Source organism: Vespula pensylvanica, chromosome 8 (assembly GCF_014466175.1).
Source record: "Vespula pensylvanica isolate Volc-1 chromosome 8, ASM1446617v1, whole genome shotgun sequence".
Classification (NCBI taxonomy): Eukaryota; Metazoa; Arthropoda; class Insecta; order Hymenoptera; family Vespidae; genus Vespula; species Vespula pensylvanica.
In genome coordinates, this window is record NC_057692.1 from 4,404,968 (window position 1) to 4,457,467 (window position 52,500).

Here is a 52,500-nt window from a genome sequence, read left to right on the forward strand (position 1 = left end):
ATTAATCCTGATATATTTTATTTTGTCTCTCGTTATTCGTTCAAAAAAATAAAAGAATATTATACTATGTCAACATTCAATTTTATAGTTTGTACAGAATAATTGAACAATAGTTGCTAATTAATTTTCATGTAAAACTTAAATTATCTATAATACTTTTGGTAAAATAAAAAAAAAATAAAACACCTCTTACCAAAGATTATTCTCATAAATCTATACAAAAATCCATTTACGGTGACTAAGAGTTACTACATATATTCTTATCAGTAATATACTAAATAAATAATAAATATTAATAAATCTTATAAGGTTCGTCAGCCGCTAGTAATTAACTTTATTATAAATAATTATGAAAAATGAATTATAATTAATTCTGAATTCATTTTCACTTTTTTATTTCTAACGTTTAGATGTCACTAATTGGTTTTATGATAAAGATCACTGTTTTATTCATGGCTAATGAGCGAATTCGTTCACGAAATAATACATGTTCATGGATTATCATTAGAAAATATAATTAACGTCCATTTCTCTTGGATCATGTAATATGATTTATGCATTATGATAAGTCATGCGCGACCACGTAATCTAGACCATATAATTAGTATTATTGCTATTATTAACATTAGATATTTGTTCTTATCCATTTTTCCTTATTCATTTTTCTTTATCTTTTGCTATTGTGTTTTAATCAATTCTGTTGAATCTATTATCTATGTCTTTTGATAGTGGCGCAATTAATAAAATAAAAAAAATGCGAAACATAAATTACCTCTCTTCTAACGTAATCTTCTTTCAAAATTAAATAATAATAAGTCTATACTTCTATTTCAAACAGTTACCGTTTCAAATTACACATTAATTCCAGTTCATCATCTTTCAAATCATCTCCACATATCTCAAAAATTTAATAGTAGCAACAGTGAAATTGGAAAGTTATGTATTTTCATATTTTTTTTTTTTTTTGTAAGTCTGAACAAAAGAACAAATAAAAAGGAAAATAATATACTTTTATAACGCATTTTTATACCATGAAAATTTCTACAGACACTTTGATTTTTGTTACTTTAGAACTTCTTAACACTTTCTTACGATAATTTCTAAAACAATATTAATTTAGTTATATTTTATTATAATTATATTATAATTATAATAAAATCATTTTTCTCAATCAACTCCATAAATTATATTTAGACATTTAGTTCTTTTCTCATATTTATTTTTTATACTTATCTCAAACTTGTTATATGACATCATATAAAATCGAATATCGTTCGCTTAAGCAAATTATCAAATTTATCATTAACTTGTTTATATAGATTCTTTTTTTGCATTGTAAAATATGTTCATTAATAGTAACGCTTAAAAAATTCTAGTTACGCCATAGTCTTCACAAAATTTGTAAGTCTAACATTTTTCAGTAATCTTTTTTTAACATTTTTCCTAATTCGCCCGAAAAGATGTCCTTGACGACAAATAACGAATAAGTATAGATGCTAAAATAAATATGCATTATTACATATTTAATAGAAATTATATCTTGACATATTTCTTTTTCGTTTCTCCTTCTCTTTCTTTCTACCTACTTAAAAATAAAGTAGGAACAAAACGTAAAATCATTCTAGGCTCAGTGATCCAACCGGTTTCAAACAGAGAAGTAACAGTTATGTAATTAAATCCCTCTTGCAGTAACACCGAGAGCTATGGTAAGTAATATTACAAATAACAAGATAATCCAGCATCATTTTCATCTCCATTTCTTGACTCAATATTACTATTAACAATCAGTCTGCTCGTTTCATGAATATATTTAAATATTTTTGAAATAGAATAACATTGACACCTATTCATATCTTAAATTACTTAATATTACAAATCGGTCGTAATATATTTAATATTACTTATGATGTTAACCATGAATTATAAAAATAATGTTTTAAATTATTTCATATCAAATATAAAATATTAATCCTGGTTGAGTTTTAAATTGAGTGTGGAATAAAAAGAATGATTGAGATAACTATATACACATCTATAATGCATTACATATATAATGTTGTACATCGCAGTGGTAATAAATTTATGCGTTCGCATAAAACAGGAGCAATTGAAATTGATATCTACTTGATTAATCCTGATATATTTTATTTTGTCTCTCGTTATTCGTTCAAAAAAATAAAAAAATATTATACTATGCCAACATTCAATTTTATAGTTTGTACAAAATAAATTCTTTTAATATAATTTTTCAGATATAAAGATATAAAACAATAATATCGAAGTGCCCGTCACACGTGGACGATAACAATATGTCAGGAATATTTGAAACACTCTGCGGCCTCACTATAATAATTCTTCTTCTCTATTATTATCTGATCTCGACGTTCTATTACTGGAAGGTTCGTGGTGTTAAAGGACCTCGACCTATTCCTCTGTTCGGCAATCTCATGGATATCTTATTTGATAAAACGAATCTGTCAGACTATTTGGTACATCTTTATAATTCCTACAAGGACGAATCATACGTCGGTATTTTCTTTGGAAGTAGACCGATACTCTTAATAAAAGATCCGCAATTAATAAAGGATATCTTAATCAAAGACTTTTCCTGTTTCCCTCAACGAGGCACAACCGTAACCAAAAAGGTATACCAATTTTGTATTGTATAACTGTGTATTGTATAATTATTGTATAACTAGTCATTACCGAAACAATTATAAAGCAATTATTATATAGATTATTTTGATATGTAATATTCATTATCCATTATTATATTTTATTTTACTATTATAGATAGATCCATTGACGGAAAATCTAATCTTTATCGAAGCATTGAGATGGAAACCGTTAAGGAATAAATTGACGCCTGCATTTTCTTCCGCTAAACTAAAGGAAATGTTCCCATTGATAATAATCTGCTCAGATCATTTAGAGCAATATATTAATAATCTACCTAATAACGTTATTCTTAATGTGGGTGAATTAACCACTAAATACACTATAGACATAGTAGGTAATTGTGCATTTGGAATCGAAATGAATGCACTTAAGATCAATGAAGAAAATGAATTTATAAAAATGGGGAAAGATATATTCAGTATTAATATAATGCCAATACTAAAATACCGTCTGCAAACACATTTTCCGGAGATTTACAATCATCTCGGCTTTCTATTCAGAAATACTCGTCAAAATTCTTTCTTTTCCGATATCGTTAAGCAAACAATGGAATACAGAATAAAAAACAACATCGTTAGACACGATTTCATAAATATTTTGATGGAAATGAAAAGCAATCCGGAAAAGCTTGGCGAAGAGATCGGTAAGATTTATAAACTTTTCTAAATTTTTCTATTTCTATCGAAATCATTAGAAACATTGGAATATATTATTTAATTGTATATGTATTTATTTATATTTTAGAACTAACGGACAGCTTATGCGCAGCCCAAGCTTTCGTGTTCTTTGCAGCTGGTTTCGAAACATCTTCCTCGACTATATTATATATTCTTTACGAATTAGCTCAAAATCATAAAATACAAGACAAACTTCGTAAAGAGATCAATGAAGAATATGAAAAACATAATGGTATCTTAAAGTTCGAATCTATAAGAACGCTGAAATATTTACAGGCGGTAATCAAAGGTGCATATGGCAAATAATTATTAATCCATTGTCTATAAAGAACAGTTAAATTAGAAATTATGATTAATCATTAAATTAATGACTTGTTATATGCGTGGTATTGTACATGAGTATTTATATGCGTTTCATGCGATTAGTTATTTATTTTACGCACTATCGGTAATAAGTCAGATTCAAATAAGATGAGGAATTATCTTTAACGAAGACATTCGATTCAGTATCTTTTTCCAATTTTAGAAACACTAAGGAAACATCCACCAATAACGAATTTATCCAGAGATTGCATGGTACCTTCTTACACATTCAGAGGTACTAATCTTACTGTACAGAAGCATCAAAGAATATTTATATCTATAATCGGATTACACCACGATCCAAACATTTATCCAAATCCAGATGTTTTTGATCCTGAACGATTTTTAACCGAAAATAATACAATTAACGATGGAACGTATCTACCTTTTGGTAGAGGACCTCGTAACTGTATTGGTAAGAAAATTAAAATTATCGTAAATATCATAATGTTCCCATTCTAAGACTGATATCATTTCTGTCATTACGCAGGAGAAAAATTTGCAGAGTTGCAAGTGATAAGTGGAGTGGCAACATTCTTACGAAATTGTAAAGTCGACGTCTGTGAAAAAACAGAAATTCCATTTAAGAGCAGTAGGTCAGACTTCTTGTTAATATCAAAGAACGGAATCTACTTAAAAATCAGTAAAATTAACAAAGAATAGCTGAATTGCTTTGTTATAAAATATATTCAATACTTAATTCCATTGTTGATCGTATATTTTTGTCATTTAAATATAAATCTAGTAATATATATTATAAATAAATATATATATATATAAAACTTGTAAATTATTCTGGATTCTGTAGAATACAAAATTATTAAAATAAAAAATATGAAAGGAATGCGATGTTTTTTTATCACGAAAGAGATTATTAATTTTATAATATATAAATATCGTGAAAGTAATAAAACGATCGTAATTTATGCAAAATTAATAAAACAGTCCACGTGCTGATTATATGTATTTATATATGCTAAAATGTGTGTATAAATTTATATATATACACCATTATACTTCGTGTAACAAAACATTGGATAAAAAATATTCGTACAGAATGTTTTTACAGGAAACTTTCCGTACAGGAAAACTGAAGATATTTATTTATAGGAATTATATTTATGTATCAGCTCGTTTCGTCAACAGAAACGATAGATTTGAACAATTAATCTCATTTTGCTTTACACGTGACACGATATGTTTTCAATGATGATTTTCTATCAAAAACATTATCTAAAATATTCTACGTTATATATTCAATATACATATTTTAAAACCTTCTAAATATTTTAGAAATTTCGAAATACGCTGTATATATAAAATGTTAAATTATTCCTCTATATCTTAAATTGATCACAGTAAGTTACAACATCGACGCCCACAACATATTAGTTTCGTAAAATCGTTCCTTCACACTTTCTACGCAGCTGATCGAACTCGTCTTGAAAAATTTTATTTCACGAGATAAATAATATGTCATATTTCTAATATCTTCTACTAAAATGAAGAACTTTCGCTGTCGTGAAAAATAATTGGCTTACCAAGGAACCTTATCAAATGTCATTAAAAAAAAATGATAATAGACATATCATTCGATCATCTAATCTGAAGCTGTGAAATATGATGTAATTAATTAACATTCAATAGCCTCGTTATGTAAACCTTCTTCAATAATTGCTTTCAAAACTGCGTATGCGGATGTAGACAATTTCTTTTTTCAATAAATAAAAAGTGCGTGATTGTATAAGAATAAGATTTGGATTGATTGATACGAGAAGAAGAAATATTACCTGTAACGACAATGTAATCGATCCAAATCGATCATCATCTCAATATGATCTCTTATGTTAATGATATAAAAACAAACTTTTCATCTGTAATTACAAGCAATAAATTTTTTTTCTGTTTTTATTTATTCTGCTAGCTAGAAAATATCTGATTATTCGATAAATGTCTCATGTTTCTCATTTAACAAATTATTATTTATCATTTTCTTATTTGTTTCCTCTTACTTTATTCCATTATAAATATACATTTTATATTTTAATCGCATCGTGAGTAAGCAATATGTTATCCTTATGTTTTATAATGAACGCGAGATAATACAATACGAAGAAATAAGACTGTGTAATACGACCGGTATTACATTTATGTAATATGTATTGATACAATAGAAACATATTTTCATATTCTCAAATCCGTAAATAACTTCGATTTAAATTTAGAAAGAAAAATATATCATGTCGTTATGATAGCATCCACGATATCTTATGCTGACGATTAAATCTCTCAATATTATCAACAATTTCTCGCTTTGCGTTGTTGGCAAAATGTAAAGTATCTCGAATTATCTAATCATCTTACACGATCCAATTACAAAAAAATCATGCGTTCTTTATTAATGTAGATTGATGGAAGAATGAGATGCTTAAGACATTGACTTAACTCGAGAGAATATTATTCATATAATCGAAGATCTTTTAGCATATTAATTCGTTGAATTAATTTAAAGAGGAAGGACGATGGACGGCGATGTGGGAATTTTTTTTATGTGCAATGAATCTTAAGAAATAAATCAGACGTTAAAGTTAAATAAATAATGCAGCGATAAGAAATAGAAATCGTAATGATCATGAATGAGAATAAAAAATCATTTAAACAAAGCTTCCAGAAAAGCTTCCAACAAAAAAATTCATAATTACCAATCTCTTAAGATATCTCCGTGTTATTAAAATCACTTTTATAATTTAATAATATGAACTCAATAAAAACCTACTTGACAAGTATGCGAGAATCTACTACCAAATATCCTTACCTACATTCTTTTCCTTCTTCTACTACTTTCTTCTTCTTCTTCTTCATGTTGCAGGTATTCAATCTCGATGCTCGTCGATGCTCGTCGCAAACAAGACACACGAGTTAACAAATATTCTTTACATCTATAATTCAAATCAATTTTTTTCGACATCTTTTCAGGAAATTTTATATTAAGACTCTTCTATTCGGATATTTTCATCCTTTCGTTGGTAAAAAACTTGTGTCTAAAAAAAATTTATGCGTCTATTTGTATGCAAATTATTTGTTAATTATAGCTAAATAATTTGGCCGAACCGAATATGATTTTGTACACAATTTTTATACCATTATGAGAAATAGCTGTTTTGAAATTTAACAGACTGATTACTCGAAATTATTCATAATAATCAATTGATCGAACATTAATTATTAATTAATAGATTAAAATAAACCAAAATGACTGAACTGATTCCATCGAAACTCTATGCTGTACACTTCTGTGAAATATAAAAATGTTTTGCATAAAATTTCAAGCAAATTGAACAATTATTTTCAAAGCTACATTTATTCTAATATTAATATTTAAATGTTAAAATATGTGCATGTAGATTAACCGTCGTCTTTAAAACGAACAAAAGCTCTTGTTTAAACGTATAAAACTAATATAGCTATTATGCAAAGAAAAACATCATCACGATCAAAAAAGACTACATCGAAAAACTACATAAAAAACTAAATAAAGAAGAAATGATGCTGAGACCTTTACACAGCCTTTTTTCTTTTTTCATAAATAAATATTTTCTTTTAAGTTAGCTTCGATCATATATATTATTATACATACATACATACATACATATATATATATATATATATATATATATATATATACATATATATTCTACGATACAATGTTACTATTACACACACATGTAATTATTGCAATAAAATGAATCATTAATTAATTCGATATTAGTCGTTTGGCTCGATCTTATGAAAATCAAATTGCTCGAGATCTGAGATCCCACTATTTGAAAATACTTCTAACGGTTCCAATAATGTCCTCTGACGTCGACGTTTACGATGTTCGATATACATCTCTATTAACATAACAAAAAGAGCGACAGCAATACCCATAAAAAGTGAAAATAAAGCTGGACTGAATTCATTCAATGCGACAGGAGCAGGTATTTCATTATGACCTTCCGGGCATTGTGGTCGTGCGGGCTGCCAAATATAGCTCAAGTGTCCTCCCATACCATGCTCCATCATTTTTCTTAATCTACAATGTAAAAAATCTTTACCAATTATCTGTTCTTTTCTTATTAAAAAAGCACAATCAAGAAGAATAAGAATCATTTTAACTTTCGTGATCTTTTAAAAATCCAAAATAGCCTGATCGTGATCAAGAATATCTTATAAAAATATTATAGATAAGTTAATATTGATATTTTCTCTTATTAAATCACTGACCCATAAGTTACCATCTTCTTAAAGGGCGAATGTTTTCTAATAGCAGTAGCTATGCGTTCGACTGGAAATAATTGTATTTCTTCAAGATCGCATATCTCATCTTGCGAAAATGTATCCTATTAAAGAAATAAAATATAACGATCTAATAAATATATCGTTGATTCGTTTTCGTCGTACTTCGTTTACAGTAATTACCTCAATTATTTTATATGCGGTCGCAATATCAACATGAAAAGCATAGCCACCTCTTTTCACTTTTTTAAGACCTTCCTCTGCTGTCAAGAAAGGTTCGACTCCACGTTTTTTACTAGATTGTATTTTTTTTCGATTGAGCTCGTGCACCGCAGGATTCGTCGATTTCTAATAATACGGATTATAAAAACAAAAATAAAATTAGTAAGATAAATCGTTGAATGATTCTGTATTAAGAATAAAATCGTTGGAAGAAAGAAGTAAAAGAAAAAAGAAAAAGAAAAAGAAAATAATACACTTACGGCTAAATAATCGTAGTTATAAGCCATGTCCTCGATTCCGACTTCAAGGCTACTGTCCGATAAATTCTTTAGAGTATGTATGAACCTTGGTGGTTCTGATAATAATGAACCAACCACACTGGCAGAATAAAATTGAATAAGGAGTAATCCCCAAAGAAATAAAGAAAGAAATACTATACGTCCGGAATAAATACGTGGACCGTCGCTCAAACCTATGTAACGTAGGTAAAATAAATGTTCCTTCTTTTTCTCAACGATGACCTTACGATCTTAATCTTAAATCTTATTGCTAACAATTTATCTTAACAATCGAATTGATAGTTGTAAAATTATCTAGAAATAAAAAAGAATAAAAAAATGTTTCTATCTATTTACAAAACCTTGTTGACAAATAGCAGCCGCCGTTATCAAAGCCGTCTCCGAGGTGGGATTAGTATCCAAAGTGCACATCTTTGGATAATTATCGAAATACAATTCGATCTTAACCGTAAGCAATAATGTCAACCAATAAATGATAGCCACGATTAGAATCAAGTACCAAACGTCTTCCGTGAACGGCATGAGAAACACATTATGTATATCGCTAGTTTTTGGATGACGAAAAATAATGGCCGTCCTGCATGTAATTATTTAAAAATGAATCGTTTGATTCGAAATAAAAAAAAAAAAAAAAGAAAGAAATAGAGAGACAGAAAAAGAAAAAGATTCGTTTGTATCAATCACATGTACGTCAAATAATAATTACTTTGCTATGTAAGTTTGCACGGTGTAATCGCATGCGTCAAATCTTTCGGGCTTAAATAAATATGGTGTTGCACTTATGTCTACTGTTCCACGAATCATGTCAGCTAGGATACCATTCCAAGTGCCATTAACGAGATAACCCCAGGTTGTCCCTCTTATTAAATTCATCCTATTTCATGGAATAAAAAGACATGATCGAATGAAACGTAATCGAATAACTTTACCTATACATATCCTAATTACATTTAAAATATGAAATGTTTTATTACGAAAATGATTTCTTTTTTTTTTTCCTTCTTACGTAATATTATAATAATCCATCAATTGTACTATTAAGATGTAATTATATCGCATCATCGTGTCCACGTGACGATTAATTGGATTTAATATGTAGGTATGAAAATCCGGTATAGGTTCATGATCTACCTAAAACGATGAGATCGCAAAATCGATATTGGTAAGAAGATACGTGAAATAAGATGAAGACGTACGTGTTAATAAATTTCTTTCCCGTTATTATTTCGAACTCACGTGAATAGAAACGTTCAAGGTTAGTTTATGGAAATTTTGACGGCGCTTATACTTGTATTGAGTTAATTCGTTTCTCAATCCATCGTCGGAAGACCAGTAACCCATGTAAGTAACATTGAGTCGACCTCCGTGCCGATGACTGAAATTGTAGACGTCGTAAAGAACATAAACATCCTTTTGGCGTAATGCCACTGTAATTTCACTCGCTATGGAAAGTGGTAGATCTCGCAAAAAATCAATTGGAACAGCATTCGATTCGGTGATCATAAGCCAAAAGAAAGATTCGTTGTAGGATAATCGATTCTCATCGAACTGTTAAAAAAATAATTAAAATAAAAATATAAGCATTTCTTATTTGCAAAAAATTAAAACGACATTACCAACCTGTTCGAGAATAATTTCACTCTGGGGACAATCGATATCAAGGATAATACCAAGCTTATAATAATTTACTTTCAAAATGGTATTTATTTCTATATTATCCTTAATAGGCACGTAAGATATTGTTAGATTGTTCAATAGATCTCTTCGAAAGAAATTCATTTTATCTAAATGAAAAAAAATATTTATGAAAGACGACAAATTTAAATCGACAGAATTTATAATTGCGGAATATATTTCGAATGGAAAAAAAGAAGAGAAATAAAAAAAAAGAAAAGAGAAACGGGTATTAACCGAAAGAATTCCAACATCCAAATACAACCAAGTATTGTATATATTTCTCAGAAAAATATTCCTTCGTGAAAGTAACCGCAATATTCGTCGCCTTCGTCGTACATAGGATCGCAATTATGCTGATTGCGATTAATCCAGAAATCATATTTCAATTTCTTTTTTTTTTTTTCTTTTTAAATTATCCAAGTAATTGCGAGTGTCGTAGATCTTTAACAACTCGATTTATCTACGCACCTATCGCAAAAAAAATAATAACGAGCGATTTTTATCATTAGAAAATCATAAAATGTTTGCTTAAAAATTTCTTAAAAATTTGTTCACTTACAAACTAGTATACACAACAAAACGACTAACGGCACGAAACTTCTAAACAATGTATCGAAATCTCTGACACTTTTCGCGTAAATACTAATATGTGATATATGTAATAGAACAACTATAAATCAAAAATCTAAAGACACTTCGGTTCTTGATTTTCTCATTGTCTGTCAATGCTACTATGAACTCCTACCTCGCTTTTGACGGGAGGTGATATTATCTTACTGTTAGACGTATGTAATATTGCGAGAGTATCTATTGAATGGCAAACGATTTCCGTAAAGAAGGGCATACCTAATAATTTTCCTATAGAGAAAATTATTGAGGTCGAAGTTACATCGAAGTTATAATACAAAATGAAGTTATCTATCCCATTATGTTACATACGCAGTGATTCGTGGTATATCATTTCCAAGAATTTTATATAAATATTTAATAGTGTAAAGGTTGTGATTTATAAAAAAAACATTTCCTAATAATATCTCTTGTCCATAAGATCTCCACGTGTTTATTGAATTTTCTCTGTCTCTCTCTCTCTCTCTCTCTCTCTCTCTCTCTCTCTCTCTCTCTCTCTCTCTCTCTCTCTCTCTCTCTCTCTCTCACACACACACACTTTTTATATTAAAAACTAAAAAAGAATTATTTTTATTCAATCGTAACAAAAAATTATTTACTGATAATTTATCTGTTCGTTAAAAAGCATGAGTTTGACATTTGATCGACGGTAGATATTCAACAAAATCAACTAGATACAAATATCGGTTTACAGAACATCTTTATGCAATTATCTTTGATTACACATGAAAACTGTAATATGTAACAACGAGATATAATCAGTCAAATTACTAACAAATAAGAAACATGAAATGAGATTTCTATCTAATATTCAAACATGTAATCTTTTTAAGTGTCTTGAAAAAGTACAATATTTTTTTATATCATAAGCATTATATTGGAACAAACGATTCTAAGAAAAAAAAAGAAAAAAAAAAGGAAGGATAAAAATAAAGGTGAGCAAAGTTATTAGTAGATCTCCTTTTTACAAAATATAATAAAATCCGATCTCGAATATTATTTAATTCACTGTCACGGAATAAAAATATAGAAATAATTTATGATTTCAAGCTTATTGATTAAAATGTATAAGATATTAAAAATGTATAACATCAAATTCATTTAAGAAGATTTAATGATTCAAAAACAATTCTGTTATAAGGAATTTCTATATTCAAATATGTTTTAGAACAGCTAACGGTTTTAAATAACGTAAAGTGAAACTGGATAACATCGGTTAAGAATAATCCTATGAATAAAACATGAATAATGAATATCTTATTGTAGGTTTTAATTTATGATAAAATTAAAATAATAGAATGGAAATAACAAAATAATATCTAAAAAAAAAAAATAATTGCTCATGACTCGTTTAAATTAATTCTAATTTTATAAACACGAATTATATATATATATATATATATATATATATATATATATATGCAGATATATATATTTTTTTATATTTGTTTCTCTTTTTGAGTAGAATGAACAAAGAACTAATATGTAATATGTAAATTAACACGAACCTGTTAATTACCATCGTATATCATTTCACTTCTGTTTATTCTATTAATCGTCATTGTTTAAATTTGAATTCATTAAAAAGAAGGAAATTTTTAAATCATGCTCGTTAATTATTTAAATTTGAAATGTATATTTAGAACGTGATACAGGTATACAAAATTTTGTATAATATCAAAGAAACTTATTTAATAAAAGCATGAAAAATGTCTTATGAACAATTTAATTGATATTATCTGTTTCATAGCAAATACAAGCGATAAAAGAATTGCATACAAAAATTAATAATATGAATGATTCATTACTTTAATCATGATGAAGAGAGGAAATGTCTTATTTCGAATAAAAATGTCTTATTAAAATTTTCTTCTACAAAGATAAAAGTGAAATATACAAATATATCTCATAACTCTTATTTAATCTTTAAGACATTTGCAGTATTCAATTAATTTCTTTAGAATTCCAAGATAAATGTCAGTCAGACGGTGTAAAAAAGAACGATCTACCAACAACACATATAATTATGGGAAAACTATTATTTATTTGCATGCAGTTTTTACGTAAGCAAAAGTGACATGACATCTATAAATTAAAGAGGTTTTTAAGACGAGCAAATACGGGAAATTGTATAGTTTCCGATCGGTTTCTGTTAAAGAAGGTTGAAACGATGAAGTTACTCCGATATGTCTCGTTAGTCTCGTTGTTGGTGGTTTTGGCATTTGTCAAAGCAGACGAGGAATTTTATTCTGACAAGTACGATTACGTAGATCCCAAGGAAATCGTCGAAAATGATCGTTTAAGGGACCAGTATTACAATTGTTTCATGGACACTGGACCTTGTGTTACTCCGGACGCTGCCTTTTTCAAGTGTAAGCTCGAATCACTCTCTTTCTCTTTTTCTAACTCAACGATTTAATTTTCCAATGCAAGATTGAACATTTTTTTTCTTTTTTTTTTTTCTTTTCGCTTTTTTTATTTTTTCATTTACAACATTCGTAGATAATACATATTAATTGTACTATTTTCACAAATAATCTTTAAAAGATTTTAAATTGAAAATGTCCTTTTTCCTTTAATCACTTTTATAACTTCGAACGTATTTATATTTCGAAACGAAGGCTATAACAATTTCATCTTATAAAAGATTTTATAAAGAGAGAAAATTATTTTACGCGGAGATGAAAGAAAAGAAAATAATTGTGCGTATTAATGCATTAAATCGCATGTTTTCCTCGAACAATGATTTTATAGTCGATTATATTATTAATTTCTCTTACGTACATATATGACATTGATTATGTTTGTATATTTTTTCAGCGAATTTACCTGAGGCAGTCATAACTAAATGCAAGAAATGTACGGAAAAACAAAAGAATAACTTTGAGTTTATGGCTGTCTGGTATAGCGATAATCGTCCAGATGAATGGAATGCTTTGATTAAAAAGTTCATGGAAGATGCAAAGAAAATAAACTTAGAATCTTCCAAATAATATGAGTGCCGACGTTCTTTTTACGAGTCAAATGGAAAGGATAAAATACAAAATGTTATTTTTATTTTTATTTTTGATGTGAAAAAAATGGATTAATATACTTAAATCGATAAATACGCAATACGATTGGGACGCATATATATATATATTTATATAAAATATATTTAAAAATTGGAGTGAAAATAAATGTAAAAATATTAATAAAACTTTATGGATGAACATAAAGAAATTCTTATTGCTCTTTAATAACGTATCATTTTTATATTTCTCTAGAAAAATTAATTAAACGTTAAGAAAATAATAATAAATTACGATACTATTCTCGTTGTTGAACAATCATAAAAAATTAGATAATTGGCCAATGATATAGAAAAAAAAGACTTAATGAATTTATGGGAGAAAAAGAAAAGTGAAAAAAATGAAAAAAAAAAAAAAGAAAAAGCTTACATTATCGAAACACAAATTACAAATATTAAAATTTAAGTAATTAAATATATGATGAACTTTGTAAGTAAACTCAATTCAAATATACGATGTTATTGACTGGCAATAACATTGATTGAGGATTGCCATTCGTTTCTCAAGATTTTTCTTGTCTGCCTCTTCCAACATTCATTTCTTTCACGTATGTCCTTCGAAAAATATCAGCCAATAACCGGATGATCTTGTACCCATAGATAGTCGTGAAATCAGCATACACGTATATGCTGCAGGTATAAATACGGAAGACAGTACTCTTAAAGTATTCAGATTCAATCCAGACATCTCTCGTGAATGCTGTAGCAAAAACGTTTTAATAGAAAAGTATACTTCAAAACGTGATAATATATTTTTCCTTTGGGCTTCCTTCCCATTAAAAATTTTCCATTCAGTTTAAAAATAAAAATTTTTTAAATCATAATGGCGCGTTATTTATGGATACTATCAATCGTAATACTATTCGCAACGATTTTCTCAGTGCGCGCAAATGACAGCACATACACAACGAAATACGACAATATCAACGTGGATGAAATATTAAAGACATCTCGACTACGCAATCAATATATCGATTGTTATTTAGGAAATTCACCTTGTGTGACGCCAGAAGCGAAGTTCTTGAAAGGTAAAGACACATCGACAAAAGATCGAAGATAATATTTCCCAAGCTTTATCCCCCATTAGATTTCTTTTCATTTTTAAATATTTCATACGTGTTTGTGGAAGAAAAAAAGAGAAGAAAGAAAATAGAACAATATCGCAATAGTTTGAATCTTCTTTGTCGCAGATGTGCTACCAGAAGTTTTGGTGACCAAATGCAGTAAGTGTTCGGACAAGCAGAAAATCATTTTCGACAAGGTAATTACTTGGTTCGAGGAAAACGATAAGGAAACTTGGAATACCATATTGACAAAATCTATCAATGAACATATAAATGTCAGAAATCAAAGATCCTAGATGAAATTCATTAAAGATCTAAAAAGGGTCAAAGGTATTTGATTAAATTGTATAATAAATTGTTATATAAAATTTGTATAGATTGACGAGTACAAAATTTTTTATTCTATACCATGATTCATTCTGAAATAAATTATAAATAAAAGCAAATTAATAAAAAGTGAAGTTTATTATTGAAATTAATTTCATGTTACGTTACGTTTTATACGTATTTATGAATAACATCTATATACTTGTATGTATTATATATACATATGTATATTAATATTTTATATTCATGTTATATACATACATTAATTATTTTTAAGATATTCTTCAAACTTATCGATATATATATTTTCAGGATCGTATTTCTTTTTGAACTGATCCCATACCTTAGGCTTCTTTTCCTTCAGTTGCCAAATCTTTTTTGCTATTTTCTTGTGGTATTCGTTACATCTCGCGCATTGAGTAGCCAATATTTCAGGAAGTACTTCTACAATAGAAAATAAAAACGATTATATTATTTTAAATGTTTGCTATCTTAAATATTGCTTGTATGTACGTACTAGAAGAAATAAAGTAATGAATGAAAATACAAGGAAAAGGAAATGCACAACATAATGATGAATATAAAAATCCTATTAAGATTATAAATCAAAAACATGAAATCAAGGATAAGTAAGTAAGAACGAAAAGAAATACAAGTACGTAAATATAAAGAATTTATTATTATATTCCTGTCCTTGATATAAGATATAAAACCTGTTTTAATAAAGACCATAAAAACCACAAAAAAATTTTCAAGAGTTCATTATTATGATTTTATATCTTTTTTAATAAAAAAAAAAGAAGAAGAATTACTTACGCTTAAGACTACGTCCATCGGCGGTACAAGGACCATCATCGAGCAAACAATTTATATATTGATTTAAAAATCGTTCGCTATTAAAAATCGCATCGACGTCCACTTGATCGTATATGTTTGAATAAGGTTCTTCTGTATATCCCTCGATGAGCCAAAACATTCCGATTATAAAGAAAAAGATGTAAGTAAATTTCATACTTTTCTAATTACGAGCCAATTATTCGAATTGCACTGGAAAATTTTAATGTATAGTTAAATCAAAATTTCGACTCCGTATATCCTAATTAATTACACTGAGATAGATGGAAAAGATTTGTGTCAAAAACGAAGTGAATTGAACTTAAAATCAATTCGATTCAATTTAATTCAATCGATGGAAAATAAGAAGGTGTAAAAATATGCGATGAATATTTAATATATAAAATTGTAAAAGTTACGATAATAATCAGCGTCGCAATTATTCAGCCGTGAATTAATGGAAGGAGTATTAAAGTAGAATTTTTTGTTAAGATGACGAAAAAACACTCGACGAATGCTCGAACGAAAAAAATTAAATTGCCGATGAGTTGTTTGCTTCTCGAAACTTTTAATGAAAGACTTTTTACCATTTTCGCGTTATAATATAACTGAGAGATTAATGCTTGTAAACTGAGAAATGCCGATCTTGCAAACATAGCGTACTATCGATATAGGAAGTTCACGAATCTGTAAACAACATTTCGCGGGAGCATTATACATTAAGGCTTTATTTAACAAAATATTAATAATACGTGATAGATTTTAAAGTCAAGAATATTCTTCTGACATCATATAGCATCACATTTCGTGTGTCAATTGATAAACACGAGCGCTCATATTTAACGCGTTCAAGTAGATTATTCGCTAATGATATAAAAAATATTTATAATATAAATGATTCTGATAATATGTCATATGAAAAAGGTAAAGTGTCATAAAACATATAATTGTAGAAAACGTATCATGTTATCGTATTACAAAAAAATTCCTATACAAAAGTGTTACAAATAAAAATATAATGTTGTCTACATATATATATATATATATATATATATATATATATATATAGACATATATAATTTGAATAATCGATAATTGGAGATCTATGAAATATAAGTTTGACCAAGAGTACCGTCCTTTTAACATATAATATCACCTATTTCCATCTACACCAACAATATAAAATATTAACATTTTTTCTTTAAACAAATACTTTGTGTTAATTATGATTGAACGCGATACTATATATATATTATATTTACTTGTGGCCCATATCAACAATTCCATTATTTAATATCCCTACGGTTTTCTTAATAAACTTCGATATATTAATCTTCTACAATTATTAACAAGGCACATTACGTTCAAACAGAACATACAAAAAGAAAAATATATCTGCACAGCCTGATAATAAATGTGTACAAATACAAAACTGCTTACTTCACGTAAATATTTGCAGTGTGTACTTAATATTTATATATATATATATATATAACATTAAATTTATATATATATATAACATTAAATGAAACAAGTTTGCAATTAAAGTATACGTCAGTATCCAGTTAGTACGAGGATCTTGATTCTGTAGATACCATAAAGATGCAATTACAACTGGTCTTCTTGAGAGAAATCCTGGAAATATTACGTATCTTATTGAATTGTTCATTACATAATAAACATAATAACGTTAAGACATTGTAATTATAACAATGTGAATTGCTTCTAAATACTGAAACAAGTAAATAAAAAATTGAAAGGACAGATGATGAAATATACATAGCAAACAATATTTTTGTTGCGTGTAAAAAAATTTGGAAAATTGCCTGCGTATCAAACTATATATATAAGTTTTGTCTCTGTAAAATATCATTATAGAAAATTTGAATTAATATTACAATATATTTCAAATTATGGTATTGAGTAAAATTATTAAAGTAATGCTCTACTGCAATAAACGTATAAAATATTGATAAATATATTGAAACAATTAGACGGAAATTATTTAATGTCATTTGACATCATCTATGTTATTTTATCGAATTTGAGTTGAATAAGAGTTTCGTAACGCGATATCTATAACTGCTAAACAAAAAAAAATTTTCTTCTTAGGGTGATGTCTACTTGACGATATATTATAATATATTCACGTGACCCTTGAATAAGTAGAATATTTATTACCTAAAGCGATTACAATAATAAATTTTTTATATATAAATTTTCATATAATGGTGTAAAATAACATTGTGCAATATATATCTAAATATACTGTATCTCTTCTAATATACATATATAATTTTATGGAAGCTACTATACAATGTGCGTTTTACTCGTTACTTTAATAGAAGAAAAAAGAAATAACATAATTAAATAAAATAAAAAGTAAAAGACAGGGTATTCCCGTCATATAAAAAAAATTTCATATATAAACTATATTAGGTACCTTGAACTCTACAGTAGCAAAAAATATTAAATAATTTCTAAAAACATTTGATAACTATAAATATCACTTTTTAGAAATATAATTGTTTATGGATATTGATCATAACAATAATTTTACCTTTATAGATTAAACTATGTATTTAACATGTAATAACGTGCAAATTATTATTGTTGATATGAAATATGATTGAAAAAGTAAAAATTAAAATAACAAATATATACGTATTTTGTATCTAGCTTTGATGACCATAATGCATATTGTGCGTTAATATATAATGAAATGTAATTAAACGTGAGCTGTCTTTTGTACCTTCATAGCAGCTTTGAAACCAATAGTAGCAACTACACCTAGTCCAAATAATATCAAATAAGGAATGTACTTTACTCCTGGTACATCAGGCCTCTTTGCCACCAACGATATCAGCATACTTAATTTTGTATCATTATAAGGTGGATAGCGACATCTAGGTAATGATATAAAATATATCAATATATTTTTGTTAATTAATGAATTATGTTATAAAATACAATCTATTTCTTACGCTGCCAACTTCTCTCCTATAATGTTGAAATCTTTAATAAGACATCCTTTTTTATGCACGAAAGTATCGTAAGTATACTTTCCATGATATGCACCCATGCCCGAATTACCAACTCCTCCAAATGGTAATGTTTCCACTAAAAAATATATATATATATGGAAATTAATATTTACAAATAAATTCACAAAATAAGAATAAATAATAATTATCATCAGTGACATTAAACGTTTTGTAACTGTAAATAAAAATTATAAATGAAATATATTTAAAATGTCAATAGTATATCTAATATAAAGCATTTAAAGTATCAATAATTAATCTAATATAAAGCATTTCTTAAAACGCGTTGGCACCATCATACCCTAAATACATGCAATATAAGATATACAAATATCTCTCATTCCAGCAAGCAAAATTAATATCTTCTTAATAAAAAGAACTTACTCTTTAGCATGATAAAAGAACATCTAATTCGATCTTACATCACACAAGAAACTTTTAAGAAATCACAAACACACACGCACATTGTATTTGATATATATAATATATATAAAAGATTTTTATATAATATCATACAAATACCTGCTACATGCAGCATTGTATCATTAACACAAACACCGCCACTAGAGGTATTGTTAAGAATCATAGACACATTTCCTTTATTTCCACTAAATATATATAGTGCTAATGGCTTCTCCCTATATCAAATATATACGATAAAAGAAATAATATTTATAGATATAAATTTATCATTTACTATAAATACTCACATAATAAAATTTCTTTAAATAATATAAATATTCAACTTTAAATATATTTTATACTATACATTATAGATTCCATCTTCTAATATTTTTTTTTTTATATTATATTTTATTTAACTAAATTAATATTGTAATACCAAAAACATAGTTTAAAGGTAGTGCATATCTAGTTGTAATTTAAATATCACATAAACAATTCGTATAATTTTTTACCATTCATGCAGTAATATATTATAACATATATTACAAATAGCTTCAGTAAAATGCAATAAAACCCTCCACCATATTTAATTTAAAATATCAAACTTAATAGATTATGTACAGTACAATCATTAACAGCCTCCATATGAATATTCTCTTCACGTGGCAAAATTTTTCTTTCCATATATATCCCTCTATGCTTATCCTACAGCAAAATGTCATTATAATGATATCTATTTGAAAGCAAGCAACAAGCTAATGATAGCCAATGAAAATCATCATCATTATTTTGTTGTTTGTTTCTAAAAGAGAAAACTCGTCACATCTTCATTAAATAACCATTACTGACACGCTGATATTTTCTGCTGTAGAATAAAGTTGAACAAATATGGATATAAGATATAGAAAAAAAAAATTCAACCATTTTATGAAGAGACATATCTACTTGCAATGTTATTCAATTTTTCTAATTTTTCTAATTTTCCTAGATCTATTATTTTAAATCTATTTAATTCTACATAATTTTTTTTTATAAATGATACATTCTATATATTAATATATATGTATAATAATGTATAAAATAGGATCATGCATAGAGTGCATTATATACAAAAATGTAATTGCAAAATCTATAAGGAATTGTATATTACTAGTCAATCATATAATTTCTATAATTCTGTGATTGATTCAAAAGATTAATGAAAATTATGAATATGCTTAGTAAAAAAAAAAAGATGTAATGATACTATTTCTTCATGACAAGAAATTCGGAAATATTTCTAATTAATATATTTTTTGGCATTTACAATTGTTTAGCTGTTGTATCTAATTTGGGAACTTGAAATATATCCATCGTATTTGACAATACGAAGCAATTATATTTTAATTCTTGAATACAATTACTAAATTTTGTATTGTCAATCATTTCTGCTTGTAGATGAAAAAAACCTACATGCATGCATGCATTACTTTTGATCCAGAAGTAATTGATATTACAAAGAAATCGTTCATTAATATTTGCTAATATATTAAAATATTGTTTTGTAACATTCAAGACAACAAATATATTTCAAGTGCTAAAGTTAGGTAAAATTCTGTATATTTGTAATAATTATAAATTTTACTACCAATTTGTAAGCAAAGAAGCAATATATAATACCAACTTTTTCATATACCTATCACCTAATAACCTGACTCACCAGAATATTGCAATATTGTATCGTTGACACATACTGATCCACTACGAGTTTGATTTATTATTAAATTTCGTACTCCTTTGTCCTTGGAAAAGATGTATAGTACAAGTGGGATTTCACTAAGTATGAAAAAGTGATCATTGTGCATTGTTTTTGAAATGAATATAACATGTGTTTCTAGATTCGTGATTATGAAAAATTGCACTCTATGATTTTTGCAATTATAAATATTGCTCTAAACAAATTACTTTAAGTAAAAAAGATATTCTTGATTGTTATTTGACTATATTTAAATGTGAAACGATATTCATCTTCACTTAAATCAAAGAAATTGTTAACTTCAAATAAAAAATAATCAACTATTCAAATCTTTCTGAAATGTATCTTTTGAAAAATATATTCCAAGTATCTTAAATATAAAAATTTGTATAATTATTAAATCCATTGGATTATTATCATTGATACTCACCGGCTATTAATAAAACGAATAGCTTCATAAGCATTATCAACATTAACAATGGGCAATATTGGTCCAAAAATTTCATCTTGCATAATTTTATCAGTAGGCTTTACATCAATAAGTATTGTTGGAGAAATATACTTTTCTATAGAATCACAGTCACCGCCTACTGCTATTTTTTCACTGTCTAATAGATAATTCTTTATACGGCTGTATGGAATTCAATATAATTTACTTAATAGAATTCAAAAATTCAATTGATTTAAAATAGAGATACTTACTGAAAATGATTTTCATTAATAATACGACAAAAATCAGGACTTTCTTTAGGATTTTCTCCATACCACTCTTTTAAGATCTTTTTTGCTTCAGCCACGAATTTATTTTGAACTTCTGTAGAACACAATATATAATCAGGTGCAATACAAGTTTGCCCAGCATTTATGTATTTGCCCCACAATATTCTCTTTGCAGCTATTTGTATGTTTGCCGTACTATCTATATACACAGGACTATAAGAATAATAATTTATGAGATGAAATATAAAGAAAATATCTAATAAACTAAAAAATTTATATGTTAAATTTAACTGTTGCATTTTGTAATCATACCTTTTACCACCCAATTCTAAAGTTACAGGCGTCAAGAATTTGTTAGCGGCTTCACGAACGATTTTACCGACATTAGTAGAGCCAGTATAAAATATATAATCAAATCTCTGCTTAAGTAGTTCAGTCGTTTCTGATATGCCTCCTATTATAACATGGTAACTCTCCTATTTGATATATAAGCAAATTTATAATAAAAAAGAACCCAAAATAAATATTTGATAAATTGTTCCATAATACATACTGTATCTAAATATTTTGGAATTATTTCTGCCAAAAGATTAGCAGTAGCTTGTGCAATTTCAGAAGGTTTAAGAATAACACAATTCCCAGCTGCTATAGCACCAATCATAGGTGCCATAGTTAATTGTAATGGATAATTCCATGCTCCAATGACAAGCACAACGCCATAAGGATCTTTACGTATTTCAACACCATCAAGAATATTAACTATTGCTTTAGAAGGCTAAAACACAAATTTTTTAATTTTTTAAAAATAAATTCTCTTTGATATGTTCAAGTTTAAATAATAAATAAATTCTTATACCTTTTCTGGAGCAGAAAACTCCTTAATATTATAAAGCATATGCTTAATTTCTTGTTTTGTATAATCAATCTCTAAAATCATAGATTCAAATTTACTCTGGAAAAGAAGATATAAAAGAATAAGAAGATATAAATTTTTAATAATTCTTAATTATTATAAATCTTCACCCGTCTTAAATCTGATGCTAACGCCGATATAATTTCAGGTGTACATTCTTCCAACATTCGAAGCATTTGTTTTAATTGCTTTATCCTCCATTCTAATGGTCTTGTCTTTCCACTAAAAAACGTATCTCGTGTACTTTGTACAATCTGAAAAAATTGAGTATTAAATAAAATTAAATATCAAGTAAAATATTCTTATCAATAAATAAAAATCTTTCATTATACCAAAGAAAATTAAAATTTTGCTGCTGCAAAAGATTTTATATTATATTAAAAATATAAAATATTATACTAAAAATATATAAAACAATAACTTACATCTGCATAATTCACTGCCATTGTTTTACCATTAACTTGCGCTGAAACAAAAAAAAGTTGATCATTATAATTTACATTACAATTTACACCACTTTTTATAAATTACTTTAACCTTAATCTTTGTACATTGAACTTGATACCACGTTCTTAGTATTCCAGTTATACATTTTCCTTATTCATGTTTATTTCTTGTGTTATTTAAAGATTTATAGTTTGCATAGATTATAATAATATATATTAAAGAATGATTTTTAATAGAGAAAATAATGTTTTATAAGTCGATTTAAAAAAACATCTCGTCAAAACTTGTGATATAAGAATATTAAATTTATTATTTTTGTAAGAATTACCCAAGCTATACTCTTTTTCATCTATAATTAAGGAAACCATCTTATGAGTAAGGAAACCATATAACTATTTTTAAACCTTTTTACGCATGATACTCATAAATGTTTTATATAACAAACAATTTGGCTAATTTTTACATATATTTAATGATAATATATGATAATTAATGGTAATACATGATAATGTTGAAATATACGCTTAAAGTTATAATACCGATCGTTATCACGAGAACAATATTAAGAAATATTTTCCTTAATGTTTTTTCCATAATTCTTTTGCAAAAATACTTATTCTGCGTTAGATTTATAATCCTTATTTAAAAATCAAGCAAATAGGTTATTTATTATTACCGTTATTGTTAACACTGCCAGACAAAATGTCACGTTTCGAAATATGTTATTTCATCGGAGGATCTCCCACTTTACTTAATAACTTATGCTCTTGTGATATACGCAAAACATGCATTAATCTACTTATCGATTAATTGACTTATCGAATATATTATAACAATACACTTCTAAAACAGAATACTACGCTGATAATCCTTTTGTCAAAAAGATATAAAAGAATATAAAAGAAACGTATATGGGATGTACAAAATTTTACATAAGAAAAGAACGCGATGTGTAACTATATATATATATATATATATATATTCAATGTATCTCATCCTCTTCGAGCTACTGTCACTTCCACTTCACATCAAGAATTTAAAAAAATAATAATATTTAATCAATATAAATATATATCTATAAAAATGTGATGACAAATTTATAATAAATCAAACTGTTTATGAATTTCGCTTCGATACTGTGTCAGATTCTTAAGAAAAATTTATATCTATATATATATATCTATATATATATATATATATATATACATTTATTTATTTATTTTATTATTTCGAGATACTCGTATGCTTTATAGATATTTAAATTTAAAAAATATTAATATACGTCATTCGCGAAAAATTTACAATGACAGCATATGCATATGCACAATTCACGCAGTCGGCAAAAATTTTAATCGGCAGAAAATCAGATAAAATAGGAGGGAAAAAAAAAGAAGAAAAAGACGTGTAGTTAGTAACCCGGAAGTCAACAATTCAAGATTATATCTTCGTCATCGTAAGAAAAAAAAAAAAATCGTAAAAAAAAAAGAAATGAAAAAGAAGAAGGAAGAGAAAATGATATCCTTTTTTAAACAATCACTTACTCATAATTATTGAAGTCACGTTTTTTAATTTACATCAACTCGTAGAAATACAATAAATGGTCCTCGCGAAGAAAAAGAAAAACCTATAGCCGTATTTATCAAATAAATCACATATAAGTAACGATTCAACCAACGGTATAATGGAGCGCAAGAATAAAATTGACGCGAACATTCCCGCTCCACACTTTTTCTTTGCTCTGCTACTATCTATCTCTCTCTCTCTCTCCCTCTCTATCCATCTATCTACATCTCTTTCTCTCTCTCTCTCTCTCTCTCTCTCTCTCTATCTCTCTGCCACTCACGCTAAGTATTAATAGAAATGAAGAATTCTTTACAAGAGTATATGTATATGCTCAACGGTTTTTGATTCGCTACCTTCTGCAGTTCCCTCTCTCTTCTTTTACGCACTTCGGATCCTGTATTTCTTGTTCTTTTTTTTCTTTTTCTTCTCTATTTCTCTCACTTTATCCTTCCTTCTTACAAATTTCCATCTTTACGTAATTTCATCATCGTTCGTCGGTAGATGTCAGGACGATCGCATCTTTTATGTACGCAATTAATATCTAACAAATTCTTACAATTAGTACGAACCTTCGTTCTCTAAATCGTCTAATAATATTCTAATATTTCTATTTCATCTCTAATATTTATCTACCGTTTAGTTGCAACATTGAAATTCCTGTTAAAAGAAGAAAGAAGAAAATATAGTCGAATTAGTTGTGTGTTGTATGTATGTGTGTGTGTGTGTGTGTGTGCAAGAGAGAGAGAGAGAGTAAAAAAAGAGTAAAAGTGAACGAATCAGTTAATCTATAAAGATAATATAAATGTCAGCGTTATTTTAAAGGAATAGAGTAAAAAAAAACGAACAAGTTATGCGTTTATATATTACATTTACATAATTAAATAATACGTGTATAAAGACAAAAATTTAACAATAAAAACTAGGTTAACTTAGTAACAAAAAAAAAGAATAGAACTAATGGAGATAGTAAAATTAAAGTAAAGTTATTGAAAATTGCGATAATGCAATGATAACGATTATCATATATTTTAATTAGCTCAGAAATAATTAAAGATATAATCTCTCGATGTTTCAAAAAAAATAATTCAATGAATCCATAAAAGACAGTTATAAATGCGTTTCAGCAACAGATACTATTGAACAATTTCAAATATAATAAAAGAAAAAAGATAAATAAATACAAAAAATTACAGTAGTTATGATGACAAAATAGGTCATGATTCATGGAATAATTTACACAACTTCTAAAAAAAACTTATTATCATATTTATACATATATCAAAGGAATAAGGATAAGCTATGACATATTTTACTTCAGAAATTTCATAGTTAGAAATAACAGTCAGTTTTTTAATCCATCTATAAAGATTAATTTTTTATCTTTCTTAAACGAAAAACAGATAGCAATAAAAATAAATTGATCTTAATATGCAACATGCATCAGTCTTTGCTTTGTATTTATGTAAATAAAAAATTAATATTCACTATCGTCATTAAAAATATTTGGTTTAATAATTCATAATGATTCATACATGATATTATTGGTATTCATTATCAAGAAGGATTACTATATAACATTTCTATATAAGGTTCTAAAAGAAAATATCTATGGAAATATCAGACAATTAAGGTATGTAAGCTGTAAAAGGAAATGAAAGCAGAAATTCATAGAATTTCTTAAAACAAGAAGTATAATCTCAATTAATCTAAAATCATATATTTTCATAAATAAAACAGAATCAACGATTGTGGGTTTGTATGTTAATGATGATTTAATAATAGATTTAAATAAGGAATTAATTGAAAGCCAGCTGAAAAGGTTAGGTAAGAGATTTAAGATAAAAATGTATGCTAATTCTAACTTTTTATATATCTAGAACTTGAAAAGATAAAGTATTAGAAATAAAACAAATCAGCTATATAAAACAATTATTGAAAGTCTGGAATAAAAAATAAACCTATGAAATCCCGATACTACCAAATGACGACACCTTAGAAGAATCAAGTGCAAAGTTCTATTATATAGAATTTGTTGAAGAAAAGAGTGAGTCAGTGCATAAAAACACCTGGAAAGAATAAAGTAAAAAATCTTAACATTATCTAAATTTTACTTTATTTTTGTGTGTGCTTTTTGAACATATGTGCTAAATCAGCATGCGAACTATTTTATAATGATAGAATTCAATGATAAAATTATTTTAAAACTCAAGATAACAGTGCTATATATACTTTAAATGCATGCTCTAATTGAATGCTTTAAAAAAATTAATCCTACCAAACACGTTGTAACGTGGTATCTGAGCAGTTTCTACGTGAATTTTCACGCAATGATGATTTTTGTCAATATCTCTTTGCTGATTAACATCACTATTAGGAGATGTTGATACTGTTTCCATCGTGAAGATCCAATACAAAGGAACAAGCTATCAATGAAATCTCAAAGTTAATATTTCATGATTAAAAAATAATATGGTTACTGTTTTTTAATAAACATTAAATTTAACAAACGCTGTATTAATGTAGATGAAAAAAAATTATAATAATAAGTAAATAAAAAGAAAAACGACAAAGAATATACATACGTACATATATATATTTGACGTTTCTACCTTTTTTTAAATTTTGTTTAATAGTACAATCGAACGAAATTCTGCGTAAATTCTATCCTATGTTTGTACAATATCTTCCTCTTATTGTATCATTATACTTTAATACTTATCGAAGTATGTATAAAATTCAATAACTCAAGGAAATGCTTTACTTAAAAAATTATAAATATATCATCTTTAAGTATAGAAAAAGCATTTTATTCGAAGATGACAACAATTGAATAATCACGATACAATCGTCCTTTTTTTAGTACCTACAGCTTAAGGACGAATGTACGTTGCGCAATAATTCACTAGTTTGTGGTTATTAAATGCTATAAAGCTGATAATATTGTATAGGTAGTTTCTTCACTTTAATAGTGCTCGTAAAAATCGATTTTTATAATGGCCCGTCTTTCATTTAGTATAAAAAAATTTTTTTATATATATATATATTTTTTACGGTCATTTAAGATAACAAATGTTGAAGGAACCATGAACAATTTATTAAAAAAATATGCCTGACATTAATTAAATAACAAAGACATTAATTAATAAACAAAGTAAGGACAATTTACTCTGTGTCAATTAACTCTTAGACTACATTTAAGATTTTGGAGGATGGCAGTATTTTTTTAACTTTTTCTATTTTATTAGGATTATTTTAAATCTTGTTTTTTAAGAGTAGATACATTTTATGATACAGAAATAGCTTTGTGTAATTTAATTTCAAAATTATAAATTCTATATTATTTCAAATTATTATTTATATTTAGTCCAAAAATAATTAATTGTTTAAAAATATTTTACATTCTATTATTGAGACCTGTGTTTATTTAAGCACATTAAAATCATTTATCTTTCCTCAACAACTTCATCCGCTTATATCATTATCAAAAATACTAATATGTAAAGGGATTTGCTTTAATCTGATATATTTATTCTCAAAACTATCAATTTTTTTTATATATTTTGAATAAGAACAACAAAAGTGTTTCTATTCTTTATGCTTACTAACGAAAATATTGAATTAGTAAGAATAATGGCTTTTTTTATTTATTATTAGATATTCTGGAAACGAATCTCGGTAGCCCTATAGAAGTCACTTTTTAATTTAATTTTTATCACTTCTTTAAACCTCTTATGAACTTATAATTTGCATTTTATACACTTGATGATATTTTTTTTGCAAGTAACAACACAATTCTCTTTTTATTTTTCTTATGTTTCATATAGTTTGATATTATTTATATAATATAATGACAAAATCATTCCTATTATGTATGTATATTGAAGAAAGTTCAAATGATAACCTATGTATAATGAACACTATGATAAATTTATTTTTAAAAATATGAAAATATAGAATAAAATTAGATAATTATATTATCAACTACACAGATTTGTTAAAAAATGACATAGATCATATCATGATGTTTTAAAATGTTTATAGAAAGCACAGAATAAAATAAAATATATAAATTTATCTTGTTTCTTATTTACTTCATATATTTACTATTAAATATCGATTATATTCACAAAGAAAAAATTAATAACGATTTAGATGACCAATATACACTCGGTAACTCCTTATATAAGTTCTGTCTAGTAGAAGTTTCCTATATAAACTTTCTATTTTCTATTAGCTATAAGCGATCTAAGAGCAAAAAAAAAAGAAGTTACAGTAATTTAAAACTGGTAACATGATTCATTTAATGTTCATTCATATATACATAGTTATATGTTTAGTTAAAAGTGAAAGTTATAGCTATTATACTATACATATTTCAAAAGAAATACTAATTATAAATATTATATAAACGCCGAGTAAAGTAGAAATATAATCTTATATTATAAAGTTTAGTATATTATAAACATTATTAGCCATTATATAGAAATGTTTGGAAGACTTACGCGTAAATAATTAAGGATCGAATTTCGATAGATTCTCGATTAACGGCTAACTGCAGAGGAAGAATTTTGCTCCGTGAAACGACTAATACACTGTGCGCGCGAATTTCTTTCAATTACGTATAAATGATAATAACCAACGAGAATTTCTTGATATCAATATTCTTCGATAACAAAAAAAAAATGCTAAAACTCATATTTCTATGTAATCTTCTGCACTTACACTTACACTTACACACACTTGTAATCTTAGAATAACTTGTGCGTCTGACGGCGATAAAAGGACGTTCTAATTGAGGCGAACAAATTATCTTATTTCGTTGTAATGCGATAATAGTGTGAAGCTAGTTTCAAATAATGGAATTTTATTATTAGATGTATATACATTGTATATCGTGTCATTCATCCAATATACCGATTTGTTTGGTGTTCGATTTGTTGACAGTGTTTTTATTTTTCTTTTTATTTATTTATTGTAAAATAATAAAAAAGTTGTTTCTATTGTTCTCTACCTTGAAGTATTCTCGTTGGAGATCGCGAATATATGGGATTAGATATCGGTTGGTATTTCTGTCGCGAGGATTACTTCCCGTACGACAAAACGAATGTATCGAACGACATTTCTTTAAATACGTTTCTCCTTGTTTGAAAAATCGTTCTAGTTTAGATAATATATTATTTCTGTATATAATACCCGTTTTATACCAACTCGCGTCCTTCCGATAAGAAACGAATGTCAAATAGGCTATACATAAGATGCAGGTATCCACCACTTAACATGTCATACTTTTTCTTTTACCCAAGTACTTACTTACACAAATATTTTATTAATCGATCCAAACTAGTTCTCACACCTTACATTACGTTAAATCATTCGTCGAAATAAGTTTGTCTATATATGTATGTGTATATATGTATGATATATGCACGCACGCACACACACACACACACACACACACACACACATAATAGTCTTACACCATACATTATATTAAATCATTCATCGAGATAAGTTTACCTCTGTGTGTGTGTGTGTGCGCGCGCGCGTATGCACACACACGAGTATACGTGTATATTTGTGTGTTTCGTTCAAGTACCAATTTTTATTTTCTTTTTACTTACGTGAATCCGAAATCTCGATTACAGCTGTTTGAAGGTCAATGCGACAAACATCTTCGTCAGATGATAAAGCTGACGTAATGTTTACTTTCTTCGATTCCTGATCGATTTGATTCGGTATATTTAAGACGACCACCTCCTCCTGAAAAGAAGAAATTTTACAAACAAATGATTAAGGAAAAGAAAAAGAGTAATCGCTAATTATATAAATCAAGTTTAAGTCACATATATGCCATGATCTTCAAATGAAAAAACAAGAAAACACCGGCTTTATCAGGGTTACGGAGAATATACGTATGTACATTTTATTATTCTTTTCTATTTTATATGTATATTATCTAAATTTATTATTTATATACGTGTACTGTATTATATACTGTACATTGTATACGTTTCATTTTGTAATTCTTTTTATTTTTAAACTAACTTTTTGTAAGTGATCAGTTAATCTCTACGTTAATATAAGAAAACGCATGATCGAGAAAAAATGTTATTAGAAAAGAAAAACGCAATTACTTTATTTAACAGTTTAATGTAATGGAGTAAATATTTTAAAAAGATAATATCGAATTAATTTTTCGAAATACATATATGTATATACAGGGTGTCCGTCCATAAATGAACGAGCAAATATCTCGAGACTGGTTGAAGTTAATTTATCAAGAAGAAAGTTTATCAAGAAACATTTGCACAACTCCGAGTTAAATACAAAGTGAATATATAAAACTTCTTTTTCATTTTTTACACTCTTCTGACCTTTTCGATGTGTAAAGGTCAACACAATTTTTTTTTCTTCTTTAATTGATGTTTATAATTTATTTTTACAAATTTATGTAGTAATGCATCATTTACAATCGAAAGCGTTGTAATAATTTTTTATCAGATATGATTTTGATTGCAAATGACCATTACTATATAAATATGTAAAAAGATTATAATAATTAAAAGGAAAAAAAAAAAAAGAAACTATGTCGTCCTTCATATTTCGAAAAACTTGCAAATGTAAGCAAAAAAAACAAAAAAATCATTTCTTGAATGTTCTCTTCAATAACTGACTCAAAGTCATCCAAATTTCTTTCATTAAAGTTTCTCGTGATTGAAACCAGTCGCGAAATATTTTTTCGATATTTTTCAAATATAAACAAAAACAATTATTTATTTATGGCGATAGCAAAAGGGAATATAATATATGATAACGCTGATTTTAAATAATCTTCAACGAGTATTATGCATCTGTTGATCATTATTATACGAATTATGATAAATCAGTTTGACAAAAATAGTAATGATCGATTAGATGCATTCAAGGATAATTGAAATCGATGCCTAGATATTATCTTCCGTTTTTAAATATATAATTATCTTACAAAATATAATATTTCAATGGAACAGTTTTTCCATTTATTTCTTTCGATGCTAGAAGAATGAAAAATAAAGTCGCTTATTTATTCAGTGATTTCTTCATCGTGGATCTATTGTTGCATAATGGAAAAGTACTATTAAGAGAAAAAAATTATTATAAAGACTAGGATAGAGAATAATTTTTTATATTTTTGAACATGAAATGTTGATCGTAAGTATCTAGATGAAAAACAAGCGGAATCAAAACTAAAGGAATATAATACAAGAAATTGAAAAAACGTTGCTTAACATAGATGCACACGCGCGTTTATGTGTGTGTAATATTGTTTCTTATTCTATTATTTAATGTCGTATCAACCACACGTATAGGTTGTGTAGGCAACATGAGGTAAAGTTCAAAGTTTATTATATCTACATACATGATACTTTAGATAATAATCTCTTTGTATAGATTCTTTCTTTGTTCTTTATATCGTCCTTTATGATGGATATAGGTGAAATGTCATCTGAATAATATTTTGTTTAATATAGAATGATATGTTCAATTGTCAGAATTACAAATCGCAGGATAGGAAAGTGGGGGATTACAGTTAAGATTCAATGTTAGAACCGAATAAAACGCTTGTTGACCATGAGTAAAAGAGCTAATTATTTATTTCGCGGAGCATTCATGATATCTTTGACAAAAAATCTATGGCAAGATATCGTTAGTATCTTTCGTGATGATATAGTTAAAAAAAGAAGAAAAAAAAGAAAGATGGACGTATCTGTAATTAGTCGAGTTTCTTGCTGTTATTCCATTACGCTACGAGGAGACTTGACGCAAGACAATTTAATCAAATTACATTCGCACAAGTCGGACGCAGGTGTTGCATATCTGTGGTTTGTATTCGTGCAATCTCGGGGTGCAATTTTATGAATTACGCGTTACGCAAATTGAATCCTCAAGAAAATGTACGCGAACCATCGAGAATGAATAATTATCATTTTTTTTTATAATTAAAAAAAAAAAGATTCTAAACGAAAAATTGAATACAAAGAAAAGAAGCAATATACCAGCTATCGATCAAAATCAATTTTATAATTTCCCATTGTTTTCACAATTGGAATCTATAAAAAAGAAAAATTACCAAGTGATTATACGAATCGTGGTCGAAGACTTTTAATGAAATCGATCGTAAGACCTCCATCTATATGTATGTTTCTTTGACCTTAAACCTTTACTTCCTTTTCTACCAGACACTATACCTTAAGCACATCATATTGTTATTCAAGTTTTATGCGCTCAAACTTTACCTATACGATTACGACTATAATTGTAAATCATTCGTTACTCTTTAATGCTAGACTTATCGTTTATCAATAAGATCATTTTACAATTGTTCCTCCTAAATCCAATACTATCGTATTAATAATTAATATCATCCTTCAATGATACCTATCCGTTTATTGCATATCCTCTTATCGTATCATCGTTTCGTATCAATGCAGATGGGCAAATAAATGATATTTTTCGTTTTTATACGAATAGGTATGGTGATATGATACGAGGATACGCAACAAAATGCGTTAATTTAAAATCAAAGCCGAGTTAAACGACAATTTTTTTCGAATCCATCGACACGGTTAATTAATATCTGATAATAACGAAATTAAAAAGTAAAAGAAAAAAAAAAAAGAAACGAAAAGAAAAAATTACTCGAAAATATCTTCTTTATAGAAATGCAACAGATTCATTCACGAAACGATCATCTCTTCCTCTCGCTTTCTCTCTCTCTCTCTCTCTCCCTCTCTCTCTCTTTCTCTTTTTCAAGTATGATAAGATAGATAATAAAGACAATTGTAACTCGAGAAACATTAGAAAAATTAGAAAAGAATGTAATCGTGGATGAAAGGAGATCGAAAACATGGCGAATCGAACGAAACGATGACGTCGCATTAAGATGTGTGTCTATGAGTAGAGCAAAAAATAAAAGAAGGAAAAAGAGATTTTCGACAAAATGAATTAACTCACCATTTTGAAAATATCCTTCTCGTGACCTTGTTCTTGTATAATTTCCAAAACAAGCGTTCTCTCTGTCTCTAACGAGCTCGATTTAGAAGCAGCGGAGAGTTGAACTGCGAGCACGCGGCGTGTTACCGGTCGCTCGACACTAACGTGAAACAGGTTCGTAGAACACGCGTGTGCACGCTTGCAAACGAAGGAGTTCTCCTCGTTCCCAAAAGCACTGTTTTCAACATTCGCGCGCTCTTACGAATGTACTGAATTAAAATGGAAATTCAATATACAGTCGGTCACAGAAGTATCCGAAAACTTTTCTATATTCAAATCGTTTCTTTGTATTGAGAGTTATCAGAAATCGAATTTTTAAAGAAATATAGTGAAATTATTGTGCTTGTTTTTGAAGTCTGAGGAATTTAAAAAAAAAAAGAAAAGAAGAAAGAAACAGGACGATAACTTTTTCTTATAGCATCGTTAAAAAATACAAAACGAAACTCTTTATTAAAACTTTTAGTATAGAGATAAAGAAAAGAAGAATAACACGTTCAATCTTAAAGTAAATTATTTAAAGAACCTTACAATCTCTATTATATTTCTATTATGTTGTTAAACTAATCATTTAATTACCATTTTAATGATCTTAAAAAGCAAACGTAATTTGTTTTAGGATTAATCGATTTTAATAACATTTGTAGGATACGCGTAAGACGGATAAATCAATAAGATCCATATATTTCTCGTTTATAAAAACTTTAAAAATTAATGAAATTTTTTATTTGACGGTATTGCAACAATAAAAAAAGTCTATTTTTTTAATTTCTTTTCATATAACAAACCTTCGCATCTACACTACTTGGTGAAAAAAAAAAATATTCAGATGCAAAAAGTTATTAAATGTTTCTGTTACATACTGTACGTTTATTTACATGGAAATTCACGTAGATACGAGTCCAAGTACGTATGTATAAAATGTAAATACGTATGTATGCAAATAATACGTATAGATGCATCTTCCTTTGCAAAGTCGAAAACAACGGACGATGTCTTTTCCCACGGATCGACACGATCGAAAAAAATGTTTTATTCATCCGTTTAATTAAACTGTTTTCTTTAAAATTCACAAATAAGAATAAGTCAAATAAATAAAAAGAAATAATAAAAAAGTAAAATATAAATTAATACTATTATAATAGTAATAATCAAGGATTTAAATGTTCTTAATTAATTATTAATACAAATTAAAATTAAAACATAACATATATATATATATACACACATATATATATATATAAATATAAGATGATAAAAAATGAGATGAAAATAACATGAAAACGCGTTGTTATATTTTAAGTTCACGATAAGATTACTTAATCTACTTGTTAAATGCCCGACATCATTTCAAATATATGTCCGGTTTTACTTTGTTTCATATTATTACGCGCTCGATGTGAACAGTGTATTTAATACACATTACAATGCGGACATGGAGAAACCGGTTTCAAGCAAGCAAGCTACTATACGACATACGAGTTTATAATACGCTTACATCTTCATCTGACAATGGATATTTATCTTAAATATAAGTTTAACTCTTATGTAATATCATTATGAATACAAAAATAATGACAAAATGTAGCATGGAAATGAGACAATTAACTTGCTAACATTATATAATTTATTGCTTAAAATATTTTTCACTAATAAATATCGTGTATAAAAAAAATATTCTTATTATTAAAGATACTTAAACATGACAACAGCATAAAAGGCACTTTCTTCAGGAACGCTTTAAAAATTACTAATCGTTCGAGAATATATATCACAAGCATCGATTCACAACACAATATATATCATGGCTTTAGTATATTTTGTATTAGAGAAATAATGGTTATTCTTGATATATCATCAATATTATTTTGATCAAGCTTTGATTTTAAACTTGTATTATAATATAACTATTGCCTTAAGAAAATATTATGTCTTTTATAATATGTTGAATAAAAATCTATCATCGAATCTATTTATTTCAACTGTTCTCTATTAAAATATTTAACGTTAATAGTGTATTCTGAATATAATGCTCATAAAAAAGATTACTGTATACTTCTTATTTAAAATACTGTCACTTAAGTAATATCTTAGAGTGCATCAATATTTTTAACGTATTGCAAAAATAATTCAGTATTGCATTTTTTTTTTTACGTAACTACAGTCAAATACAATTGATATCAGTACCAGTCTTTAAATCGGTCCACAGCTCGTTTCCATTGCGCAATTACGTTTTCATAAGATAATTGTGATTTCTTGTTCGGCTTGAATACTTTATCTATTTTACGAAGATGTATTAATTCCTCTTTATTTCTCCATATACCTAAAACGTATTATGATAATTTTTAATTTGTATTTCTCCTTTCTTGTACATTTGTACGTACATAAATGCATGCGAAATTTAATATCATACCACAATATAAGCCAGCACAAATCGCTACGCCAAAAATTGACATTTCCACGTTAATAGGTCGTTCTACTTCCAAACCTGTTAAATCTGCCAATAGTTGCATGATGAAATCATTTTGAGATACTCCACCATCGATTCTATTTATCAACGAATTCAATTAATTTCATTTCCATTATCGATAAGTCACTGAAGATTATATCTTTACCGTGTTTTTTTAAATGTAAAACAAGTCTCAGTACGCAAACTATCATAAAGTAACAATGTCCTGAATACAAGACTTTCTAACAATGATCGCACGATATGGCCCTTGTTCGTCGTAGACTTTACTCCTAATAAACCAGCTGCTGCAGTATGATTATTTATTGGTGCCTAAAAAGAATATATTATACGTTTAGTATTTTTTTACGTAATTAAAATTTTAAATATTAATATACATTACAATTACATATTTTATTTTGCATTTTGTAATTTACAAAATAACTGTTTTTCATAATATAATTAAATTTCATATTTATACCTGAAGTCCGGTAAACGCCGGTATAAAGTATACTCCATCTGAATCTTCCACTGAATTTGCTAAATCAGCTGTTTCTGCTACATCCTTATATATTTCTATAACATAATACATGATTAAAGTCATTATATATATATATATATATATATATATATATATATGTATGTATGTATGTATTATGGATGCAATGAAAATATTCTAGCAGTATGAAAATTATTTGTATATCAAATGTTAATGTTTCGATATTTTGAAGATGCATTTCGTAATTTAAATAGTACAATTTTATGAAAAATTACCAAGAGCTTTTGCCCATTCCATGAGAATTCCAGTATCATTCGATGCACCTTCTACAATGTAAACTAATTCAGATCCCATGCGCCAACCAACCAGAGGATAAAGACCTGATGATTAGTTTTACTTTCGTTAGATATCATTTAACATGTGGGTACATAAAAGAATATAAGATTTGTATTCTTTTTTACACTTACCAGTAATAGTTGCATGTGGTTCTGTTCCAGTATTTACGTTCACAAAAGTTCCTGTACCCATCGTAATCTTCATATCGCCTGGTTGAAAGCATCCTGAACCAAATAAAGAAGCTGCTTGATCAGCCATCTGAAATTGTAAAAAATGATTATACGTTAAAAGTAAAAATGAACGATAAACAAATTGATTTTAGAAATTATTCGAAATTCTTAAATCTTACGCAACAAACTATAGGAATTTCAACGCCAAATATATGTTTTGGTGTAACACCAAAATTTGTAGTTGTATCAACGATCTTCGGAAAAATGTGGGACGGAATTTTTAATAAACTAAATATCCAAGTAGCCCATTTCATAGTAAATGGATCAAACAGTCCAGTAGCAGATGCGCTCGAAACATCTGTTATATGTCTACCTATAAAGAACAAATAATATATAAATAACATGTATGAATTAAATATATATATATATATAAAAAAAGAAAAGAAATATGTAATCAAACGGAAACGTATAATTTAGTTAATTTGCAGCTTCAGTTAATATTTTTTAGACACACAGAAAACACACAAAGCGTCATGTATATTTGATCAATTTATTGCGACTATAAAACCACTATATCGTGACCATCGAATATCGTCACCAGCGAGAAAGATAGCGGCAAAATAGAAATTTTAGAGCTAAAACAGAAAGTGCAATTTTAAATGAATAACGAATGTTAATAAAGCGTACCAGTTAATTTGTATAAAAGCCAGCAATCGATACTGCCAAATGCTACTGAGTCATTTATAGTGGCTTCACGTAGACCTGATACATGTTGTAAAGCCCAAAGCAATCGTAAGGTGATCTAAAATATATGACGATGTAATTATTATTTCCAGCAAACAGTGAATTAATAAATAAATATATGCATGCTTCTTTATAAAAATATAATATTAGTTATAATGCAGATTAGATTAATTAAATCACATCAAATCAATATATATTACAAGGGTAATTTGAAAAATTCGCGACTCCTTTCTCCTTTTTCTTCTTTTTTTTTTTTTTTATGTATAAATCTCATTCTTAAAGTGAAACAGATTTCAAAGTGTAAAAAAAGCCACGAATTTTTTAAATTGCCCTAATCGATTTTCGTTGTACGAAAAATATTTCTGTTGGTCATAAATGATAAACCTGAGTATTCATAAATTTCAAAACACTGCCAGCGAGAAAACGTTTGCTTTTAGATAATATGTAGAGAATATAAGCAACTATGCGTAATCCTCTTATCATTATTGAATGATTCCATTCCTTGACCATAGAATCCGCTCTTAAATCTTTCCATGTTATGAAACTGTAAATGAAAAGATTAATTATCTTAATGTGGATTATCTTAATGCGTATTGAGTTAACGATTTTTAACGTAGAAAACTTTCAATTGACTGATTAAATTTTAATGAATGAATTATTCTATATTTCTATATTTTATTATATCAGAATTGAATTGATGTGATCTAAAGCTGCATACTCACTTATGATAATGTTTTCCAGTCAATAAATTCCAACAACTAAAAGTTCCACGCTGAGCGGAAATTCCAAAACACGCAAAAGAACTTGGATCGACTCCACTGACTAATGACAAAAAATAAAAGTTAATAAAAAATAATGGTAATAAAAAAATTAAAAAATTAATGGTAATAACGAATGAAAATAATCCAAATATTAACGTTAATTCTATATTATTATAAATCATGACTCGAAAAAAAAATAATGCGTGATCTTTTGCTTGCAGCTCGTTTAAATAAAAAAAAAAAAAATATCAGTTGTAATAAATGTTATAAACACGAACATATTTATAGATCAAATTAGAAACCGAAGCGATCGTAAAAAAGTACAAATCAAATAGTAAAGTTACATTCGTAATAGTTTTCTTCTTTTTTTTTTTTTTATTTTGTTTACTTTACCGTCTATCGCATCTTTTACAGTTTTCACTATAATAGTCCATAAATGGTCTGGCTTAATCTCTACGTGACCACGTTTTTCACCAATGAGTTCCACCTGCGGATCAATAAAATCAAATAAGATAAAAATAAATTCAATATTACTTTATAATGTTAATGATATAAAGCATAATGATATAAAATATTGTATCATGAACAACTACAAATATCCGACAAAAAAATTAACCCGAATAAAATTGAATTTTGTTCTACGAACAAACTTGTTCCGTACACGGTGATTCTTTTCAAAAATAATATTTAAAAATATTTAAGATCTCTATGTTATCTAAATATAAAAAATGATGTTTTCTTTGGCACACTTTAATCTTAAAATAAAGGAATGGAATTCGAAGATTTCTTTTTTTTTCTTTATTTTTATTTCAACATAAATTAAGATGGTGAGGTCAGCGAAATTTCTCAAATAGTCAAATAATGTCTTTCTTAATATACATACAAATATATATGTGTATATAACACATACGAAATCATTAAATATATAGAATATGCAATAAAGTATTAAGAAGTCAAACCAAACAGTCTTGAAAACCAATATCAAATGGAAACATGAGATTCGAAAAGGAGTTATCGTGATTTGAGGAAAGGTTGATAAATATATCTTCAATTCGGGAATTAGAAAGTTGTATACATAACATTTATTAAAATTAGGCAAAGTGTTTGTAGTTTTTCCTCAAGACATCGATCCTTTCGGTTTGTAACCATCGCTCAGGATTTTTACGAAATTGTTTGGACCTTTAAAATATTATTTATCAAAAATATTACAGCTTTGCACGGAACATGCGCGATATCTTCATATTCGTTCGATAATAATATGTAATTAATTAAAATTTCTTCAATAATAATATGTAATTGTAATAATATAATATGTAAATAATATAAAATACCTTTTAAAGATTTCAATGCATCGATTGAAAAAAGAAAAAAGCAATCCTTCGGTTAGTAATCAAAAAGATCGATTTAAAGGAAAATCACGTGGATCTCGTAGCTTTAATACTTATTGAATTTTAATAAACCTATTTATGTAACATCGCTATTCCCAAATTGGGAAATCATTTCAACATGATCCATACAAACCAGTCGTAAAATTTACACATACGATTTTCATTGGCGCAACATGCGTGAACTATGACAAAATGTAATAAAAACGTGTCTTTTTGTATATAATCTTATTGGATGTTGCATAAAAAAGTTGGAGAAATATATAAAACGAGAAAAAAGAAAAGATCTATTAAAGAAAAAAAGATCATTAAAACGTTTATTTCTTCTTTGAAACTAATTTTTTTTATCTTTATAATTCTTTTTTGTAGAAGTTTTATTATGTAATTATTATTTATAATAATTCTAACAATAATAATTATATTAATTCTAACAAAAATAAATAATTATGAAAAAGATAAATCTTTATCTTCTATTAGTTTTTTTTTTTTTTTTTTTTTATAGATCTTTAAAATTGTAATTAAATCACGTATTGCATTAATGATATGGAAATATTCTTGTTGACGTCACGAATCTATTCGCAACACGTATTCTAACATTTAATAAATGTTTCTGCAATTTATATTTCTCTCTAGTTTACTTTCTAGAATTAGAAAATATAGGACAGCAGTATTAAACGTTATCTTATTTCTTTTCTTTGTCACATTAAAATTACTGATTAATATTATCTTGTAAAATTCGAGTATATATGTTTCAATCGGAAATGTACATACTCCGTAGGAATATATTTACGAAACATTTCCGATATATCTATACTTTATTATCTTATCTACAGACGAAAGAACTATTTTAAAACTATTTGAGACTTTTATCATATTAAAAAAGAAACAAATAAAGGAAGAAAAAAAAAAGAATGCCAATATTGTACTCGGTATATTTCGATTGTATCTTTATAAGAATCGAAACACAAGAATAGCTTGAAACATTTGTTGACCATTCAAAGAAGAAATTACTCTTATTTATTATATTATAAAATCGACAGGGACATCCAATTTTGAAAAATCAAAAAAACGTTTCATACCTTTTCGGTCGATGAGGAAACGGTGTTGGCGTTTTCGTCGATAATATGACAACGAACAGTAGTGGTGCCCACGTCGAGCGCAACGATATATCTCATTGTTACTCGGATTACGCGTGAACTCGAAGTATCAAATTCGTAATGATGGTAAATTCTAATGTATCCGACATTTAAGAATTTCGACCTCGATTCTAATTCGCCAAATGATTACCGGGTGGCGCTACCTTCGAATATGGCTGTCGCGATAGCAAAAGAACATCGAGAAACTCGTGATTTCGTGATCGGGCGTGAAAGCGGATTTCACTTCGTGCGTGATTTGAAAAAATTTTAATTTCTACCTCAAGAATAAGAAGAATTGGTCGTATAATATCTACACATGTTCATTTTATCTTTTTTCACAAACGAAACAAGACCGTAGAATTTCCTTCGTTTATCACGGCGCAACTAAGACGAATAATTTATCTTAGGACACTACGCATGCTCCTACTGTGAATACTCTTCGTAATTTCAAGTATTTAACACGGGAAAAATGATCGACTATCTCATACTTCTTGTTTCTTTATCTCTCTCGTGGGTATACATAAACATGAACAAATAGATGCTGAAAAGAATACTGAGCTTTTCAATAACGATAATTTTTCAACGCACGAAATGTATGTATGTATGTATGTCATTGTCAACATTCTTTTCATAGTTCGTCGTTGGTTTGTTTTGTTAGACTTTAGTCAAACAAATATTGATTTATTACTTTATTTCAACTTGATTTTTTCATTAACTGATAAACGTAGACTTTTAACTTTTTATTATCGCTCGAAATTAAGCAAATATAAAAACGATCTTTCTAACCTAAAATAATTTAAATGTATACGTACGTTAACAAGTTGCCTTTCATCGATGTTAATTATGTTCATTCGCGTCTACTTTTATTATAGTATTACATGAATACATATTCTTAATTTCATTTTATTTATACAATTTTTTTTTTCTACGAATAAGATAATGGAAAAAATTTCCGATTCATAAGTTCGAATTTAATAACCCACGTCGCAAGAGCCGGTTGGAACGTGGTTTTTTTTTTTTCTTTTTTTAACTTAATTTCTATAAAAAATAACGTCGGTATAGAAGGAATACTGTCATCGTTTTTACCGATTATAGTTGGCAAAGATTTTAAGAGCTTGCAGTTCGTATAATCGAAATATCGATAGTCGATAAAAATGGCAGCCTGAGTCAACAAATTTCTTGGTAAGAAATGCAATAAATACCAAACAGATATACCGTTTATCGGTTAAATAGATTATTCGATTAAGCAAACTTTTATTTTAATATCTATAAACAATTTCATTTATTTCAACAATATATACTAATCGGATCATAACATTTCGTAATTAATGAATACGACAATAATTGCCAACATTCGGAAATGTAATGTCATTAGAGTGTTTTATCAAGGTTGGTAACACAGATTTATCAGTTTTTAAGTCGCAGAACGTTAGAGGTCGCTCTAAATCCTTTATAACAAAGCAGTGAATATTCTCGTTCGTAAATCTTAATATCGTAGATATTAATCCAAATAGTAGAAAAACGTAATTCTCGTCGTAAATCAATCATCCGGATGATTCAATTTGACATTCGTTCGTTGTAGAATTTCATAAAAAAGTTTATTGTTTTATACGTATCATAAATCACATTAATTTAAGAAATTGTCAAAATATGAAAACAGTGTACGTGTATTTCTCGTTTCCGTAAAATCAAATCGTGTACTACCTACGTGAATAGATAGATAGCGCCCAAAAATATCGACAAAATTAATCATAAATTGTTAATAAAAACGACAAGATATATCGTTCCATTCGAGCGATTTTTCTCACGTCGGGGTTGGAACGGACAGATGTTTCTCTTTCAAAACTTTCAACACTTACGCATGTTGTATAAATTAAAAAAAAAAAAGAAAAAAAAAGAAAAAAAAGAAGAAAGCAATTAGAATCCGCAAGAACCCACCCAGAGGAGCTTTTTTCGCCGAAGAGTGAATATTCAATTAGACGGCTGACAGACATAACCATAAAAATAAATACGACAATGGAGTCGTCGAAGGATTACTCGTGCGATGAACCTTGGAAGGATTGTTAGAGATCGTAGAGAAGGAAAATAGAATATCTGTTTAGCTCGAAGGTAAGTGACTAAACAAGTAACTAAAGTAAGTAAGTAAGTGTATAAGTACTCGTGTCGGGTGGGTGTAACGAGGAAGGGAACGACTACGAGGAAGCGAGGAAAGGAAAATTGAGAGAATGCGTATGAGAAAAGAGATCTCGATGTAGGAGGAAAAGGAGGAGATTTCTTTGGAGTGGGAGAGAGATGGGGAGAGAAAGATGGTAAGGTAAAAGATGAGAAGATAAGAGATAAAGATTTACAGGGAAAAAAAAAAAGAAAAAAACAGAAAAAAGATAAAGAGAAAGAAGAGAAGTGGAACGAGAGGGAGCTTTTACTCGTATAACGCGGGACCACAGAGAACATTATTTATTAATAGCAAAGCCGGTGTGCCAGCCGCAAGGGAGTGGCAGCGCCATGCTTAGAGCAAGCGCGACAGAAGCCGACGGGATCGCGCGGCTACGAACCTTTGCATCCTTCTCCCTCCTTTTCCCCCACCCTCTCTTATACTTCCACTTCGTTTCGCTCTCTCTCTCTCTCCCCTCCTTCTCTTTTCTCTCTCGCTCGCACGTAGGTAGGCGGGCGCGCGCGCGCGCGCAGGCAGGCACATGCAAGCAAGCAGCACATCCTATGAGCGGAGCGTTTCTCTCTCAGCATGCCGTGGCACTCGTTCGTCGTCGTCGTCGTCGTCGTCGTCGTTGTCGTCGCCGCCGCCGCCGCCGCCGCCGCCGCCGCCGCCGTCGCCACCGCCGCTACCGTCGCCGTCACCGTCGCCGTCGCCGGTCGTCGTCGGTCGTCGGTGGTCGTCGTCGTCGTCGTCGTCGTCGTCGTCGTCGTCGTCGTCGTCGTCGTCGTCGTCGTCATCGTCATCGTCGTCGCCGTTGCGCCGCGAGCCTCTATCGCGCTCTTTCTCTATCTTATGTCTCGCTCTCGCACGCCGTTACACAGCGTAGCGGCGCTTTCTGTGTAGGAGAGTGGACGACGACGAACGCTTTGTCGGCGCCCGCGGCAAAGATCAAACGCGCCGACTGGCTTCCTCCTTCTCCTCCTTTTCTCCTCCCTTTCTCCACATCCCGTTCGCCGCCTGCCATCAGGGTCTTCTCTCCCTCTCCCTCCCCCCTCTCTCCTCTATCCTCGTCTCTACACCGCAGCCCCGTCCCGCGAAATCCAACCGAGCTTCGCCTCCCCTCCTCGTTCTAGCGGACCCCTCGCCGAGGATTCCTTCCCCTCTCTTCCTTTGCTTTCTAGCAAACCGCACGGAAAAGAGAGAAGAGAGTAGAGTAAAGAAGAAGGGGGAGGAGCGCGGAGGAAAGGGGTTCAGGCAAACCGACGCTCGAGAGCTGCTCGCGGCAAAACTGTATTATAGCCCTCTCTCTCTCTTTCTTTCTCTCTCTTTCTCTCTTTATTTTCTTATCTTTTTTTTCTTCTCTCTCTCTCTCTCTTTCCTCTCTCCTTTTCGCCGTGTATATCCTGTCGTTCGTTCCTGTCTGCCCTTTGCGCTTTCCTCTTCCTCGCCCTGCCTCTTCCCATAATCCATAACTTCCGATCTTTTCCTCCCTGACCATTCGCGAAATCCACCAGAATCTCTCTCTCTCTCTCTCTCTCTCTCTCTCTCTCTCTCTCTCTCTCTCTTTTCGTTCCTCCTTCAACTACTTCTTCTTCGCGATATAAATATTTACTCAGTTTCTTCTTAACCGTGTACCGGCTAATTAGAGTAATTATAAGGCCCAGACACGACATATACAGATTCGTCTTCTTTTCCTTTTTTCTTTTCTTCCATCAAAATCCTATCCTTCCTTCCCATACTCGAAAAAGGTGCCATCATCATCTACTTACGTATGTATGTATTCACACTACTCGCGTTGTCGCGCACACATGGGGCTTGTGGCTTTTGTCCTCCCTACTTTACTCGTTTTCCTAGCAAAGCGTCCTAACTAAATCCACGACAACTTTTCACGCGATTATTTCCGCTCGTGGGAACTTCGTTCTTTCTTCCATCGTCCATCTCACCCAACTCTCACCCCTAATTCATCCCTAATTCACCCTACCTCATCCCCATCCTACCATCTTTTTCACCGTCCTTCTTTCTTTCTTTTTATCTTTATCTATGCGGTATTTTTTACTGCACTGTGTTATTTCACAGGGACAAAACACGTTTCGATTGCGTTCGGTAGTTTTGCCGAATCCATTTCGCAATTGCGTTCGAGAAGAATTACTGTTCAATCTCTTCTGGCAACTTCTTTCTTCTTATTTTTCTTTTTATTATTTGCTTTTGTCGTTGTTTTCCTTGAACGATCGAACATCGATTGGTTCAGGATCAACGACCGCATCCGCCGATAAAACAATCGAATCCGTCTGAACGCTGTCATTACGATGTATAATATGCGGTTTTGGTTCGTTTCTTTTTTCTTTTTCTTTCTTTCTTTTTTCTTTTTCTTTTCTTTACGAAGCGTCGATTGCGGTTTGTTTTTAGGTTTGTTTTTGTTAATACCGATTGACAAAAATTGTCACGAATCGTCGTGATTTTATTGTATACGATTGACAGCAGAGTGTCGTGCGCTACGAACCTTTATATACGTATATAATAAAACGTAAAAGGTGATGAAATAATCGATTAGAAAAAGCAAACAAAAAATCTGATTCGGTGTAGGTTGTCGGACAAGCTCTTATAAGCGATTACGGAACCATCAGGATTTTATCGGGGAAAAATTGGATGGGGAAAAAAAGTGGAAAGACTGCAAGAACGACGTAATTGATATAGAATAAATAAACGAGAATAGAATTTCGATTTTTTTTTCTCGCGTAGACGTACATAGATACTAGTTTTTCTTCGTGAAAAAGAACAAGAGAAAAATAGAGAAAGATAGAGTAAGATCATCGTAAAAGACCTTGAATTCGGGCACATCGAATTTTGTATCGAAAAATCTCACCTTCGTCGGCTTCTCTTTGGTTCGACTTTATATACATATGTTGTATATATGTATGTATGTACGTATGTATGTATGTATGTATGTATGTATGTACGCCGATTCTCGTCCGACCTCGACCAGCTGTCCGAACCATCTCGACAGCGTCATAACAAAACTCGACGGTTGCTTTTCGTGCCCCATGGAATCGGTCGGGACAAGCGGTTCTTTTGAAGCACGCAACCTGCCTGCCAGTCTCTACAACGTTTACTTCACCGACGTACGAGATAGGTGAAAATGATTTTAATAATAATAAGTAACGAAATACGCGTTCCTGTGTAACTGATAACGCTAGTAATATAGATACATGTGTATAGGGATATTTGATAAAATCTATATTATATCATAAGTTCGAATCGTATATATCGTACCTAAGACGATCAAAAGATTTACCGTTGTGATAATTTTTACAAACATTAAGGATAATCGATTTGTACGTGTAAGATAGAGGATAACGATCGCGTCGTAAACGCGATGATCGACCTTCCTCGATGGAAATGTGAAATAGTAGATCGGTGCGTTAATATCGATAAGCTCTGCATATATATACGTGTATGTGTGTGTGTGTGTAAGTATAGATGTACAGTACATCCTCGCGATACGATCGGTATTACGTAGATAAATAAATACATACATAGATCTATATCTAAGATACTAAATTATCGAAGACAGTTAAAGAATGCGTCAAGTTTCATCGCGTTTATCAGTGAAACGTCAGGTATGTATGTATATAAGGGCAACCAAGTCGCAACATGTTAACGCCATCTTTCTTTTTATTTTCTTCTTTTTTATTCCTTTTTCTTTTTCTTTTTTTCCACGTGAGGTAGAATGCCCTGCGCGTCAAGCGGGGCGCGCGTTCATTCGAGCACGCGACCCAAAAGCGCCGCTCTTGACTTCGAAGCGCTCGAAGCGCGAAAGCCGCCTTGCTCCTACGCGAACGAACGCGCGCGCGCACATATGTGTGAATTCGTGTGGTGTGTATTGTGTGTGTCTATGTGTATGCGCATGCGTGCGTGCGTGTGTATGCGTATAATGCGAGTTAAACTCTCTCTCTCTCTCTCTCTCTATCTCTCTCACACTTTTCTCTCTTATACTCTTTCTGCGTTTGCAGAAGAGACGGAAGAGAAAGAGAGAGAAAAGAGACCTGATGGAGTAACAGAAAACGATCGTACGCTTCTTGGCAGAACGACGAGCAGCAGGACGCATCTGGAAATAGTTTATTATTAATAGATGCCACGATTTCCTCCTGAGCACGTTAGACGCCGTTTATTCCGAGGCTAGTCTGTACCGAGTTTTTGAACCACGGACGTTTTATTCTCCTCTCTCTCTCTCTCTCTCTCTCTCTCTCTCTCTCTCTCTCTCTCTCTCCGTCTTTCTCTCTTTTTCTCTTTCTCTTTCCACAGGAGCGCCGCCCCCTACCACACTCCCATCATTCACTCTCTCTCTCTCTCTCTCTCTCTCTCACCCTCCTCTCTTTCTCTCTCTTCTTCTTCTTCTTCTTCTTTTCCTCCTCCTCCTCCTCCTCTTCCTCCTACTCTTTCTATCCCTTCTCCCTTAAACCTTCTCTTTCCTCCCATCGTTCCCCGCTCACCATCATCCGTAGCCCGTTCGTCCTTTTTCCTTTCGCTTCGGTCCCCTCTCTCCGTAAGGCCCCCTCGCCGACCTCCTCCTTCTCCTCTTCCTCCTCTTCGTTCTCTTCTGCTTCTCTTAAAAACGAGACTCGCCGCCGACTTTCCGACAAAGGAATAAAGAAAAGAAACAACTAGACACGCTACGCGCGCTGAGGATGGCACGGCGAAGAGAGAAAGAGTGGGAGAGAGAGAGAGACAGAGAGAACGGGCCGAGGATAGTTCGTGTGTTGTGTGTGTTAGGGTTTAATAGTGTAGTAGTAGAGAGAACAGCCGTAGCGAACACAGCGCAGCACACAGAGGAGCCGTACCGTGGCGGGTTGAGCCTTTTCGTGCGAGAGAGCGCGGGTCGAGGGGTGAGAGAGGAGAAGGTGCGCTTGCCGATCCAATGGCGCAGCAACGAAGGGACGAACGATGTCCTTTTCGAGATTTTCTTACCAGCAGCTAGCTAGTTCACTTCCGTCTAACGGCCCCGATCGTTCTTCTCTCCCCTAGGTCAGGATATATTCAAAGAACTAAAACGAACGTTAGAACGGAGTATTCCATTCCGGACCTATGTAGAATCTTATTTTCTTACGCGGAATATCTTCACCATCGTTTTTATCATATATATATATATATATATATATATATATATACACACATATATATATCTTTTTTTATATGTCGGTAATAACATTCGATTATTTGATGACGAAGTTATTTGTTTAACGCTTTCGTCGATTTTGATCTTGATCTTTTTATTAATACGCGTTTATTTATATAAGATATTTTTCTACATACATGCAAACAATTTTGTACGTTATGAAAAATGAAAAACAAAGAGAAGAATACGTTTTCATCGTTCGACTTGCGTTTGATTCGAAGAATTCTAGGATGAAGATAATTATCTTTATTATTTGGATGCACGCACGAAGTATCTTATAACGTGGCGTTAATCGTATCGAGATTTGAGTTTCTTTCGACATACAACACAACTATCAAATAGTACGAGCAAAAATGTTGTCCGTCTTCTTCGAAAAAACTGTTGTCACGCTCTGGAGCGCAACGCGCGGCTCGGTCAATTACCGCGGAAAGAAAATTTCCCCTTTCCCCTTCACTCTTCTGTACAATTAGTTTCTTGTTACACAATGCTCACTTTTCGAAAGAGAAACGGTATATTCTTCGCAGAGAATATTTCTTGCTTACCCGACGTTTACTTTTCTAACTAGGAACACGACGTAACTTTTTAAGGAATTGACATTGAATCTACGATATTTAATCAGACCGACTCTAATGCCAGATAAATTTAATTTTTTAATACACCTCTTTCGCATATATATATATATATAAAAATAATAATACAATTTTTGTTTTATTATTATTTTCTTGTTCTTCCTATACGACTTTTATTGAACCGTAACGAACAAAATTTTTTACCGAACAAAATTCGATTTAATACGTGTTTTTTATTTGGAGAATATATAATATTAAATTTTTTTTTTTTTAGATTTTATCGGACTATATTGACGAAATCTAAGATCTTTTTTAAATTCATTCCATAACACAACATTCGTTCTGTTTGTAGTTGTACTTCCTGTTTTCCTTGTTTTATCAATTGGTCGAACTTGATATCTTTTTGTTTTCTCTCTCTCCTTCTCTCTCTTTTTTCTTTTTACTAGCACAATAATAAAACGATAATCGTTTTCTACGAAACACAATTGGATTGCTCTTGGGACGTCTAATGTTCCAACGGTAGAAAAAATTTCTAAGACGATGACGATGTTTTCGCCGAGCGTTGCTTCGTCTCAGCATGCTTTTAGTACGAGGCGGCCTTTAATCGTCACGCTACGGTATCGTAGCGGTAACACCTGTTGAATCTTTACGCTGCCGATCAACTTACGATGATTATCGAATCGATACTTGAAATATCGATATTGCAAAGAGTATCGATTTCTATACAATTAACAATAAATGCGATCGTTATTAAAAAATTTTCCTCGATCTCAACTTTCAACCTTTTTTCATTATACGATCGTCCGATCATAATATTCCATTTAAATGTTCGATCGCAAAGTAAACACACTTCGTATTCATTTTATCAACGATTGATTCCAATATTATATAAAATTAAATCGACGTATTCAAGCAAATATAACATATCGATCTGATGCATTCGCGTTATAAGAAAAAAAGAAAGAGAAAGAGAGATAAAACGATCGATGGATTCGATATTTAATTATTACCTTTGAATAATTTCATGGTTAAACGAGAGTCCCTATTAAATCGTCGAAAATTTATTTCCTCGAATCCGTATATTTGTATATCAAATATATTTATTTACACTGAGGGATTATTAAACTGAGGGATGAACGAACGTAGTATTCGATTCGAGGATACAAAAATAGTAAACATAGATATATCTATTTGGAATGAGAAAGAAATAAAATAGAAAGAGATAGAGCGATAGAGAATGCGAGAGAGAGAACAGCTCGAAGACGTAAATTCGTTCGACGGCACAAAGGATGCCGTCGACGATAAGTCGGGCGAAGGCGCGGATCATCGGCGCTCTTTTCGCCTCTATCTTCGTCGACGACCGGAATCACCGGCTTCACGGCCAGGCTTCATTCATAAGCTCGGCGAGCGTGACGCCTATGTTTCTTCTGAAACACCGCTAGGAGATAATAGCGTGCGTTGTACAGTCGACTGTAAGAGTATCTAACTAAAATATCTTTGATTTTTGATATCGATGATCATGCTGTTTTCTTGTGATTTTTTTACGAAAGAATCCGAGAAGAAGAAGAAGAAAAGAAAAGAAACAAGAAAAACAATCGATCGACGTTGGAAAAATTTTTCATCGATTGACAAATTTTTTCACGTTTTAAACGTATCAGACAGTGATAATTGATCATCGGTTTATCGTATAAAATATTCGGAATTAATTAAAATGTTTCGTTTTATTTTTTTTTTCGCACCAATAAGCATCGTGCGAAATTTTTACGAATCAACTATTGGGATACGTAAAAATTCGAAATTCGTATCCATCGAGTTTTTGATACTCGTTTTCTTTTTCTTTTTTTTTTTTTTATGCGTCTCTCTTGTCTCCTGACTCGGAACGATTTCGACTTCCTTTCATCTTCTTCTTTTTCGTCCTTTTCTTTTTCTTTTCGTTTTTTTTTTCTTTCTCTTTTCTTTTTTTTTTCTTTTTCTTCTTCTCCTCCTTCTTCGGTCGGCTTCGAAGAAAGAGTACTTTCGTTCAAACGCCGCCGATACGAGACGGCAAAGACGGCGCTGTCAGAAGTACGCAAGAGACAAAATAACCAAAGCGAGGTACAGTCCATGCGGGAACGAATAGTTCCATTTGTATCGCGCGAAGCTATAAAATTTATTTCGGCGTGCGGCCCGCGAGCGATAAGTGACAGAAATTGTAAGACAAATTTATAAGCCTTTTATAGCGTACGTGTTGTTGTTGTTGTTCTTTCCTTTCTGTTGTTTTTTTTTTTATTATAATTTTTTTTTTGTAATTTTTTATTATTTAACTTTTTATTTCTTTTCGTTTTCTTTTTCTTTTTTTCTCCATCCCTCTCCCACCCCCTCCTCTTTACGAACGACCGGTTACACGTGTATGCGTATGCGTGTACTTAAGTACGCGTGCGCGCGCGCGTGTATCCGTTTAACAAGCCCTCATCACACGAGCGGTACGATCGCCATAAAGTCGACCAATCTCGAACTAACGAACGATCGTTTAAAGCGACATTTTCTTCATCGATAAAGTTTTACGAGCGGTGAAAGGGAGGAATCATAAATCGACATCGGACGAGAATGTATAAATATCATATAACAACATATAAAGCTAACCCCCTTTTTAAATGATCCACATTCGATACAGCTATATTGAAAAGTCTTTATTTGTCCCACACGAAGAACGCGAAGATTGATGGTTTTTAAAATTCTATATCGCTGTAAAACCTTTCGTTATATATCAATATATATATATATATCCTTATATATCATTATATATTCTTTGTTATATATTTAACATTATTTTTTTAGAACGACCATTTAGATATTTTTTAAGACAAATCCATTGATGTTTAATGACACAAACTCAACGGTAACAAGCCAGGACGATGAATGATAGATACGTATATATGTATATTCTTTCATATGTTCTTTACATACGTACATATACGTTTGCATAATTAACAAGTCGAACTCTCACTCGATAACATTCGCAGTTCGCTCATTATCATTTACGATTTTTCCCTAGATAAGTTGACCTTTGATTAACGATATATGTATTAAAAAAATCGTTTTGTTATCGTTGAAAAGAAAATACTTGCTCCATGAGAAAAGCGTGTTTACATAAAGCCTTCAGACTCTGACCTATA

General features: G+C 29.6%; 6 protein-coding genes and 1 long non-coding RNA gene across 16 annotated transcripts; 3 read left to right on the top strand and 4 right to left on the bottom strand.

The window, feature by feature from the left end:
- The first annotated feature begins 1,587 nt into the window (after positions 1 to 1,587).
- On the top strand, positions 1,588 to 4,487 carry LOC122631013 (cytochrome P450 6a2-like). Its single transcript, XM_043816180.1, has 6 exons — positions 1,588 to 1,706; positions 2,253 to 2,645; positions 2,794 to 3,322; positions 3,424 to 3,645; positions 3,883 to 4,134; positions 4,210 to 4,487. Exons 2-6 carry the CDS (start codon positions 2,310 to 2,312, stop codon positions 4,380 to 4,382), a joined length of 1,512 nt encoding a protein of 503 aa, XP_043672115.1. The 5' UTR covers positions 1,588 to 1,706; positions 2,253 to 2,309; the 3' UTR covers positions 4,383 to 4,487.
- A 2,957-nt stretch (positions 4,488 to 7,444) lies between these two features.
- On the bottom strand, positions 7,445 to 10,997 carry LOC122630908 (ionotropic receptor 75a-like). Of its 2 annotated transcripts, XM_043815955.1 has the most exons (11): positions 10,755 to 10,997; positions 10,430 to 10,663; positions 10,139 to 10,302; positions 9,755 to 10,066; positions 9,525 to 9,649; positions 9,225 to 9,392; positions 8,860 to 9,095; positions 8,480 to 8,691; positions 8,181 to 8,345; positions 7,986 to 8,101; positions 7,445 to 7,794 (listed from the first exon to the last, which is right to left on the bottom strand). In XM_043815955.1, the coding sequence occupies exons 2-11, from the start codon at positions 10,572 to 10,574 to the stop codon at positions 7,485 to 7,487; spliced, it is 1,953 nt and encodes a 650-aa protein (XP_043671890.1). In that variant the 5' UTR covers positions 10,575 to 10,663; positions 10,755 to 10,997; the 3' UTR covers positions 7,445 to 7,484. The 2 variants fall into 2 exon arrangements, with proteins under 2 accessions (XP_043671890.1, XP_043671891.1); XM_043815956.1 differs by lacking the exon at positions 9,525 to 9,649 and having other exon boundaries at positions 9,807 to 10,066.
- Positions 10,998 to 12,925: 1,928 nt separating this feature from the next.
- LOC122631153 lies at positions 12,926 to 15,336 on the top strand. Its single transcript, XM_043816475.1, has 5 exons — positions 12,926 to 13,194; positions 13,643 to 13,813; positions 14,493 to 14,619; positions 14,715 to 14,920; positions 15,083 to 15,336. Exons 1-5 carry the CDS (start codon positions 12,993 to 12,995, stop codon positions 15,250 to 15,252), a joined length of 876 nt encoding a protein of 291 aa, XP_043672410.1. The 5' UTR covers positions 12,926 to 12,992; the 3' UTR covers positions 15,253 to 15,336.
- A 194-nt stretch (positions 15,337 to 15,530) lies between these two features.
- LOC122630859 (ejaculatory bulb-specific protein 3-like) lies at positions 15,531 to 17,163 on the bottom strand. The gene is made up of 2 exons (XM_043815850.1): positions 16,100 to 17,163; positions 15,531 to 15,727 (listed from the first exon to the last, which is right to left on the bottom strand). The coding sequence occupies exons 1-2, from the start codon at positions 16,293 to 16,295 to the stop codon at positions 15,546 to 15,548; spliced, it is 378 nt and encodes a 125-aa protein (XP_043671785.1). The 5' UTR covers positions 16,296 to 17,163; the 3' UTR covers positions 15,531 to 15,545.
- Positions 17,164 to 17,246: 83 nt separating this feature from the next.
- On the bottom strand, positions 17,247 to 34,175 carry LOC122630857 (aldehyde dehydrogenase, dimeric NADP-preferring). 8 transcript variants are annotated; one of them, XM_043815848.1, is made up of 13 exons: positions 33,939 to 34,175; positions 30,566 to 30,704; positions 23,360 to 23,400; positions 23,045 to 23,188; positions 22,878 to 22,973; positions 22,575 to 22,796; positions 22,334 to 22,497; positions 22,004 to 22,234; positions 21,732 to 21,932; positions 21,266 to 21,381; positions 19,102 to 19,237; positions 18,870 to 19,023; positions 17,247 to 17,752 (listed from the first exon to the last, which is right to left on the bottom strand). In XM_043815848.1, exons 1-13 carry the CDS (start codon positions 33,939 to 33,941, stop codon positions 17,726 to 17,728), a joined length of 1,674 nt encoding a protein of 557 aa, XP_043671783.1. In that variant the 5' UTR covers positions 33,942 to 34,175; the 3' UTR covers positions 17,247 to 17,725. The 8 variants fall into 8 exon arrangements, with proteins under 8 accessions (XP_043671783.1, XP_043671780.1, XP_043671775.1 ...); XM_043815841.1 differs by lacking the exons at positions 30,566 to 30,704; positions 33,939 to 34,175 and adding exons at positions 27,220 to 27,367; positions 29,447 to 29,584 and having other exon boundaries at positions 17,360 to 17,752; XM_043815845.1 differs by lacking the exons at positions 30,566 to 30,704; positions 33,939 to 34,175 and adding an exon at positions 29,447 to 29,584.
- Positions 25,480 to 35,649, top strand: LOC122630860. Of its 2 annotated transcripts, none has more exons than XR_006327572.1 (3): positions 25,480 to 27,024; positions 30,590 to 30,856; positions 35,382 to 35,649. It is a non-coding gene; the product is annotated as an uncharacterized LOC122630860 (long non-coding RNA). The 2 variants fall into 2 exon arrangements; XR_006327571.1 differs by lacking the exon at positions 25,480 to 27,024 and adding an exon at positions 29,745 to 30,003.
- Positions 35,650 to 36,014: 365 nt separating this feature from the next.
- On the bottom strand, positions 36,015 to 41,869 carry LOC122630858 (putative glycerol kinase 5). Its single transcript, XM_043815849.1, has 12 exons — positions 41,395 to 41,869; positions 39,324 to 39,417; positions 38,892 to 38,991; positions 38,554 to 38,713; positions 38,113 to 38,227; positions 37,605 to 37,798; positions 37,387 to 37,513; positions 37,195 to 37,299; positions 36,902 to 36,996; positions 36,590 to 36,753; positions 36,388 to 36,521; positions 36,015 to 36,297 (listed from the first exon to the last, which is right to left on the bottom strand). Exons 1-12 carry the CDS (start codon positions 41,488 to 41,490, stop codon positions 36,155 to 36,157), a joined length of 1,527 nt encoding a protein of 508 aa, XP_043671784.1. The 5' UTR covers positions 41,491 to 41,869; the 3' UTR covers positions 36,015 to 36,154.
- Between the last annotated feature and the right edge of the window lie 10,631 nt (positions 41,870 to 52,500).

What these genes read in the sequence shown, in the direction of transcription:
- LOC122630858 (XM_043815849.1), bottom strand. Translation starts at nt 41,490, where the DNA reads ATGAGATATATCGTTGCGCTCGACGTGGGCACCACTACTGTTCGTTGT. An exon ending in GCTTTTATACAAATTAACTG is followed by an intron (nt 37,799 to 38,112) that starts GTACGCTTTATT and finishes TGTTCTTTATAG; the next exon opens with GTAGACATATAACAGATGTT. An exon ending in AAATTCCTATAGTTTGTTGC is followed by an intron (nt 37,514 to 37,604) that starts GTAAGATTTAAG and finishes TTACAATTTCAG; the next exon opens with ATGGCTGATCAAGCAGCTTC.
- LOC122630857 (XM_043815848.1), bottom strand. An exon ending in ATTAATGAAAATCATTTTCA is followed by an intron (nt 21,933 to 22,003) that starts GTAAGTATCTCT and finishes AATTCCATACAG; the next exon opens with CCGTATAAAGAATTATCTAT. An exon ending in ATTCGTTTTATTAATAGCCG is followed by an intron (nt 21,382 to 21,731) that starts GTGAGTATCAAT and finishes TTTCATACTTAG; the next exon opens with TGAAATCCCACTTGTACTAT.
- LOC122630908 (XM_043815955.1), bottom strand. Translation starts at nt 10,574, where the DNA reads ATGATTTCTGGATTAATCGCAATCAGCATAATTGCGATCCTATGTACG. An exon ending in TGGATGTTGGAATTCTTTCG is followed by an intron (nt 10,303 to 10,429) that starts GTTAATACCCGT and finishes TTTTTCATTTAG; the next exon opens with ATAAAATGAATTTCTTTCGA. An exon ending in GTGAAATTATTCTCGAACAG is followed by an intron (nt 10,067 to 10,138) that starts GTTGGTAATGTC and finishes TTTTTTTAACAG; the next exon opens with TTCGATGAGAATCGATTATC.
- LOC122631153 (XM_043816475.1), top strand. Translation starts at nt 12,993, where the DNA reads ATGAAGTTACTCCGATATGTCTCGTTAGTCTCGTTGTTGGTGGTTTTG. An exon ending in GGACGCTGCCTTTTTCAAGT is followed by an intron (nt 13,195 to 13,642) that starts GTAAGCTCGAAT and finishes ATATTTTTTCAG; the next exon opens with CGAATTTACCTGAGGCAGTC. An exon ending in AAACTTAGAATCTTCCAAAT is followed by an intron (nt 13,814 to 14,492) that starts AATATGAGTGCC and finishes TTGTACCCATAG; the next exon opens with ATAGTCGTGAAATCAGCATA.
- LOC122630859 (XM_043815850.1), bottom strand. Translation starts at nt 16,295, where the DNA reads ATGAAATTTACTTACATCTTTTTCTTTATAATCGGAATGTTTTGGCTC. An exon ending in CGATGGACGTAGTCTTAAGC is followed by an intron (nt 15,728 to 16,099) that starts GTAAGTAATTCT and finishes TTTCTATTGTAG; the next exon opens with AAGTACTTCCTGAAATATTG.
- LOC122631013 (XM_043816180.1), top strand. Translation starts at nt 2,310, where the DNA reads ATGTCAGGAATATTTGAAACACTCTGCGGCCTCACTATAATAATTCTT. An exon ending in GCACAACCGTAACCAAAAAG is followed by an intron (nt 2,646 to 2,793) that starts GTATACCAATTT and finishes TTACTATTATAG; the next exon opens with ATAGATCCATTGACGGAAAA. An exon ending in TTTACAGGCGGTAATCAAAG is followed by an intron (nt 3,646 to 3,882) that starts GTGCATATGGCA and finishes TTCCAATTTTAG; the next exon opens with AAACACTAAGGAAACATCCA.